Genomic DNA, 72,089 nt, shown 5'->3' on the forward strand with positions numbered 1-72,089 from the left:
GGAAATTGAAAAAAAAGATCAAGATTGTATTCATCATGAGAATTACATAAAGCACAAGCAGAGGAACAATTAACTCCTTTATCTTGAAGCCTCATTTGAGTAGGAAGGCAATTTATACAAACTCTCCAGATAAAAATTTAACTTTTAGAGGGTTTTTTAGCTTCCAACTCAAATCTCAATACCCATGTACTTAATGAGAAGTGTTAAGCAATTCTTTCATACATAATCTATAAGCATTTCTACAGAGTACTCACCATTTTCTTTCTTCTTCTAGATTAATATATCTTCGTGCACTGATGAATAAAAGGACGTGTTAGAAATATTAGTCACGACTTGTTCATGAAAAATTGAACTCGACAATAGAATGTTCTAGGCCTTTTACTGTAGTAAAATGCAATATGACACTCGTAGATTAGCAAGGGAGAAGGTATCATCATGTTGGGCAGGTAATACGATATCATTAGACAACCAATTATTGTTCCATATTGGTATAGCTGACTCATCACCTATCCGCCATCTGCTTCTCGCTTTTAGGATGAATTTAGAACTGCAGATGCTTCGCCACACAAAGTTGGGTTGTGACCTAACTTTGCTTCAAAAAAAATTACACCCTGGATAGTATTTTTGCCTTATCGAGCCTAGCAATAAGTGTGTATGGGTTTGTAAGGGCTTTTACAAAATTGTCCTCCATTAAATGTTGAAATATCAAAATTACCTTGTCACATGGGGGTGTAAAAGGTGGGGAACCATGTAAGGATGTAAACGTATCAGGACTGTTTTATAATATACTTTGTTTAATGAAATTTAAATAAAAAAATAAGAGAAGGAAAGACATGCTTAGAAGTCGTGAAAATGGAAAATAAAGATACTACTAGGATTAGAGAGACATGAAAAATAATTATTCATTCAATCTTATAATTTTCATAAGTATACATCCAAACTTTGAGAAAATAAGAGGTGGAACAACATATTAGAGATTTTATTCGGTTTCTTTGCAGCACCAATCAACAAATTTGTTGCAACACATATCTAGTGGATGTCCCAAACCATATACTCATCTTTTCTATTCCTTCTGCCATATTCCATAATTATGGGAATTGATTCATTCATAATTAGGTGTTACTGAACAAACTTTTGATGATGTGGTGCAACATTTCTTGTTACATGGAAGATTCGTTATTTCATTTGCTTAGTCATTGTTTGGTGTGTATGAACCATGATAAATGTCATTATTTGTAACATCCCAGACTGCTTTCAGGATTGCCGACTAACCCCACAAACCAACACGAGTCTTTTCAGCATGCTTTGTCCTCACTCATATGCTTACCGGGAAACTTCCCGGTAGGTCACCCATCCTAGTACTACTCCAAGCCAAGCACGCTTAACTATGGAGTTCTTATGGAATGGGCTACCGAAAAGAAGATGCATCTTGTTGATATGGGTAGTACCTAACAATTCTTATAAGCCTTCCTTCAACCATGTAGTCCCATACCTACACGGCCTCCGGATCCCTCTCATTCCGATGTGATTCGGTTCCTCTTATTAACTTGGGGTCATCCTTACGGATAGTGCCTGTTCCAACTGGCGGGAACCTTTCGTATCCAACTGGCGGGATATCGAAAGCCACGTTGTTGGTGTTACATGCCCACCAGCTTCCGCCTGGTTCGTCCCCGAACCACACCGTACTGGGAGAGGTCTGCTCTGATACCATTTGTAACATCCCAGACTGCTTTCAGGATTGCCGACTAACCCCACAAACCAACACGAGTCTTTTCAAATACTGCAATTTTTTCTTTAAACATGCACTACATACTTGTTCTCGCAAAGTGTTCCTTGAATGATTTTGTTAACTAATTAGAATTTTGGGAGTCGAAGTTATTACAGAGGAGATCGTAAATGTAACTGTCATTACAGACAAGAACAAACTAAATGGAAATAAGCCTCAAATATTCAAGTATGTTTTAGTTCATAAATAATGTGAATATGAGAAGAAAGTTGAAATAACGAAGAAAGTTGAAATAATTCTTACTTTCGATGAAATAGACTTGACGTCAGATATTGCTCAGAGTAGGGACGATCTTATACAGAGTATGGTACGATTATCATTATGAGACCTCGTTATTTGGGGCATAGTTCAGAAATAAAATTTTATTGGGACCAGACATAGCATGAAAGATCACTCAAAGGTCATATCCGTCCAAGATCAGTTAAAAGTCAACGAAGTCGATAGAGGTGTTACTTTAGTAAACGTATGAGATTTTTCAAGAATTCAGTAAAGGTAAACAAGTAGGAGTAACCTAAGACAATTTATAAGGAGCATGTGGAACAAGGAATTTACTCGAAAGATGTCAGATGCATCGGTTAGCTTTACAATCCACTATGTCCGGAATGTGTATAATGAATTCCACAAATCACAGACAAGAAGGTTATTATCGAATCTTTTCGACATATGAGATTGGAAAACATGTCCTAAAATCAAATTTTGACATATTAATTCAAGTCAGTTTGTATTTATGGTTATGTAGTTAGGAGGCTTTATGTAACAAGGGAAACCGCTAATTTAGTCGGTTAGAAAGAATCAGGCAGTAATAAACGTATGTTGGAGTCTAAAGTTTGAAGTATAGAGGAATTATTTATGCTTATTAGCAAGTAAATCCTTAAAAATTTCGAGGACGAAATTTCTTTAAGGGGGGTAGAGTGTAATGCCCCGCATGTAAAATTTCAGTATCAGTTATTTTGTCATTGGATTTTAAAAGAAGATGCATCTTGTTGATATGGGTAGTACCTAACAATTCTTATAAGTCTTCCTTCAACCATGTAGTCCCATACCTACACGGCCTCCGGATCCCTCTCATTCCGATGTGATTCGGTTCCTCTTATTAACATGGGGTCATCCTTACGGATAGTGCCCGTTCCAACTGGCGGGAACCTTTCGTATCCAACTGGCGGGATATCGAAAGCCACGTTGTTGGTGTTACATGCCCACCAGCTTCCGCCTGGTTCGTCCCCGAACCACACCGTACTGGGAGAGGTCTGCTCTGATACCATTTGTAACATCCCAGACTGCTTTCAGGATTGCCGACTAACCCCACAAACCAACACGAGTCTTTTCAGCATGCTTTGTCCTCACTCACATGCTTACCGGGAAACTTCCCGGTAGGTCACCCATCCTAGTACTACTCCAACCAAGCACGCTTAACTGTGGAGTTCTTATGGAATGGGCTACCGAAAAGAAGATGCATCTTGTTGATATGGGTAGTACCTAACAATTTTTATAAGCCTTCCTTCAACCATGTAGTCCCATACCTACACGGCCTCCGGATCCCTCTCATTCCGATGTGATTCGGTTCCTCTTATTAACATGGGGTCATCCTTACGGATAGTGCCCGTTCCAACTGGCGGGAACCTTTCGTATCCAACTGGCGGGATATCGAAAGCCACGTTGTTGGTGTTACATTATTTTTAAGGGTGACGTGAGTGATTTCTATAAACTATTCGGGGGAACGGATTGTCTTTCGTTAAATTTAATCCAGTTTTCTCCTGCGAAGCAATCTCAACCCTCCATTCCTTTTAATGATAGATCAACTAAGAATAAAATCAATTAAATCTGATGGGTCCCCCAACAACAAAAATAAAAAATAAAAAAATGGATGGATTTTGTCTCTTTCCTTTCACACATTCCTCACGTATCCCTCTTTCACAAACCATTTTTGCGATTGAAGCAGCGGAGGTTAGGAAGATCCTTTGATTTTGTGTTGTCGTATTAGTGGAATAAAATATTGGTTTTATTAAAAAATATTCAACATTAGTCTAAATTGTAATTTGATAGAACACCCGACGGGTTTGTAAAATAGCATGTATCACCACTTAATTTTGTAACGGGTTAGAGTATCCCTTATATTCTGTTTAATAATATATTTTGCTTGTTAAAGAAAAAAGATAGAGAAAGGTGTGCTTAGGAATCTAGAAAAATGAAAATGAAAAAAAAAATACTTTTTTGATAGAAAAATAGAAATAAAACTAGTGATAGAAGAATAGATTATTAGAACATATTGAAAATGAAAATCAATTAATCATTCAATCTTATAAATTCAATTAGTACATATTGGATGTGACTTCATCGGGACAAGAATAGATTATTAGAAAACAAGAGGAGAATAACATATTGGATATTTATACTGTTTGTTTGCAGCACCATCCTATAATGTTGTTGCAACACCATCTTAGTTGATGTCCAAATTCACCATGACCAAGATATGGACGTGAATATTTTTGTGCATTTTCAATGACATCATGATCATCGTGATGAGTACTTTGTGTTGTTACCACCAAAGTACTTGCAATAGCAAAGAGCAATGTCACCAACTTGAAAACCATCTTCAATGAAGATTTCATTATAATATTGCTAAAATTTTGAAGATGAAAGTGATATATATCTTGCAATGGAGAATGTGATGGGAATCTATAATTATTTATATGTAGAGGGAGAATGCTAAAAAAGGTTATTATTGAAAACATTCTATGAGTTGAGTGATAATTGGATATGCACAAATATTCAAATTATTATTTTAATTCATATCATTTTAATTGTTTCTTTTTCTAGGTTTGACTAATTTTAAATGGATAATTTTTAAAATAGGATATAGTGTGAGTGTGTATACAATTTTAAAATTAAAACATATTAAAAAATTATTCTATAAATATATCAGAAACTATACATGTATATTGACTACTAAATAATTACCTTGACATTAAAAAATTAAACATAGTAAAAATATTCTATAAATACCTTTTTTTTTTTACGAGATTCTATAAATATCTAGAAGCTATACATAGTAAAATATGTAAGTTGTTACATTGAAATAAAAATTTCAGTTTCAGTATATTGACCACTAAACAATTACCTTAAACATAAAAAAGAGAGCTCATATATATAATTAGGGGATCATCGGTGGACCTTTCAATTTAGGGAACAAATAATAAATATTCTAAAATATATAATAAATATTATATGAAAATGTAAATGAAAAAACATCCTTTGTAAAAACTGTATATTTAATTTGTTAAAAAAATTAAATTCATATTTTTGTAATTTTAATAATATTTTAGGCAAAATTACCCTTGTGGCCTCTTAAATTAGTATCAGGTAACAATTTGGTCTTTTAGATTTTCTTCACTTTATTTTGGTTGTTTACACATGTTTGGATATGAATTTTCATGCTTCAAAACTACGGAAAAGAGTCACCACAAATACGATCCCAATGAGGGAAAATAGTCACCACCGGATTGATCATCAGTGGGAAAGAAGTCACCACAAATATGATCCATATGTAGGAAAAGAATCAACGCCAAATTGATCGTTATTGGAAAGAAGTCCCTAAAAATATGATTTGTACTTGGAAAAAAAAAGTCACTACCGAATTTATCTTCGGTAGGAAGAGAAGTCACCACAAATGTGATCCATATGTGGTAATATAATCACCACCAGATCAATCGCTGATGGGAAAAGCATTCACCACAAATATGATTCATGTGTGAAAAAGAGTCACCATCGGATTGACCATCAGTGGGAAGAGAAGTCACAATATGATCTATATGTGGAAAAAGAATCATCATCAAAGTTATCGTCAGTGGAAAGAGAAGTCACCACAACTGTGATTCATATGTGGGAAAAGAATCACCACTGGAATGATCGTCAGTTGGGAAGATAAGTCACCAGAATAAAATCTAAATAGGTCACCGAGACAACACATGAGAGGATGATACACACTTAAGATGGTTGTCGACGGTGATTTTCTGAGGGTAGGTGTTGAGAAGGCCGGTGTAGTAGTATAGTTAGTTGCTAGAAAGGCCGTCAAAGTTGACAACTATGATACTATCTTAGAATTTATGGTTGTGCCTCACACAACCCCACAAAATCTGCTTGTGTTGTGATAATTATCCTGACTTATAAATATTTGTTCCGACCATTTCTTAGCCAATGTGGGACTCTTTAAAATTATATAAATTAAGTCAATATAGATTATTTGTTATAACCTAACGACTTATTATTCTAAATTAATCTGAAGGTGTAAAGCTTGAACTTTACTACACGAAGTTAGACGTCTCATAATCATCTAGATTGTGTAATTTGGAGCAATAAATTGGCAAACAAATGGATTTGAGGAGATTTTGAGAATTTAGGGAGCGTTGGATAATTTTCTTCTATGATAAAAAAAAGAGAGAAAATCAAATCCATGGACCACAACTTTACAAGTTGAAATGATGAAGTACTATACTATTTGTTATTGTACTCTCAATTTGAAAAAATATCAAGATTTGAACCTGCATTGAGTACCTAATTACTTATACTTGGATATTCTGCCCACATTTTAACAGTAATAGAATAATAAAAAAAATAATATACTATTGTAATTGGATAAAAAATCACTCAAAGATTTTAAAATTGAATTGTAAATAATTAAGAACCAAATTATTTAACTGATCCAACATTCAAAATATATTAAACAAATAAACAAATATCAAAACAACACATTCATAAACTTTCTTTGACAAGAATAATGTCATCGTTTAAACTTCAGTATACTTGATCATCATAATGAGAATCTTTAAAACAAATTCACATATAAATAACTAAATAATACTTTGGCCCAATGGGCGGGCCCAATGATGCATATTCTACCAATATTTCACAAAGTAGAAATGATAGAATATGCATCACACATATTCCATATGTTAAGGCTTCTTGGGCAATTGAAAAAAAGATCGAGATTGTATTCATCATGAGTGTTACATAAAGCAAAAGCAGAAGAACAATTAACTCCTTTAGCTTGAAGCCTCATTCGAGTAGGAAGGCAATTTGTACAAATTCTCTAGATAAAAATTTAACTTTTAGAGGGATTTTTAGCTTCCAAATCAAATCTCAATACCCATGTACTTAATGAGAAGTGTTAAGCAATTCTTGCATACATAATCTTTAAGCACTTCGTACAGAGTACTCACCATTTTATTTCTTCTTCCAGATTAATATATCTTCGTGCACTGATGAATATAAGGACGTGTTAGCAATATCAGTCACGATTTGTTCATGAAAATTTGAACTTGCTGTAGTAAAATGCAATATAACACTCGTAGATTAGCAAGGGAGAAGTTATCATCATGTTGGGCAGGTAATATGATATCATTAGTCAACCAATTATTGTTCCAGATTGGTATAGCTGACTCATCACCAATCCGCCATCTGCTTCCCGCTTTTAGGATGAATTTAGAATTGTAGATGCTTCGCCACACAAAGTTGGGTTGTGACCTAACTTTTCTTAAAAAAAATTACACCTTGGATAGCATTTTTGCCTTATCGAGCCTAGCAATAAGTGTTTATTGGTTTGTAATGATTATCCAGCCTTTCTTACCTAACATAGCAAGATTGAATGTTCCCAAACTTTTTGAAACACATTCCTCCATCATTCTTATGCATGGACAACTATGTTAAACGAGGATTACGTGGTTGTTAAACACTGATATGACAAAGCTAAATCAACAAATAAAAATTATCAATGAATTTTAAGGGTCATAAAAACACCTTGAAATAAACATCTTATTTTTCTTTGTTGTCGTGGTCATGCAAAAACCATGAAAAACAAACATAGGTTCCGGTACCGGTATGCATATAAGTATATGAACAAAGTGTATTTGCATATGGCTCATGTTATGTGCATGTGATATATGTGGTGTATGTGATATGTATTGATGATGTGTCTATGATGTATATGTGTCATATGTGATCTATGTGCTAATGAAAAAGAACTTTTATACCTGCTAATCATAAGTGTATTATGTATATGTTGAAGATGTGTAATCTTGATGAAGCTATGAATAAGAAGTGAATGACGATCAATGACGATATGACTATTTATTTAATTGATTCGTGTATCTCAATTGAATATTATGATGTGTATTCTCGCCCCTTTATTGTTGTTGTTGTTGTTGTATTTGTTGTGTTTGTACTCATGGGTATAGATACGCAGGACGAGGAGCTCTAGTTGCGGGACGCATAAGAGGTGGTGACGGAGATTTAATTTTGTTGATTTTATTTAGTGATCTTATGTAGTCGATGAACATATGCTCTGATCTGTAGCACCAGGGTTGAGGTTAAAATGTTGAAATTTAACTTCCATTTGAGTTAGAGTCTTGTGAAACTTTTGTCATTCCCATTATTGATGTTGAAGACATGAATTTTTTATATTAAAATGACAAGTTGAATTATTTTCCGCAGTTGAAGTATGAATTATTATTGCTTTATTAAATGATAGATGATGAGTTTTATTTTTGGTCAGGATAGATGATGAGTTTTATAACATCCTTTTATTTAAATATATTCTTATTGTTTAATAAATTAATGTCGAGATTTAGGGTGTTACACATAAGCCCTTGACGAGCGGTCTAGTCTATTCCCACTCCTATTTCCTATGAATATGAGATTTATAGAAGTTTGAAGTTGCAATTGCCATGCTAAACTAACTCCCTTGCAACTTTATCATACATTGTTCTCTGTTTATTTCAATTCAGCTTAAAATTTGAAATGAACATTTAGTATACGATATTAGACTTCTCATAATAAGCTAAAATATGGTTTTGATCCCTGCAAAATAGGCCAGTTTTGGTTTTAGTCCCTGCAAATTTTTTTTATAGCTTTTGGTCCCTGCAAAAATAGGTCAGTTTTGGTTTTAGTCCCTGCAAATTTTTTTTTATAGCTTTTGGTCCCTGCAAAAATAGGCCAGTTTTGGTTTTAGTCCCTGCAATTTTTTTTTATAGTTTTTGGTCCATGCAAAAATATGTCAGTTTTGCTTTTAGTCCTTGCAAATCTTTTATAATTTTTTTTATAAATTAAAAAATTCTGGAAAATTGAAAAATTAATAAAAATCTGGAAAAATTAAAAATTAATAAAAAATTGAAAAAAATATTAAAAAATTCTGGAAAAAATAAAAATTAATAAAAAATTGAAAAAAATATTAAAAAATTCTGGAAAATTGAAAAATTAATAAAAATGAAAAAAATTGAAAAAAACGGAAAAAATTAAAAAAATCTGCAAAAATTAATAAAAATAAAAAATGATTAAAAAAATAATCTAATAAAATTAAAAATAATGAAAATATTCTGGAAAATAAAAAATATTCTGATTAGTATATATGTCGAAATTTCGAAATTCTGGAAAAAATGTATTTTTCGAAATTTCGATTAGTATATATGTCGAGCTTAGGTTTTTTCAGTGTATTTTTTCCCTTATTCTCGGTTTATAAATACCCAAAAGTTCCCGCTTTATAAATACACAAAAATTCCCGGAAAAAATACTAATGAAAATTTCGAAATTTCGAAAAATACATAAAAAACCTAAGCTCGGTTTATAAATACACATATTTTTTCCCTTATTCTTGGTTTATAAATACACAAAAATTCCCGGAAAATTTTTGAGAAGTACTAATGAAAATTTCAAAAATTTCGAAATTTTTTCATTAAAATTTCATTTTTCCAGAATTTCATTTTTATTTTCGAAAATTTAAACTTTCATTAAAATTTATTTTCCAGAATTTCATTAAAATTTAAAATTTCGAAAATTTCATTTTTCCATAATTTTTTCGAAATTTTATTTTTTCCAGAATTTTTTTAATCTTTTTTATTTTTTCCAGATTTTTTTAATTTTTATTAATTTTTCAATTTTCCAGAATTTTTTAATATTTTTTTCAATTTTTTATTATTTTTTCAGATTTTTTTATTGATTTTTCATTTTTCCAGAATTTTTTAATATTTTTATCAATTTTTTATTAATTTTTCGATTTTCCAGAATTTTTTTAATATTTTTTTCAATTTTTTATTAATTTTTAATTTTTCCAGAATTTTTTTAATTTTTTTATTAATTTTTGAATTTTCTAGAATTTTTAAAATTTTTTTTAAAAAAAAAAAAATTATAAAAGATTTGCAGGGACTAAAAGCAAAACTGACATATTTTTGCAGGGACCAAAAACTATAAAAAAATTTTGCAGGGACTAAAACCAAAACTGGCCTATTTTTGCAGGGACCAAAAGCTATAAAAAAAAATTGCAGGGACTAAAACCAAAACTGCCCTATTTTTGCATGGACCAAAAGCTATAAAAAAAAAATTGCAGGGACTAAAACCAAAACTGGCCTATTTTGCAGGGACCAAAACCATATTTTAGCCCTCATAATATTCCATATTGTGTATTTCGGTACAATAAATTGGCAATAAAAGGGAGTTAGGGAGATTTTGAGAATGTGGGGAGAGTGGATTTTTTTTTTTTTTTTGTGATAGAAAAAAGAGAAAATCAAATCTTTGGACCGCAACTTTATAAGTTGAACCTAAATATTCAAAAAAGAGAAACACAACTAAAATACCATTCATACTTGTTATCGTACTCACAATTTGAACCTTCTTTAAGCATCTAAGTACTCATATATTTGGATATGTTACCCACATTTTAACGGTAGCAAATTTATAAGAAATAAAATATTATTGTAACCGAATAAAAAATCACTCAAAGATCTTTAAATTTGAATTTTAAAAAATTACAAAACAAATTATTTAACTAATCTAACATTCATAATATATCAAATAAATAAATATGAAAACAATACATTCATAAACTTTGACAAGAGTATAGTCATAATTTAAACTTTAGTGTACTTATCATCATAATAAGAATCTTTTAAAAAGTTCATATCTAAATACTCCGTATTGGCCCAATGAACGACTATGATGTTATTGTTGACATATACCAATGGAAAGTGCTATGAAAATTGTGAAAATAGTTTGCTCTATCCAAAATATGTAGATTGTGTTTTTTGTTTTGCTACTTTGGAATCATGCTCCCATATTTCTTTTCATGGTTAAAAATTGTTGGAATTGATTTATTCCTGATAACACATTGGTTTGCTTAAAAAGTGTTTAACATTATTCTAAAGTGTACTTTGATGAAACAACCATTTGGTTTGTTAAAATAGTGTACACCACTGTTTATTTTGTTAACGAGTATCTCTTGTAGTCAATACACAGCTTGCTTATTAAATTAAATTAAATAAAAAACAAAAGAGAATGAAAGATGTGATTAGGAATCGATAAAAATCAAAATAAAGAAGATGCTAATAATAGAACTAAATGAAAAAAATGATTATCATTCAATCTTGTAAATTCAATTAGTACATTTATTTGATGCGTCTTCATCTAAGCTTGAATATATTATTAAGTAGGTGTCTTATGAACACTATTTTTCTAACACTCTCTAATACATATTCTCTTGAGTGAAATTCATGTGGGTACCATATTTTAAAAATAGATCTCACATAAAATGTTGATATCTACATGAGTTTCACCCAATAAGACAGTGAGTGTTAGAAATAAAGTGTTCTTAAACAAATGGAAGAACAACTTATTAGAGCTTTATACTATTAATTTGTTTTGCAGCACCATCCAACAATGTTGTTGCAGCACCATCTTAGTTGATGTCCAAATTCACCATGACCAAGATATGGTCGTGAATATTTATGTGCATTTTCAACGACATCATCATGATGAGTACTTTGTGCAGTTACCATCAAAGTACTTGCAATAGCAAAGAGCAACATCACCAACTTCAAAATCATCTTCAATGCAGGTTCCATATTATAATTTTGCTAAACTTTTGACGAAAATGAGAGTGATTAACTTGCAATGGAATGTGAGAGCAATCTATACTTATTTATATACGTAGAGGGAGAATGCTGTAGTAAAAAAAAAGTTGAGGGAGAGTGCTCAAAAAGGTTAATATTGAAAACATTAAATTTATTTGTGTTGACTAATAATTGGATATGCACAAATATTTAAATTATTATTTTAATTCCTATGAATTTAACTGTTTCTTTTTCTGGTTTACTAATTTTAAAAGGCTATTATTTATGATGAGATATACTCTTACACGTATTATATAAATTAAGTATATTAATTAATTGTTTTTTGACTAAATTAATTATTTGTTTTCTAGATATGTTAGAAATTATACATTTTTTTGACAAATGTTAGAAATTATACATGTATAACAAATACTTATTATTCTTCTTTTTCTGGTTTACTAATTTTAAAAGGCTATTATTTATGATGGGATATACTCTTACACGTATTATATAAATTAAGTATATTAATTAATTGTTTTTTGACTAAATTAATTATTTGTTTTCTAGATATGTTAGAAATTATACATGTATAACAAATACTTATTATTCTTTAATAAAAATTAATTATTAAAAACAGATAGTTTATAATATTATTTCTAAGTTAGATTGATTTTGGTCATATATTTTTCTATGAGATTATAAAATTTCAAAAAAATAAAATGATGTAGGATTTTTCAAATATAAAACTTATCTTAATATTTATTTATAAATATATTCACTATACTAAACATAAATGAAAAAAAAAAATCACTGATTTTCATATTACATGATTACAATGAAAGTCATTTTAAATGATTTAGATTAGATAATAAAATAAATTTAGAATAATTTTTTTTTTGACTAAATGAAAATATATTACCACAAAAATTACTATAGAAGTCAAATGAATAATTTTTTCTTCCTTATATGCTTAATGAAGTAATAATATTAATTGAAAAATGAAATTTCTTATTTGAATAAATAATAAATAGGGTAAGATTTTTTTCAAGGGATAAAATAAGCTAAGGTGTTACAATTTGTGTGTGTTTACCATTAAATTATTACTCTAAACATAAAAGCTAAGGTTAGTTTTTTACCGGCATAAAAACTAAGTTATTAATGTTTGGGTTAATTATGTTTCTAGTCCCTATAAAATAGCGACCTTGTAAGTTTAGTCCCTACTTAATTTTAATAGCATTTTTAGTCCCTAATTTTGTTTTTCTGCACTGAGTATTAGTCCCTACTCAATTCAAATTTGTTTAATTTATGCTTAAACTCTTAAATTTTTGAACAATTTTTTGCAGACATGTTTAGAACATTACTAAAAGTTCGTCCGCAAAAAATTATTGCAAAATTTGATTTCTACATCCAGATTTTATTACTTTTTATCTTTAACTTTTGTCGTTTTAAAAAATTCATATTTAATTCATTTCATGTCAGAAAATTCTAAATTTTAGTAAACGAACCTTTCATAGTGTTCTAATCTTGTCTCAAAAAAATCGTTCAAAAATTTAAGAGTTTAAGGATAATTAATCAAACTTTGTTTTAGCAGGGACTAAAATTATAAGTAAATTTTTTTTATAGGGACTAAAAATGCTATTAAAATTAAGTAGGGACTAAACTTACAAGGTCGCTATTTTATAGGGACTAGAAACATAATTAACCCTTAATGTTTTTGTGTGTCCTCTAAGTCTAACCAAAACAAACAATAGAGTAGGTAATAGTAACGATATTCATAGAACCTGACCATTTATAAAATAAATTTAAATATTGTTGGAATATAATGTTCTTCAAATTAACTAGGTTTTCTATTCCTTGAGTAGATATTATGTATCTGAATCTACTTCTACATATTCTTTTTCTTTGTTTTAGAAATTACCTTTGAATTAGACTCTTCATTTGTTGTAAAAGGATTATTCAAATATATAATAGATATCGTTTTCTCTTCCACGTTAATATATATTTTATGCGTTTTTTTACAAGAATATATTTTATGTTTAGTTCCTCTTGCATCATTATTAATCTTCAACACATGTTGCAATATTTCCAAGTCTCGTGAGCATTGAGATTTAAATTATCATTGGTAGTAATAACATTCAAACATGTCATACTTCTAAATCCTCCCTAAGATTCCTCAAAAGTTGCTCTTCCCATGCAAAAAATTGTCCACTCCCATTCTAAGCCATTTATCAATCCTATCTCACCTGCACAAGCCTCTTTTTGATTTGAAATCGAATAAAATTTTGGATACTTTAGCCTAAAACTCATATCCCCTCTCCACTTTACAGTCGAAAAACTTGCATTCATTCCATTTCCCACCCTTCTAGCTAACTCCAAAGTAAATCAACTTTGCCCACCAAAATCGTCTAGTTTCACTATATTCTTCCACCATAATGACACATGTCTCGCCCAAGAAGTTTCCCCCCTCCACCAAACTCGTAACATTAGGGCCGTATTTTTCAAATAAAACCTCTTTCCATAATGCTCTTTCCCCATCAAACAACCTACATCGTCATTTAGCCAATATATAGTCACATTAACCACTATAACATCCTTTACCCCTAAACCCACATTCCACTTTTGTAGGCAAACCGATTTCCACCTTACCCAACTAATCTTTTCCCCCCTTTCACTTCACCTCAAAGGAACTCTATTTGCACTCTAACCTTCCTCCACACTTGCATTGGCATTTTCAAAAAAGACAAGTAAAAAATTGGAATTATATTGAGTACTGAATTTAGAAGCACAATTCTCTCACCAAGGCTAATATATCTATGATTCACGTATTCAATTTCATACTCAAAAGATCCAATATTGGTTCTAACGTTGACATTTGGATTTGCTCCCACCGGTATAGCCAAAGACTTGAAAGATAGGCTACTCTCGCTACAACTCAAAAAATCACACGCCATAGTCATGAAATCCGATGGAATATTCACTCCAAGTATCCAATCAAATAACTCTTGAAAAAATTAATCTTCAACCTTAACACCATCTTGAATCCCTGCAACAACTCCTTCATCGTCCAAAGATTGTTAACTGTTGCCTTACCTATACAAAGTGTATCATCAACATATTTCCAGTGAGAGACCACCAAATCGTTGTTTCTAAATTCAAACCCCTCAAACAAATTTAGAGACACCGCATTCCTCAACAAACCACTAAATCCCTCTGCCACCAACAAAAACAAAAACAGGGCTAAACAGTCCCCTTGTTTAAGTCCTCGTTGGATATTAATCTCCTCTGTTAGCTACCATTGAATAGAATAGACATACTTCCCCAAACACACGTGCCTTCATCCAAGCCACCCACTTTGCACACATACCCGTTGATTCATCAATTTTCAATCAACAAGGATGGATGTTATGCCGTTATGGCGTGGGGATGTGCATACGGAATGAGAAAGGAAAATTCATCAAACATAAACTATTTGGAGGGAAGCAACTATTCCATCTCAAGAGGCTGATGCACTGTGATTGAATGAAGCTTTATTGGCTTTAAGCGAGTTGGGTGTCTAGAGAGATACCATCGAACTTGATTGCAAATCGGTGGCGGATGGTGTCATTGGAAACCTTACAAATTTAGTGAATTGGACACTATTATTAAAAAGTGTAAAGCTATGTTATATTTATTGCAAAACTTTAAGGTTAGTTTCATTAGGAGGCAAACAAAGTAGCAAACCTTGTGGCTCACACCCTTGTAAGGGCATCAAGGTCTTATGCTAGTTCCCAACATTTTGATTTTACCCCGACCTGTATTATGAATACTCTTTTATTGGAAACACGCTGAGTTTGTTATAGTAAAAATGTAATTGATTCAATGAATATGATGGATAATAAGCCAATGCGACAAGCTCTAAAATTTCATATAACCACTAAAATTTTAATTTTTCCATTTTTCAAAATATATAATAAGTTAATTCAAACACAATCACATGTAACTTTGCTTGTAAGATTGAAATGGAACTTCTAAAGCAGAATTGGAACTACTAAAAATGTTCATTAGAAGTATTATTCCAATCTACTCCATATTCTCATGGCACAAGTATATAATAATTGAAAACAAAAGTAAAAACAAAATTTTATTTTACAGTGTTCGTAGAAGCTCCACTTAAACTTTGAAGATTGTCATTCTTAACACCTAAGTTCACAAACAATAATAAATATGACAGAAAAAACCAAACTTCCAACCTAAAGAACAAAGTGTGCTGATATTAAATAAGATAGATAATGCATTCTATGAGTAACATTTTATGATTAGTAACGATATAAATAAAAACATTGATACAAAAATAAAGCGCGCAGGAAAAGATTAGACATGAGCAGTGCCTTCAGTAAACTTTGGATCCTCGCATCTATACCTTCCATCCGGTCCAATTCCAAAACCTTTTGGATCGGCGAAGACATTCTCTAGAAGCTGGCTGCGAAGTGGTGCAGGGCTCTTTTCTGCGAAATCAACAGCATCCTCGAGGACCTCATCAATTTTCTTGTCTATTGCCTTCAATTCTTGTTCAGTGGCTAATTTGTTCTCAAAAAGATATTTCTTCAATGCAGTGATGGGATCCCTACCAGCATAGTGTTCCTTCTCAGCTGCCAAATAGAAAATGTATCATGTATAAGCTATTGTTATAACAAAAGATTAAATAAAGTTAAACTGTTTTCATATAAGCTATAAACGGTTTTTATAAAAATCTTGGAGAGCTTATAGAAATCAGCTGAAAACAACTTAAAGACGTGTCATAAGTTGTTTCCATAAGCTCTCCCAATCAGTCTCACGAGTATTTATGCTAGTAGATAAGTTCAAATAAGACAATCCAAACAGGACCGCGAACAAAAAGATGTGGCTTTGCCCCTCATGAGATAAAAGTCTATAGGCTTCTCGAATATAACAACACTAGTTAATAGTTAGACGTATAGTTATATAGCTATAAGTCGTGCATAAGTAGAAAACATATGATTATTAACTTAGGATGACATCTACAAAGGGTATCATGCTAGAAGTATCAGTCAACCGAAATTATAACTTTAAAAGTTGATTATACAATTTGTTTCAATCCAACGATGCGCTAGAAGTATCAGTCAACCGAAATTATAACTTTAAAAGTTGATTATATAATTTGTTTCAATTCAACGATGCTATATGAAATGAAACAAACACACAAAATGCTAAAATTACGCATTTGGTTTTGACTATGTTTCTGAACAATGTTTTCCCATATATGTATTCAAAGATTGACCAGCAAAACAACTGAAGTCAAGCTATCAGATTGACCAGTCACTGTTCTGCAGTCAACAACTGGAATAAGAAGATTATTACACAATCCACGCTCTAACTATTCAGACTGAACAAATATATTTTGTAAAACCCTTGGAACAAGGTTGATTGGTTTATTACTTTAGTTTCTTTCCTTTTCCAAAATACTTAGAGAAGAAAAACCTGGTAACAATAAAGTAAAAGAAAATCGTATTTGCTTGGTTGGTATCATCAATGATGTGGTACAAGACTATAGACGAAATATATTGTATGAAACTATGAGTATGTTAAACAGTAATTCATTTAATCGGGAAGTTATTCTAAGGAAGCTTGGGAGTTGAGAAAAATATACAACAAAAGGCAATGACCAAGAGGAAGTTTAGCGTCTTCAAGAATTCTAAAGGAAGCTAGGCAAAAACTGAATATAACTGTAAAAGGATTATGCATCGTGCAACTGAATATAGATATACCCCCATAAATGCAAAAGAACATCAAAATATATGCTTCGCAAATTAAGATCTTAAACGAATATGATAATATTAAAATAAATGCTCACCAGGGTTACGAAGTTCATCAGGATCAGCCAATGAATGTCCTCTAAATCTGTAAGTCTCACATTCCACTAAAGTTGGTCCTTCTCCTCTTCTAGCCCTGTCAATTGCCTCCTTCGCCACTTCTCTGACCTTCAAAACATCCATCCCATCGACATGAACACCCGGCATCCCGAATGCTGGACCCTTTTTCCATATCTGAGGGTCTGAAGTTGCCCTAAGATGTGACATCCCAATGGCCCACAAATTGTTTTCCACCACAAACACAATTGGTAATTTCCACAAAGCAGCCATGTTCAGACACTCAAAGAACTGTCCATTATTACAAGTTCCATCTCCGAAAAATGCCAATGTCACGTTATCGGAATCAGCCTGATTCAACACCTCTCTTTTGTACTTCATGGAAAATGCAGCACCGGTGGCCACTGGAATTCCTTCACCGATGAATGCAAAACCACCGAGCACGTTGTGTTCTTTTGAGAACATATGCATTGAACCACCCTGACCTCGGCAACATCCTGTCGCCTTACCGAAGAGTTCACTCATCACTTCTCGAGAAGGGACCCCTTTACTCAACGCGTGAACATGGTCTCTGTATGTGCTCACTATGCAATCTTCTTTCCTCAAATACTTGATGAATCCAGTTGAAACAGCTTCTTGTCCATTGTACAAGTGGACAAAACCAAACATTTTCCCCCTATAATACATCTCAGCACATTTGTCTTCAAAGGACCTTCCTAATACCATGTCTTCATAAAGGACTAACCCTTCCTCTTTAGTAATAAGCTGCAAGCACAAATCCAGATAAAAATAACAGCCTAAGAGAAAAACTCCTTTTCAAAGCATAAAAAGTATGTTTTCAATTTTAACTACAAAGCAGTGTATTCGATCGTGGATAGAGGAAAATAGAAGATTGTTAAGATTCCGCTACACAAGAAGGCTATAACTGCCTTCACACCGCTATAGCATCTAGTTGACAACATTTTGTAGCAAATAGTGTATCACAGAACAATAGCAGTTTGTCTAAATTCTGTTACACTGTAGCAGTATAGTTCCGCTATTTACAACACAGTACAAAGTGAAAATAAAACAAAAACAAAGCAGGTATGATTAATGAAAATAAATGGTTATATAACTAAAGAGAATGAAAATAAACAAAGCAGGTATGATGCAAATTGATTTTGTTTAAAGGTGAGTTGAACAAAAAAAAAAATTTGAGGCTTAAAATCAATTTTAAAGGCAAAACCCAAAATTTCCAATTTCAAATTAGAATTAAAATCTATTCTACTCAACAACATCCAATTATGTCAAAATCAATTATATGCTTCTAGAATCAATTTCGACTCCTCCAAAAGTGAATCCAATCATACACTAAAAATGGAAACCAAACAAGACCTTTTTTTTACAATTGAAAAACCAAAGAAGACCTTAGAAAGCACAACAAAACTAACTTCAATTGTCTAAACTTCAGAAACCAATTGAACATATAACACAATAAATAAAACCCATAAATCATAAATCACTAATGTAGTAAGCAACAAAACATCTAAAAGAGAATAAACAACAATAGCCCAACAACAAAAACATTAATATTTGAATCATGCAGCTCATAAACCCAATCCCAAATGATTCAATTCAGCTTTCTGAACAGAATAGAACAAAAAGTTAATTTTTTTTTAGCACCGACACATCTGATTGAAGTCGTATCCGATGTCCAACATGTGTATGTGTCTGACATAGCACATCTGATTAATTTCAATTATCTCATTTTCTCAAATTTCACCCGGTGTCACTCTCATGTCCAGTGTGTGTCAGTGCTTCATATCCCAAAATTGCGAATCAACATACATTAACAAAAAGCATAGATTTATCAACAAAGACATTAATATTTGAATCATGCTCATAAACCCAACCCAACATGATTCAATTCAACTTTTTGAATTGAATAGAACAAAAATTTAAGATTTTTAATGTAACACCTACACATCTGATCGAAAGTGTATCCGATGTCCAACAGGTGTCCATGTCTGACATCGACACATCTGATTACATTCAATTATGTCATTTTCTTAAATCACAACCAGTGTCACTCTAAGACTCAGTGTCCAGTGTCAGTGCTTCATAGCCCACAAGTGAGAATCAATAAATATCAACAAAAAGCATAGATTTTTCATACATAAATGAAAAATTAATGATAAAGGGTTACCAAATTGGAGGTTTGTTGAAGAAGAACAGCAGCAACAGGTGGTGATGAACGGCGAGCATTCAAACGAAGAAGCTTCTGAGTAGATCCAAGAAAAGAGGAAGAAGAAGGGTTGTGTTTGAAGAGATCAGAAGAGAAAGAGAGTGGTTTATCATTGGATCTTGGAGTTGAAGAATTGATAGGAACAGCAAGAAGAGAGTGTGAGAATTTGGTTGCAGTGAAAGACATTTTTTTTTTTTTTGCAACCAAAGAAAAAAACCAGAGATGTTTTGTTTTTTAAGAATGTGGTTATGAAAGGAAAATGGAACACAAAATGAGGTTGTTTATTTATAAGAATATGAATCAGAAATTAATGTAAGGAATATGGGCGGAGAATACAAGGGAGTGAGACATGGAGATAATCGTCTTGTGTGTTTTGTGGGTGCCTGCCTATGCCTATGTTTAATTGTCTATGACTTTGCAAATTCATTATAGGCCAACCAAAAACCAACTAACTTTTACTACATTAACATTCATTTTGTTTTGCACACACAAAAAAAAAAAAAAATTTGTGCTTAGGTTTTTTCAAGGAAAAATTTTAGTAGTTGGTTTGTTAGGGAAAGGAAAATATGATAAAATAAAGGTTAAATTGCATTTTTGGTCCCTTAACTATTTATGTAGTATCGTTTTGGTCCCTTAATTAAAATTCGATTTATTTTGGTTCCTTAACTTCTCTCCATTACACATTTTGGTCTTTTCGTTATTTTTAATTAAAAAACGTTAGGTTTTTTTCATTTTCTACTGGAATTTTTCTGGGATTCTTGTTGTTGAAGGTTGATGGGGATGATATGAAGATGAAAAAGAGGAGAAGAAGATGACGTTTATGAATTAAAACTAACGGAAAGGACCAAAATGTGTAATATGCAGAGAAGTTAAGGGTCAGAAATAAATCGAATTTTAATTAAGGGACCGAAGCGATACTACCTAAATAGTTAAGGGACCAAAAATGCAATTTAGCCTAAAATAAAATTGATTAGAATATTTAAGTTTTTGGTTCTGCAACATTGATGTCAAATCATTATTGAATTTCTGATTGATTGAAGTTGATATTTCAATAGAAAACAAATGAACAATACTGTAAGACGGGAAATTAAACAATATTACACAATCCGGCAATCAACGCAACGTCATAATGTCATATTCAGACGAAGGAATTACGAAAATAACATAAGAAAAAACTTGATCTATGTGCAAAGCATATATTTAGATGAAAATTAATTTTGACACCTAGACAATTAACATGAGTTTGATTTTGCAACAAAAATTATTTTTGACATGTATCAATTTTACAAAATTAATTTTGATTAAAAATTAGTTGAATATAAAATAAAATATATTAAATAAAATAATTTTTTATAAAAAATTATTTTTATTAATTCATGTTTTATAGCTTGTTCGGAGTAGCGGCAACTTCACCAAAATTGCAGTGTAATATCATGTTGAAGTTGAATCAATAAGCTTGAACTTGGAGCTTGTATAAAGTTGGGTCGGGAAAAGTTTTGAATGTGAATCTCAAGATTTTGACGCTAATCCAAACAACTTCTAAATAGTTCGGATTATAATCCATCTTATGTTTTGTCTGTAACATAACTCAATCCGAAACAAATGTACAACCAGATACAATTCAGCGCACCTGCGTACGAGCACGAAACCAATTGTAAAGTTGACGAACATTAGATGAAATTTTTAAAGTGGAGAGTGGATTCGACTGTCAACACACTAAACTAACAAATCAGCACACAAACTATTTACTAAATTTGATAATTGATTCTATATTCGTGCATAAGTTAAGGATGGAGTTGGAATCAATTTTGAAGCTGAAAGCCAAACATAACAAATCTTTAGTTGTGCGAGGTCCGAACATTTTTTTTTTTGACGTTACGAGGTCCGAACATGGAACCAAACATATGATTAGTATTTTTACCATTTTTCTAATAAAATTGAAACAGAATATTATTTAGGACAAAAAAAAATTGTTTGACCGACGAGAGAAAATTAAAATATGGCTAAAAAATTTGTTTTAGGCTTGAATACAAATTTATTAATGACTTGAGCTGATTTAGTTGGTGGAAGATGGGTGTATTTGATATTTCTTATGCAATATACAATGATCATTTGTTGCTTTCTCAAATGAGAAAGATTTGCATATTTGTGTACATCTAAATTCTCTTATATTACATCACATGATCTCCAAACAATTTGGAGCAAATCAGCAAATGCAAAACAAGTGCTTGTGATGTGTCTATATTTTTTTTTTGAGGGAATGATGTGTCTATATTTTTAGCATTTGTTTATTCTCTTAAATTAATTTGATAGATATATTTTTCTTCTTCATTCATTAATTTAGACTAATACATGCTTCTTTCAGCAAGGCAAGTAAAATAACCACTTTAATAAAAAATTGACTAATCATATATATATAAACCAATGATACATCATTACGAAATTTAGAGACTTTTTAGACTATGAATTGTTTTGAAAGGTGAATTGTTGAAGGCCAAAAGAAGATGAATGGAGTGGAATGATCATGTGAACCTGGTTACATGCTGATCTGACATTGCATGTAAATGGATCATTTCCAAGTCCTTTTCATGCAGGGTGTGTGCCCCACTTACTTAAAATATATATTTTGTATATATAATAAGCGGTTTATATTCTATAATCAAAGGGTCCATAGCTCAGTGGTAGAGCATTTGACTGCAGATCAAGAGGTCACCGGTTCGAACCCGGTTGGGCCCTTTTTATTTATCTTTTAATTTTTCTTTTTCTTTTTCATTTGTTCTCCTTGTAGTGCAATTTCTGAATGGAGATAGTGCTTGAAGAGGTAACAAATTTGAAAAGATGATGATATTTACAAATCTAAAAGACGTTTGGATGTTTGTTTTTGTATAAGATGTGTTGTTTTTTGTTGATCCTAGCTATTGTCCTGCTGTGGCTTTGTTATGAACATTCTCTAGTTGTTAGTTTTTTGTTGATCCTAGCTATTGTCCTGCTGTGGCTTTGTTATGAACATTCTCTAGTTGTTATGGCGGAAAAATGGGATACTTTTTTAGACACAATGAATAATAAAAAGACTAAAACGGATTAAGATATCTACCAAAACTGTCGACTTCACTACTAATTGATGAGACTTAATCATTTCATTGCAAAGTGTACTTGTACAAAACTTGCATTCAATCTGTGTTACTATCACATTTCACTCTTGCACAAAGATGATTTGATAAGTTTCTGCCAGGTTAAGTTCTTTGGTTTAAGCAAAAATCACGCATGAATAACTCTTTTTGAAGTTCCCTTCTGGTTAAGCAAAAATAATTGAATAGTGCTGAGAAGAAAGTGAATGAAGCTTTTATATTTTAAAAAGAAAAATGACATTAGAAGGCATCGGAATGAAACATTTTATCGTAGCTATGTTGGCACCCAATGGCTCACCATATAAAATAAAATGAAAAACAAAGATTTTATTAATCGACAAAACTTAGATGCATTTTCTTATGTGCTTTTGTATGTTCTTAACTAAAAATTCACTTTTTTTTTTTTTTTTATATGACAAACTTTGAGAAAATTATGGTGAATTTAGTTAAGAACCACACAAAGCAGATACGGAAATGCACCAAAGTTTTTTCCTTTATTAATTGGATACAAAATAAGTAAAGAAAATGAATGGAAGGAGAAACAGAAGTAAATAAATGAAATAGGCATAAAATGCTTCCTCATCCGCCTGATTTAAATACCTTAAACTCATAACAATGGCTTTCATATTGTACACATAGACAACTTGTGCATAACTTATAACTTATATTATATATACATACATATACAATAGTTAGTGACAACTAACATTACAAAAAGTAGAGTATGATACAAAAGAATAATGAGTTGAGATACAACAAATCTTCTAATGGAGAAGATATCTTCTGTTAGCCTGTACAGTTAGTTGTTAGTGCTTCATCTCTTTTTCTTATAGAGCAGTTATGTTATCGCTTATTCGTCTTTTCCTTGCCTGCAGATATGCATTATTTCCCTTGTGTCAGGATTCAGGAGTACTAATGAGAACTATAACTTTCTTAAAATAGAAAAATTACTCACCAAAAAAACTAGATTTTAAAGGAAAACGAATCGATGAACCTCTGACTCTCAGCTCCCGGTTTTGTTTGTGACGACTATGTTTATCTATAACTGCAGAATTGTTGCTACTTTCTCCAGTCTGATAGTGTGCTACTTTACTTACCTTTTCATGGTACACGGCAGGTGGGGCAAGCCTCAACGGAGGCAAGTTTTCAAATTGCATAAATCTTTGATTTTTCTGCAAGCTGCTCAAGATCTCAAACTGCACAAACAAACAATAGTAAGGAAGTGTTTGGTTCAAAGGAGAAGTTTGTCTATTTGGTTCAGAGGCGGAGGGCAGAGATTCTAAAGCCAATTTATTTTCTATTTCTTATAACCAATGAAACAATGACACAGACACGAACACTAAACACAACACTGACACGTAGATATTATAATTTGAGAAAATGGAATGATGTGTCAGTTTCGTATCAGTACACTGAACATGCTTTCAATCTAAAATCTCGGCACTGCATGGCTTATAACGTTTCATTTCATGCAATATTTATGAAAGGATATTTAGTCATTGTATTAACAATATTAAACATAATCTTCTTTCCCCTCCAGATCCTCCAATACTCAAAATAAGTCAAAATGATGAACCAAATGACAAGGATATTATATTGATTGAATGATGTTTTTTGAGAGGTTTGTTCATATTTTTACCCGTGATATCTGTTGTTGTCCTCCATACATATTCTCTGATAAATCACTGTCATGGTGGTGATGACTTGTACTTCCATGAGGGAATTGGCGTCTTGATGAGAATTTATTGACTAAGCCATTCTCTGTAATTATAGATTTGTTTCTGGACTTCTGGGTTTTTTGGATAGGCATACATACAGGGCATCCAGACGAAGATGCTTTGCTTGACGACTCGACTTCAGAGGCTTCACAATGGAGATGAATTGCATGGCCACAGTTGAAAATTCGAATTCCATTAGTAACTGAGTTCTTTGTTAGGAGGCAATTACATATACAACACACTGAACTCCTGGGAGCAAATCCATGAGAAGCCCCTTTCTTGAGTAAAGTCATGGTATAGAATGTATCATCCTCTATCAAGGACCTGGCAGCATCCTAAGTGCAGAAGTAGAAACAAGAGAAGAGAATAAGGATAAAAGATAAAACCCTTGATGATGGAAAGAAGATAGAAGAGAGTAATCTGTTCATATAAATTCTAGATATTTCATGCAATATTGAAACTAGGACTTTTATAAAACAAAAACTAAACCGAATCGTTAAACTGAACCAAAGCACAACAAAGAAAAATGTGACCAACAGTACACAAACTGAACTGAATCAAGTTAATATTCCATGCAAGTCACTAGGACTGTTCATGGTTCGGTTCGGTTCAGTTTTTGTTTTTTTTTACAACAGTCCTACAAGTCACAGCCAAACATTGCATGGTGAATATGAATGATATGCACAAGGATATTTTACATCATTGCTCGAATCTGTACATGATGAAACCAAATATAGCCTGATGAATATGAAACTCATACAAGCGCAGGTGTACCCTAAAAATATCTCGACTCCCAAGGAATTGACAACAAACACGACTAGAATATAAAATATGAAAATTCAGATTTAACGCATCTTTACATGTTTCTTGGACTAGAGTTTGAGAAGATTTTATATAAAGCTTCAATTGATAAATTTTAATAAGAAATGTATGAATTGAAGAGAAACATTATAGTTGGTAAATCTTAAGAAGTGGATCAAATTTAAAATATTACAAAAACAAAAATGAATAGGTTTATCTTACCAGAATTCTTCTTTCAAAGCCATATGTTCCAAGCATCCCCAATATGGTAAGTTTAAAATAGCCAAATTCTTGACTACCATTATCACTCAAGAGTTTGGACATGATTGCTGGAAGGTGAACATAACCTATCATTCCCTCAACAATCTCTTTAATGAACTGGGATATCAATTTTCTCAAGATATCACCATTTCGGGACTTTGAAATCTTCCAACTGCTTTTATAGGTGTCTTTGTCCAGTTGTGAATCTGCTGATCCGGCTAGAACACCAAAATAATTTTTTCTTTCATATGATTTCTCTTCAACATATGAATCCATCAATGGATCACAAAACGAGTCAAGTAATTTAAACCAGTGTGCTTCTGATTCCTCAGGATTTAGACGAGGCGTGTTACGCTGACACAGACCGATACAGGCATGCAATAAATCGTACATGAAATTCACCTATTGGATTTGTAGCAATTAAAAAGGTTAGGTTACCTAATACATACATACATGCACTGCACACCCATTAAACCAAACATGCATCTTTAAAACTTCACTAAAATGTTAAAACTCCAGGACCATATATACAAACCTCTTTTGTCTTTAAAACAGTGTTGTATACGTCTATATGGGAAGAATCAAGCTTAGGATGGTTTGAAACTACAGCTTCCACAGCAGCATCAAGCTCAACAAATTTATCATTTAGATCAGAAAGTGTAAGTGAAAGAGCACTACCAACATCACCAACCCTTTCCAATAAGAAAGCAGCAGCATCTATTATGCCATATTCTTGGCATAGGCGTAAACAATGTTCTACACGATAGCTATCGAACATCTCTAGAAACTTTAGAACTGAACCCCGTTCATACTGGCATAACAGCTGCAAATCAAAACATTGGAACAAGCTTAAAACTAGTGCAATGAACTCCATCACTTCCAAAAACAAATATTAAACATGAGAGGACAAGGAGCCAAAACACATTAATAAAGAATGAGAAACAAGGTCTCAAGAACAACAAAAAAACACATTAAGACTACCCTCAACAATCAAAAAGTCCAATCCTAAAGAAACAAAATGCCACATGACACATCCCAATCCCAAGACAACAAAGAACACATTAACACTACGCTTTAACAATCAAAAAGTCCAATCCTAAAGAGACAAATTGCCACATGACACATTCCAAGAACAACAAAAAACACATTAACACTACACCTTAACAATCAAAAAGTCCCATCCTAAAAAGACAAATTGCCACAATGACACATCTCAAAAACAACAAAAACCACATTAACACTATGCCTTAACAGTCAAATTAGCTCTAACTTCTAGATTGTATGAAAAATAAATTTTGAAAAAATTATCCTGCCCATACAAAAAAAAAAAAAAAGTACAAAAACTCACCTCTAGGTAAAGCTCAATAAGATCATCAGGCACATGACTAGGATTTTCACGCATGTACTTGGGGAAATCGGATATATTTTCTAAGCAATCATGGATTCTTTGTGGAGGATCCTTAACCTGCTTTCCATTAGGGGGATTTGTAATAACACCCTTTGTCAAATGAGACAAGTCTAGGGTGCCAAATAAGTGAAGCTCAATGAGTGTCTTTAAATAAAGGAAAAGACTTCTTGGGTGAGAATGAAGTTTAGTGATGACATGGGAACTTTCATCACTAAAATGTCTGGTAACCATATGGAAAGCACCTTCCCTGCGAGCAAGTGAAAAGAGTATATGAAAATAAAGAATATTAGGTTACATAAATGGAAACAAAGAAACCATAAATGCAATATAACCTGCCAAAAGAATCTAACTTGAGTATATGCAATAAAGATGACTACCTGCTGAGTTCAACCAATTCAGGAATTCGAGATAGGACTGCTGATCGGATAGCAGTACGGTCATTGCCAATCAACTGTGAGAATGCTTTGTTGATAAAGGAGAAGGCATGAACCGGCTCATTTACATCCTTCATATAGCTGTCCAATGCAGCCACATACTCATGTCTGATGGAATGAATCAATCCACAAACCTGAAACCCAACACAAGAGTTAGTAAAATCACTCAACTAGGTAGCATCGATAAACTGGACAATGTACCTACCTGATAATATTTGGCGCTCTCACATAGGTCTAACAAAAATGGCACATCCCAGTCAGACTCGGGAACTACTTCCAGAAGTGCAAGCACTTGCTTCTCTCTATTTTTTAGAGTTGAACTATGAGAAGAAACATTAGTTGAAAAGTGGTTATTCAATGTCAGATATTCCAATATCCGACAAAGCATGCCCTTTGAAACTTTAGCTCTTTGGTGAGCAACATAATATGCAATAAACTCAAACAGACAACCTTTGTCCTTCAAAGGCCACTCCATTGTTAATCCGTCGTCACCACTACTAGAGGTTGTCTCTGTCGGAACAACATTCATATCAATTATTTGAATAAGAGCATCCACTGTATTCTGAACTAAAATATTGTCAGTTTCAGTGACATTATTATTTTCTTCTTTTGTTTCATCAATAGGTCTATCAGCTGATTCCAGTGAAGATGAGCTGGAATTTGAAATTTTATCTTCAATGAAAGCACATCGGAGGACATCTAATGTAGCTTCAGTGTCTAACTCTAAGAGAAGATATAGATTCAGGTATGGCAGTTTGGACACAGAATCTGAAACTATCCGTGATTTTGTAGCACTGGAATCCTCTAACAAAAATTCTACAAGTTCTTTTCTGAGAGATGGCAATCGCATAGGAGGAATAGTTCCATGGCCTACAATTAATTATATGCAATATGTGAATCATCTGTATGTAGCATTAATGGAATACCATAAAAGCAGAAAATCAATAAAAATAAATGAAGAACTGGGAAAAAATACCTGGTGGAAAGGCAAGACCTGTAAAGCAGTACTTGAGATAAACCAGCATTCTATACCTGTTTAAAGGAGAAGCATGAATAAAAAAATACAGATTTAATTATTGCTGTCAAGCTAAGACAATACTAACAAGTAACAATTTTCACTTTTGAGAAATGTAGTGAATAAACTGCTCCCAGTTTTCACATACACTTGAGAGAGAACAACAGAATAACTGTAACCAATTCCCGGTTGAATTTTTATATTAGAATAAATGTCTAAATTTTTCTTATGAAGATAAAAACTGGATTTGAATAAGGTCAACCGACATAAAAGTTGCAGATAATAAATAAAGTTCTGTTCAAGCATATTTCTAATATGATTTTCTTTTTTATTTAAAAAGAAATAAGTAAGGAGCCCTTATTTATTTGTTTTTCTGCTGTCCCATCTGAGGTTGGAAGATGGGGAAGGGTAAGCCTGAATGAGGAATGTTCCCATCATTAACCAAGTTACTGAGTACTGACACTGCCACCAACTCAATTTGCCTTTTACCACTCTTATAGATAAATTTCTCAAAGAGGAAAGAATTGGTTTTTTGTTTTGTCTTGTTTAATGTATGAATACAAACAAAATCCATAAATTGGCATTCTTCACTGACTAGTCAATTGTAATCCATAGAAAGCAAAGAATAATAAAAAATTAAATAAAAAGAGAAAAGTAGCTTACCCAAGTGCAGTAGCATTTTCCTTCTGGCTATTTTGTAGGACTGTAAAGAGCTCCTCAAGAGGTGCCCTAAAATCATCCAATCCTTTATTGAAGAGATACACCAGGGCACTATATAGTCCATGCTCCCGGCACAATCTGACAACCTACAAAGCATCAAATAATCATTCAAGAGCTATACAATTAAAAAAATAATCGAAATTAAATATACTTCAATTGATCTAACAAGAACCTGATTAAAATCCAATGATGAAATATCCATGTGAAGTACACATTGTTCAACCCGCTGCAACCACCCTTTCGTGCTATAATACTTTACCAGTTCTTGCATAATCTTGAGAAAAGAATAGCAAATCAAATAGATGAAACTAAAAATTTATAGATGAAACTAAAAATATAGATGAAACTAAAAATTTATACTGATAACCTATCATGCAACTACCAAAAATTCTAACATAATCCAATACCTCGGGAGGTAGAGATCCAAGCATGTCCTTCAAAATATATGGCTCCAGAAGCTCCAAAAATGTTTCTGGAAAATTGTACAAAGTATTTGCACTGTTATCTAATTGAAATTGGAAAGGGAAAGGATAGATAATTAATGAAAGAGAACCCCCACAAGGCATTCCATCTTCATAGTTCATGTCAATTCAATAACCTAATTGTGGAAAAAAGCTTTGGTGCAACATCCATGTTATTATATGACAGTCATGAATTGATGAGACGTAATAGAATTCAATTGTAGATGGCTGTAATCATTTGAAAGTGGGTTGACATTCTGTCCATGATTCTTAATAATCTCTCTGTGCTACGGAATGTTGGAGATATGGACAGTAAAGTGTCAATAAAAGCAGCAGTTCCATGTCGCAAGGATGAGAATCAAGGGATAAAATCAGTAAAAAAAAGGTATTAGAGAAGTATGAGTAGCACCTAAAATGTTTGGTCAAGTGAAAAGAAGGCTCAAAGAAACCCCTAATTGGAAATGTTAATCAAATATAATGTTAAGTAGCGAATCAAGAGAAACAGAAACAGAAAAAATTAAGTCTGGTGGTATCAGGGATGAAAAACTAAAAAGGCACAAATGAAAAGAGAAGCCCTCAAAACAATATCCTACCACTCAGAAGGCAAAGACATTACCTCTCTGTTGAACATGAATATCCACAAACTTGGAGAAAATTTTATCAAAAAGGATGTCTGTCCGTTTGATATGACAACAAAATTCAACAGCAACGCCACCAACACGGGTGTATTGCTCCTTTATTTCAGAATGCACTGAATTGCTTATACTATTTGAATCATTGGATTGATCAGGTTTTCCAATTTGGTTGCAGAAAGCCACTGAAATATAGGAGAACACTTCTTCAACATATGATGTAAGCAACTCCTCCAAGAAGGGCATTATAGCCTCATGTATAGCATCCAAGGTTCTAGGCAGATCAACAACCCCATGAGCATGGCCATCATAAAGAGTCATTGCCATGTTCAAGGCACCCATCCAGTCACCTGCTTTCCGTAAAACCATGATACGCTCTTTCCAAGGGAGAAGACGAGAAATGATAAGATGTGTTGGACCAAGTATATAAATAGAAGTTCCTCTTACAGCAATGGCGTTATGATAAGCTTTCTCGGGATTTCCATATATGTTGATGAAGTGCGTATGATACGAAAGCAGTTCGTCTCCTCCAATACCATCTATACCAAAACTTGTTTGGTGAATCACAGTTCCATCCTTGGCAAATAAATTCAGTTGTCCGGTTGAAGTGAGAACCACCAGCATCTGAGCAAGTAGAATATCATCTTAAATACTATTATTATATAATTATTATTATAACAAGCAAAGAGACTCTTCAAAAAAAAAAGAGATACAAGAAGAGTAAATGTGAACAGTGAACAATAAAAGTAGCCACATGTCTAACTAATCTAAGTAGGCAGATGATGATTTAATACCTGATCATCCAACCATGCCAGGCCTATAGCTGCACTCTCAAGAGACCATTCTCCATATACTTTTAATTCTGATTTGACCAACCTTGCAACCTGAACTTTGCGTTCCCAAGCAATTGCAAGCAATGAAACTCTTTCAACAGTTTCTGCAGACGCATTCTCTACAAGAAAGTAAGCAACATTTAGAAATAAGTCAACATGAGCCTACATAATTGTATAAATGTGTCTACACTCCCAACAGTAACATTTCCCACCCAAATTGATCAACAGTACCATTTCCCGCACAAATTGATGACCTATTACATCATTTTAAATTTCTCACAATGTCCTTAAGAATCCTCTGAATTGTGTTAACTGATACACTTTTCACTTTTTTGTTATTGGTAAATAATATGTTACATAAGGGTAAATTTATCTGTTAAAATAATTACATTAATGTTTGATCAGTATCCAAGCATTGAGCTAGGAAAGTTCTTCCAGAAACTTCATGCATTCAAGCTTCTCAAAGAAGCTTGATTTTCTTCATTTCTTGGAGTCTTTATATTCTTTTTTACACTTTCATTCTGATTTCTTTTAAATATATAATTCATATATTACAAAAACTAGATACTTGTGCATGGATTCTGTCATTCATAAGTTGTGTAGCACAACCTTCAAGTTAAAGCGTACCTGACACATGCCGGACACACCGACACTCATACGACACACGTTGGACAATGCATTCTAGTGTCGGAACATAAAAGTATTTTGTTTTTGCTACTACCCATCAATAAGGACACGACTCCAACACCTAACCAACACTTCTATTCAGCTATAAATGAAAAGGGACACAACTGAGTACTGACACCAAAAATTTCAATTTGTTTTAATGATGATCAATCAGAGGATGGACGGCCTTAAATTGATTAGATTGTTTTTACCTTTTTGGTAGTAGATGGGTGGATTGCAGGTGTAAGACATGGTTTAAGAGTTCATCATCTTGTCTTAAAATCATTTTTTCTAAGGAAACAAAGTGTTCAAATTGTATAATGATGTCTCTCAGTATATTTAGGTGAGACTCATTGTTATAGGGAAAATGTAATACTTAAGTTATTTAGATACTAGGTGGGTTAATCCGTTCTTATACATTGATGAATATATAAAATTTGATTCTCGATATAGATATGGTACAAAGTATGCTCGTAATTAATTACACACACATGCATGTGGCAGTGTCCTATATTTGGACATTACCAGTGTCTATGTGCTACAGGTAATATGGTATAAGAGAAATGCTAGCAACACACATTTTAACACACACTTTTCAACGCACTCTCTTTGATTGGTTAAAATTCACATGGGTCCCACCAAATTTACATGGGCCCCACATGATATGGTGGGACCCATGCAAATTTTAAACAATCAGAGTGTGTTGAAAAGTGTGTGTTAAAATGTGTGTTGCTAGCATTCCTCTATGGTATAATACCCAGTTATAACAAAATAGATCCATACCAGTAGAACTACTTGTTTGTGTCATGTATTTCCATGCAGTATATGGCATAGAACCCTCCCGAATTCCATTTGGCCTAGGGAGTTGAGCATAGGCTACCAATGAAGGACTGAGTCGTACCTAAAACAGATATAGTATCCTGAGTAAATAAGGCACAAAACGTCTCAACAAAATAAAAATTACAGGAGTGGTATATGGAACAAGGACAAACATCTCAATTTCATACCACCAAAGCAGTTTGATGGGTGACAAATACAACCACACCTTCTTCAACCAGAGAAGAGCCTTCGTTGAAGAGTTTCCAACCTGCATCTCCCCCAACAACACCCCCGACCATGCTACTTATACTGCTGGCCGAGACCATGGTGTTTCCTTGAGAGTAAGAAGGACTTCCTCCGAATTCGCCAGAAAAGAGGGGTGAAGCAGATAGCACCAAACCAGTATTTTGCCCATCAAGAAGACACTAGAAAATTGATACAAGTTCAACAGACAAGAGAAAAGTGAACATCAAGTTAAGTCACAATCCCTCTATATAACACAATGCTAGATATGATCCATTGCACACAATGGTAAAATATGATGTACCTGAGTTTTGAAGTTGAACCTATTAATCAAAACAACCACTGAGATATGATGCAAGAGAACCAGACCCTTGCAATCCCCCGTAACTGCTTTAAATTGACGAGTATTCTGAGGATCCTGTCCTAGAAAAAAAGCATGTACCACTGGTGCCGTATGCTCTCCACTAATAACTTTTACCGATACCCCTTTCTGTACATCCCAAAGTGTAACATGACCATCGCCATAACCAGCTAAAAGAAGATCTCCTTGTTGATTGAAAGACATGGACGTCACTGGAGCTTGTGATCGATCACCTTGTATACCAAGCATCAACATCTAACAAGTGATCGACAGACACTGATAAATGAAACTACATCTGATACCAAAACTCCATCAAATAAATGCTTGAAATTAAAAACAGCTAGCATTACCAAAACTCCTATGCTATACAATTTTTCTACTAATAACGTGTACGGAAGATTTTTAGCAGACTTTATTTTCTAGTATGGTTTTTCTCATTGTTTGACTACCTCTCATTTTTTTATGTGAAATAAATAAAAAATTGCATTGCTATATTGGGATTCTCTTTCACTATGTCAAGCAACTTCTATATTCCATACAAAATCTGATTTCATGCAAGTCTCATAGAAAAAATTAGGAAACTAAAAGATAGCCTTAAACATAATATTAAATTAATTGCAACTATTTATAATATCACATTGAATATATTTGAAGACCAAGGATATAAATTTCAATAATTCAACAAACATAAAAGTAAAGCTAGTCCGAAAAATATGATTAAATCAGGGAAAAACCTTTCCATCCGTATTATCTGCATGATGAATGGAATATTTACTAGGAACTACAACAATAAGCCCTTTTGTCATTCCAACAGCAATGTAATTAGCATGAACTACCAAAACTTGAGCAGAACCATGCTCACGCCTAAAATTTTGCGATGAAATGACCCTCGTGATTGCATTATCAGCATCAACATCAAAATAACCTAATGTAATAGACCCTCTCCGTACACCCTCAAGTCTCATTGGCTGCGCAGCAGCACCCTCTTCCAAATGCAAACCAGTTGAAGCATTCTTCTTCTCCAATTCCTCAGCTAAATCAAGCGGCTTCTTCGAAGAATCTAATTTTTTCTTTGTAACCCTTTTACTTTCCAATTCCAATTCCTCGAGTGTCTCCTCCACTAGCTCGAAAACATCACCAATTGAACTACCATCATCATCACCACCACCATCACCATCCACTTCATTCTCAATACCTTCACCATCACCATCGCCGCCACCATCATCATTATTTATTTCATTCCCAATACCTTCAACAAAACCACCACCAGCACCATTCACAATTTCTTCTGTTTCATTGATACCACCATTATCACCAACATAATCAAAACTACTTCTTTCAGCAAACTCATCATTCTTATCATCATCATCATCAACAACAACAACATCAAAAGATGCAGAATTGGAACCCTTACTATCATGATCATGACCATTTTCAGCACCTACAACATCAAAAGGTGTAGAATTTGTAGAATCCAAACCCTTATCATCATGATCATGACTATTTTCAACAGAATTCAACAAATTAGAAACAAAACACTCATCTAAATCACTCTTCACATTCACATCATCTTCATTCACTTCAATTGCATCAATTCCAACATCACCAACACTCTCACTCCTCTCCACAAAACCCCCAAATCTCTCCTCCAATTCACGACCTCTGAAATCAACATCACCAACACTCACACTCCTCTCAATTTTCTCACCAAATTCACTCAAAACATCGGAAATATCCGATTCAGATTTAATCGAATTCGAAATTCTCCTCCGGTGCATAATCGCCGCGGCATGCGGAGTCGGAACAGATCTCGACGCGGCAGTAGCAGCAGCGAGAGCAGCACCGGGTTTCGCATTCGGCGTAACACGACCAAACAACGACGAGAACACGCGCGGGCGGGGAGGTTTATCACCGACTATAACATTCTGTGCAACCCGACCCGAAATGGAAACGGGTGCGGGTTGAGGAAAGTTAATGGGTCTGTTACTAGAAGGAGAAGGAGGTGGAGAAGAAGAGGGTGATGATGATGATGATGAGGAAGAAGAGCAGTCGTTGAGAATTTCATCGACAGTACGGTGATGAGTGGGAGGGAGATCGGTTTCGGTGTCGTCAGGAAGGAAAGAGCGGAGGTCGAGCTCCATGGGAGTTGAGTTGAGTTTGTTTAGTTGAGCTGTCGTGTTTGTGGGTTTATGCAGTTTTCTTCCTGCACAAACTTTTTTTTTTTTTAAATAATTTTGTTTTTTTGTCAATATATATGAACTTCGGTTGCATCAGAGAGGATTACTAGTTTTTATGGTTTTGTTTTTCATATATATATATATATATATATATTTTGACAAAATAAAAGATATTCATTCATTCAAATTGAAATAGTACATCGATATAATGCAAATTCGCTAAAAACAAAAAGGATGAATCTGTGAACGGGCTCACAACATCCATATTAATAGCATAAAACGGCAAAGTATAAATGCCTACACATATGACTATATTTTAAATCTCCGGAATAACCATGTTTCCGGATCTGCAACGTTGATGACGCCAAAGTCATTGATTGAATCTGCACTGAATCGAAGCTGATCTGACAATCTGAAGCGATCAAATACCTGAGAGAAACAAGAAAAACAAACAATGTCGCACAAAGACGACGAACAACCAACGTCGCACGAAGACGACGAAATCACAAAATAAAACGAAATAGATGTGAAAATCACTTATTTCAATAAAAGGGAAATAGAAATACGAGTTAGAGGGGTGATTTTGGGGTCAAAAATTGACCCTAAATCACTCCTCTTTGGTGGATGAAGGAGAAGAAACTAAGGTTTTTGTGACCCTAAATCACCCCTCTTTAATTACAGTTTTGATTACCTTATTTTTTTTTTTATATATTTTGCAAAATTAATCTCTTAATTTTGAGTTGTAGGAAGGATCATACAACCAAGGAAGGATTGAAGTGGCATGGATCTTTCATAGGATTATGGCAAAGAAGGGTTAAGGATTTGTTGGCTCAACAAAGTTTACAAGAGGGGTTGTATGAGACAGTTTACAAGAGGGGTTGTATGAGACGAAACCGATCGACATGGAGGATATCGATTGGGCAGAGATGAAGGAGAAGGTTCTGAGATTGATATGTTTAGTGCTTAAGATGAAGCGATGTATCATATCCTGGACCTAAACAAGTTGAAGGGGGTTTAACAAAAATTGGAGTGACAATATATGTCAATGACGTTGATGAATGAATTGTTTGCGAAACAACTATACAATCTGATGATGCAGGAAGTATCCGATTTGCAACAACATGCCAATGCCTTCAGTGCTAGAGCTGTCAAAACGGGCTACCCGGCCCGCGACGGGCTAGCCCATGACGGGCTCGGGCTTTTGCGGGCCGGGCTAAAAAGGCCCGGAAGATAAACGGGCTCAAAAATATTTGTCCAAGCCCGGCCCTTTGCGGGCTACGGGCTTTCGGGCCGGCCCGGTTATTTAAAACTTTTAATTAAAAAATAAAAAATTGCACTAAAAAATACCTACCGACAACTCAATTAGCGATTTACCAAATGTTTTTTTTTATATATAATATACTCAAGAAAAACTGAATTAAAAATGCCACAAGATATGCCAACAAAATACAAAGAGGTTCAGCCATAAACAAACACCATGCAACAAAAGACCCAAAACAAAACTACCTTTGGCCAAGGAACACAACAAACATCCCCAGTAAATCAAGTGACATAACTAACTATATGCATTTTGTAACATTTATTCAATATCAATGGTGTGTAGTTAACAACTAGGTGACTGATGGATACTGGTTTGGGACACGGTGCAAGCTGAAGTTATTATTTCTCCATTCACGGATACACCATTCTTGTTTAATTTATTCTTCACGGATACACCATTAGTTTATGTCAACACATAACATAAACTAATGGAAATACAAAGCAATAACATTGACAAAAATTCATAACAGTGAGTTAATTTCACGGATACACCATTCTTGTTTAATTTATTCTTCACGGATACACCATTAGTTCATGCCAACACATAACATAAACTAATGGAAATACAAAGCAATAACATTGACAAAATTCATAACAGGGAGTTAATGTACCAGTATTTGGGTTGAGTTTAAGCAACACTCAATTTGTTTTTTTTCTTTTTTTTTGGACCTTGATGATGGTGGATTGTAGGAAATTATAATGTCAAAAAATAATTATAAATTAAACGGGCTACCCGCGGCCCGGCCGGGCTAGCCCACGACGGGCTCGGGCCTTAACGGGCTCGGGCTAAAAAGGCCCGGTTTTAAACGGGCCCAAATTTTTATGTCCAAGCCCTACGTTTTTTCGGGCTTTTGCGGGCCGGCCCGGCAGGCCCGGCCCGACCCGTTTTGACAGCTCTATCAACACATAACATAAACTAATGGAAATACAAAGCAATAACATTGACAAAAATTCATAACAGGGAGTTAATTTCACGGATACACCATTCTTGTTTAATTTATTCTTCACGGATACACCATTAGTTCATGCCAACACATAACATAAACTAATGGAAATACAAAGCAATAACATTGACAAAATTCATAACAGGGAGTTAATGTACCAGTATTTGGGTTGAGTTTAAGCAACACTCAATTTGTTTTTTTTCTTTTTTTTTGGACCTTGATGATGGTGGATTGTAGGAAATTATAATGTCAAAAAATAATTATAAATTAAACGGGCTACCCGCGGCCCGGCCGGGCTAGCCCACGACGGGCTCGGGCCTTAACGGGCTCGGGCTAAAAAGGCCCGGTTTTAAACGGGCCCAAATTTTTATGTCCAAGCCCTACGTTTTTTCGGGCTTTTGCGGGCCGGCCCGGCAGGCCCGGCCCGTTTTGACAGCTCTATTCAGTGCCATAATCATTGATTTAGTGAGGCTTCGAGTAACGATTGATGGCAAAGATAATTAAATTATTTTGATGTACTCGTTACCAGGTTCTTATGACTACTTGATGACTAGTTTTACCTACGAGAAAGACACTATCAGTCTTCATGTAATTACTCATACACTCTTGTCTCATTCTAAAAGGAGACAAAGTGTAGAGAAAGAAAGTCAACACGACGCATCAGAAAAGTTCAAGCTAATGCATAAAAAAAATAAAAAGTTACAAATATATTATATAAAGTTCCATTTAATTTAAAATTTAGCATACGTGATTATTATATTTATATATAGAGTCACCGTCAAGTGTTTACCAATTTGTATGACTTTATAAATTTGAGTTTTACTATAAAAAAAGTTGCCATATAAAAATCAATGTATTTGTTTGATTTGTAGAAGTGACAAACACTAATCTAAAATTCACATACACAACTTACTCGAATTTTATATTTAAATTTCGATGAATGTTTTCAATTTAACAATATCGATATTGTGAGTTGAGTTAGACTTTAAAACATAAAAACTCGTATTTTAAGTGCTTCATTTTACACGAGGGCATATTCCAATCATATTCATATATGAATATGTTGCAACCTGGCCCCACAAAATTATTTAAATCTCAAAATGTTGTATGCCTCAAAAAATGTTTGAGGTGTCTATCCAATGCACTTCACGTGGAAGGTAAAAGCCAAAAGCTAGTGCCCTTTATGAATGAACATCACTAAAATGCTGCAGCTCCAAGCAACACAATAATATTTCAGGTTAATGCTTGCATGTTAATCCTTGAAGCTTAATTAGTTCAACTTCAATCTCCCTGTGTGCTTCATTACCTGGTTAGCTAGTATATTATAGTTCCAATTTCAAATTTGATGCCTTAAACTTTATTTTTTACCAAAGTTTAGTGGTGTTAATTAATATGTTTCATTTAGTTACTAACTGCTGATAGTAAGCAATGTGTGTTGTTTATTCCATTTAAGCAAGTTTTATTTTATGAGAAACATGATTTTTTATGCTACTATTCTTGAATATCGCCGTTTGAGCCGGATCGAGTTGTACAAATTAGGATTCTCTATGGTCTAAAATGTCTATGTAGCTCTCTGCAATTAATCCAAATGTCAATTGTTAGATTAATCCAACAACAAACATTTGACTTTATTAAAGAGAGCTGCAAGAACATGGATCCTTTACGGACGCAACGGCCATAGAGGATCCAAATCCAAGCTACAAGGAAATTTGAGCTATAGAGAATTTGGAATGGTAGTTTATAGAGTTATACACAATAATTTCACAAGTGATGAGAGGTTGAAACTTCAAATCTTAGTCTGGTGGAATATTTGTTTTTTATTTTTCAGTATAAAAGATGGCAACAGTGACTGCTTCAAGCAACATAGCATCAAGAAATTCTCATATCTACCATGTCAATGTACCAACTATCTCATGTGAGTCTAAAACAGCACCGATGAGACTTGGTTCTATGAGAAAAGCCAATACACATAATGGACTCAGAATTTTGAACTCATTGGATGAGCTACTAAATAGAACTCCAATTAAAATGAAGGCAGTGAAATCAAGGAGAAAAGGTCTTCAGAGAAAGAATGTTATGCCGAAAGGTATTATAATTTGTGGCATGAATTTGATCTTTGTTGGAACTGAGGTTGGTCCATGGAGCAAAACTGGTGGTTTAGGAGATGTTCTAGGAGGTCTTCCACCAGTATTAGCAGTAAGCTTACTGTTATGGTTTGCTTTATATTTATTTATTTAGCTATATACTTCGTAGAAATGCTAACATGACACTCTTTTTGAAGTTCAGTTATTATGTATTGACAATATAAAACATCTGCAAGATTTCGATGTTGTAAATTATGATTGGCTGTGTTTTTGTAGAACTTTTTTTACATTGTCAGTGCGTAGCTATTAAATTTCTCTTTTTGAAATACTCACAACAACTGAAATTTATACGAATCCCGCCGCTGAGACTCACATTATTCAGCAGGAATCTTGTGATTTTCACCCGATTGTAACTAATGTGTTGGAAAATGTACGTTTAAAGAGTGTGCTGATAGCATTTCTCTGTAGTGGTTGACATATTTGGTGTTCAGTTAAGTCATAACAAGACTTTCTCTAATTTATCACTCTCTAGGCTAATGGACACAGAGTTATGACCATCGCTCCACGTTATGACCAATACAAAGATGCGTGGGATACAAGTGTAACAATTGAGGTATATATTATCCTTGACAAAATGTTTTCATTGTAATCTTCATTGCACAGGTTTTCTTTTTATCCAATTGTGCTATGCTATAGTTAAATGCATTGTATTGCAATCTGTTTATTACAGGTAAAAGTAGGAGATAGAAAAGAAAAAGTTCGCTTCTTTCATTGCTTTAAAAGAGGAGTTGATCGCGTCTTTGTAGATCACCCTATATTTCTTGAAAAGGTGAGAGTATTTCTCTTTTTCTTTTGAGCTATATACTCACTGTTTTGCTTTCAGATACTTAATGATGATTGAATTTGAAGGTTTGGGGAAAAACTGGAACAAAAATTTATGGACCTGCCACGGGAGATGATTACCAAGACAATCAACTACGTTTTAGCCTCTTCTGTCAGGTTTTATAACCATATCCCTTTGGTTACAATGTTGTTTGCACAAATATTGTATCTGTAGCTTTTTATATTGTTTAAGGTGCAGCTCACAGAGAGAAATTTGTGGAAAGAATCTATATTAGTTACGATTTATAATGTGTTGTGTTCACTTATTGAGCAGCAACGACCTTTAACAGTAAATCACAGTCTCACATTATGCATATATCAATGTTCTGTATCAACTGTTAATCACATCTCTTTATAAATAAAGCTATACATTGTCAACTGTTAATCACATCTCTTTATAAATAAAGCTATACATTGTAAAAGTAGCATGTTCTGCTTTAGTCCTAATTTTTCCTTTGTCATTTTTTTCCCTTGGAAATAATCTTAACAGGCAGCTCTGGAAGCAGCAAGGGTTCTGAATCTCACGAGCAATAAATATTTCTCAGGACCATATGGTATGAACTATAGTCATAAATGAAATTCTTGGAAACAAATGGTTAAAGATCATTTAAGCACGATGTTTTGATTTTCGTATGCAGGTGAAGATGTCATTTTCGTCGCTAATGATTGGCACACGGCCCTTATCTCATGCTACTTGAAATCTATGTACCAGCCAAATGGCATATTTAGGAATGCCAAAGTAGGTCTAAATGGCAACTTCATTATTATGATGCAACACTGATAGATATTATTAGTTATTTAACGATTTAATCATTTGAAAAACTAACAAGTTCTTCAAACTTTCTTTCTGGTTGCTACCATTATTAGGTTGTTTTTTGTATCCACAACATTGCATACCAAGGCAGATTTGCATTCGCGGACTATTCACTTCTCAATCTTCCCGACCAATTTAAAAGCTCATTCGACTTCATAGATGGGTATGCTTTTCATAATTTGTGAACTAACTGACGAATTTAGCATTAACGAACAATAAAAAGTTTATTTTATGTTGTTCTAATCTTGTAGGTATGTTAAACCAGTTGTTGGAAGAAAAATCAACTGGATGAAAGCTGGAATTTTAGAATCTCACCGGGTTTTAACTGTTAGTCCATACTATGCTCAAGAACTAGTGTCAGGCCCAGATAAAGGAGTGGAATTGGACAACATTCTTCGCCGAACTGGTGTTACTGGTATTGTAAATGGCATGGATGTTCAAGAGTGGAATCCATCCACTGACAAATACATAACTGTCAAATACGACGATTCGACAGTAAGAATGGTTTTCTTGAGATGTAAAGTTTCTCTAAAATGTGTCGTGGCTTATAAGAAAAAGAATTTAATCTATACACACTGAATGACACTGCATGAAACTTGAACTCTAAGACAATTACATAACAAATTTTTAACTAGCTCGTATACTCAGGTATTGGAAGGAAAAGCCCTTCTGAAAGAAGCACTCCAAGCAGAAGTTGGATTGCCGGTTGACAAAAATATTCCTCTCATTGCTTTCATTGGTAGACTTGAAGAGCAAAAAGGTTCTGATATTCTTGTAGCAGCCATTCCCCAATTTATTAAGGAGGATGTTCAGATAGTAGCCCTAGTAAGTATAATAATGATGGAAAAAAAAAAGTAATTTTCTTTCTGATCCTTTCTTACTTCATTAAAGGAATAAGATATCTCATTTAAATATGTTATGCCATTTCTTAGGGAACAGGAAAAAAGGAAATGGAAAAGCAACTTCAACAACTTGAAATATCATATCCTGACAAGGCTAGAGGAGTTGCAAAATTCAATGTTCCCTTAGCACACATGATAATTGCAGGAGCTGATTATATATTGATTCCTAGTAGATTTGAGCCTTGTGGTCTCATTCAGCTACAAGCTATGCGCTACGGAACTGTATGATTCCTACTTCACACAATCCTTTCCTAGTGGTTTTTCCAGATTTGGATTGTATGTAGTGTGACTGCATGCAGTCAGTCCAATCTGGATCGTCTGAAATTGAAAACTGGACTGTCAATTTTGATGGTTCAGATGTAGCTGACTGCGCGCACTCACGAGGTTGTGAATGCACACAACGCAGATCCGATTTTCTTCCATAAGACTTCCTCAATAATTTGTCTCACATTTTTTACTTCAACTAGGTACCAATTGTTGCCTCAACAGGTGGATTAGTGGACACAGTCAAAGAAGGTTTCACTGGATTTCAGATGGGTTCCTTCAATGTTGAAGTAATAATACCTAACAGCAGCCTTCATTTAATGCAATTGTGTCCATACGGTAGATTAAGTAGTAATCACTACCATTATCTTATTGTTTCTTAAATATTTTACTTTAGTGTGACGCTGTGGATCCGGCTGATGTGGATGCAATAGCAAAGACTGTCACAAAGGCCCTTGCAGTCTATGGAACTCCAACTTTTGCAGAAATGATCAAGAATTGCATGGCTCAAGATCTTTCATGGAAGGTGAGTTAGAGCAGAATTTTAGTGCATTTTAGATTGACGGTGAGTTTGGCAAAATCAAGGTGGCACCGTGATTTTGTTGAAGCTCCAGACTGTAACTTTTGCTAAAATCACAGTGACATGATTCTGCCAAACATGCACTTAGTAGTTTTTGTTTTCTCCTACTAGTCGTGTAAAGCTACCTACCTATGCTAATGTTCATGAAGAAGCTATGTGATAGCCTACGAAAAAAATTAGGATACAGAAGCTAGTTTAAACTTACAAAATTTTTATTTTAAAAACTTATAGTTATTGCAAAGACTTAATATTTCTTTATTTCTATAAGAGCTCCATGACAAGTTTATCCAAATAGGCTCTAAATTTATCCCATCAACTGAGTAACTGAATTTTGTTTTGGAATTAGGGACCTGCTAAGAAGTGGGAGGAAGTGCTGCTAAGTTTGGGAGTTCCTGGCAGTGAACCTGGAATTGATGGAGAAGAAATTGCTCCACAGGCAAAGGAAAATGTAGCTACTCCATGATTAGAACAAAGATGTAAGGGAAGCTTCTGCTAGTCTCAATCTCTTGAAGGTTCATGGAACTTCACCCCAGTGATGGAGTAATTATAAGTGCATTTTTCCAAGGAATTTAAACCTGTGTATCTAACTTGGAAAGTTTAATTAATCTTTTGCCTAAGAATGATAGATTATTGTTCAGTTTTGTATTTTTTTTAAACGGCAAATGTTAGCATTGTCAATTTTTTATGCTGAGGGTGAGGATTAAATCATTGACCTCCTTATCACTCGACTCCTTAACTTGCTCACTCCGATCGCCAATCTATCATTATATCCCCTCGTTCATTTTTGTATTCTTATCTTTGAGATTTTCGACCATGAATAAGCAGTATAACCCTTCCTTGTATTCTAGCCAAAATGATATAATTGGTGAAAAGAAAGTTGGTTTAATTTAGTCAGGATACCATGGTTCAATTCAACATGGAAAGGTGAAGCAAATCTAACCAACTGCTGAATGTTCAACTTGAACCGAATCAAACTGTTTATGTGGTTCGGTGCATCATGTTTCGTGTTTCTGAACCGAAATGGTTCTAAATTTAAGAGTTGAATCATTTCAGTGTTTTCAACTGGCTTTAAATCAGTCACATTTGTTCTTTAGCCATTAAAAAAAAATACATCTGTTCTTTAGTTCTGATTTACTCTTAAAACAAGGAAAAACTTGTATTACTGAACTTGAAGCTGTAACAAGCACACTCTCTGCAATGGAAGACGAAATTAAAAAATCCTGAACATTAGAAACTTGTAGCAAAAGAACCTATCTTAGTGAGAAATCTGCTCCTAGATATTTTTGACTCAATCTGCTCCTAAACTTATGAACCACATATCTATCTCAAAACAGAAATTGCAAAACCAATTTTTAGATATCTGTAAAAAGAAAGAAAAAGGTAAAAAAAGAAGAAGGTAAAAACAGTTGCATTAACAATCACATACTTGAATTACAGATACCATGTTTGGAATCACATCCAAATGCTTTTCACCGTGAAAGCTACAACAGGTAGTTTCAGGCATTTGTTGACATTCCAATGCAGATCCAAACAATTGCAGACAGTTGTTTATGAATTGTTACTTGAAAAAAAAACTGCATATTCAAATTAAACAACAACAACAACAACAACGCCTTATCCCACTAAGTGGGGTCGGCTACATGGATCAAATGCCGCCATAATGTTCTATCAAAGACCATATTTGGATCCAACTCATTGACCTCTAAATCTTTTCTAATGGTTTCTCTAATAGTTTTCTTAGGTCTTCCTCTACCTCTTTTAACCTGACTCTCCGCCATTTGATCTACTCTTCTTACCACGGCGTCTACGGGCCTTCTCTCTACATGTCCAAACCATCTAAGCCTATTTTCTACCAACTTTTCTACTATAGGTGCTACCCCCACTCTCTCTCTAATGATGTCATTCCTAATCCTATCATGTCTAGTCTTACCACTCATCCAACACAACATCCTCATCTCCGCTACGCTTACTTTACTCTCGTGTTGGCTCTTAATCGCCCAACACTCCGTACCATACAACATTGTCGGTCTGACTGTTGTCCGATAGAACTTTCCTTTCAGCTTAAGTGGTACTTTCTTATCGCACAAAACACCTGAGGCTCTTCTCCATTTCAACCACCCAGCTTGAATACGATGATGTACATCAGCTTCTATTTCTCCGTCATTTTGTACTACGGACCCAAGATATCTAAACCGTGTAACTTGGGGTATGATATGATCTCCAACTTTCACCTCTAAGGTAGACCCACTTCTCCTTTTACTGAAGTTACATTCCATATATTCCGTCTTGTTTCTACTCAGGCGGAAACCGTACGCTTCTAAGGCTTGCCTCCAAGTCTCTAGCCTCCCGTTTAACTCCTCCCTCGACTCACCAAGCAAGACTACATCATCTGCAAAAAGCATACATCTCGGTGCTAACTCTTGGATGTGTTCCGTCAGTACATCCAAAACTAAAGTAAAAAGATAAGGACTTAGGGTTGACCCTTGGTGCAGTCCTATTGTTATGGGAAAATCTCCGGTATCCCCATCCTGCGTCCTCACACTAGTCGAAGCCCCCTCATACATATCCTGGATAGCTCTAATATAGGCAATCCTCACCCCTTTCTTCTCCAGGGCTTTCCACAAAATCTCTCTAGGTACTCTATCATACGCCTTCTCCAAATCAATGAAAACTAAGTGCAAGTCTTTTTTATCCGTCCGATATCGCTCCATCACGCGTCGAAGTAAGTAGATCGCTTCCATAGTCGACCTCCCAGGCATAAAACCAAATTGGTTATCCGTAACGTGAGTCTCTTTTCTTAGTCTTCGCTCAATTACCCTTTCCCATAACTTCATGGTATGACTCATTAGCTTAATTCCCCTATAATTCGCGCAATCTTGTATATCCCCCTTGTTCTTATAGATTGGAATTAAGGTGCTTCTTCTCCACTCGTCCGGCATTTTCTTCGTCCTCATAATCTCGTTGAAAAGTTTTGTGAGCCACCCAATTCCTCTATCGCCAAGACTTTTCCACACTTCAATAGGTATGTTGTCCGGCCCAACTGCCTTGCCATTCAAATTAAAGAAGAAACAAAATTAAGTTGTTTTATCTTAATTAAAGAAAAAACAAAATCAACTTCATGGATGATTTGGGAGATTGTGATGTGTTTTCGTCGCAGTTCGGTTCTGATAGTTCTGATAGTTCAATAAACTTGATTAACACACCAGTTCAGGTTTACAAACTCCAGTCAAAATTCAGTTTGGTTTATATAGTTCAGTTCTAAAACATCAGTTCAGTTTTTTCAATTTTTCAAACAGTCCAAGGATTACAGACTAACATTGTATAGAAAACTGGACATTCTCCTAGATTCGATTTTGGCATTCTCAGAAATATGTTAGGATTGGAGCATAAACCTGAATACTTCCCATCATGATCTAGCAACTATGTTGTGTAACAACTAAGTTCGATAAAACCTCAATGAGATTTAAAATGTTTCGATCATTTAAACGTACATAATCATACAATGACTAGAAGAAATGTAGTACTGATAAAAGATCAAAATTAGATCTTTCTGTAAATGAAATTGATGACTTTCTGTGCTTTTACACAGAAAAAACAACTTTCTTAGTCACGTTAAAACATATTATACATAATCAATAGCAGAACAAGAATTTTAACCTTCAAAATTAATGTGAGAGGACTTGTTAAATACAAACGTGAGAGGAACATTGATGAATTGAATTGTGCTCCTACTAACATAATAACTTATGATGTAACCAAACTTATTACCATATGTACAACTGATTTAATACTCCCTCCGTTTCAAAATGAGTGTCGTTTTAGGTGTTTACACACATATTAAGAAATGCAATGATTAAGAGAAAGAAAATGGTTATTTTACCAAATTATCCTTATTAACTATTGGTTAGTTTTAAAAGTAATACTTTGGAAGTAGTGTACAGAGTATTAATTGGAGGGTACAATTGAAAAGAAAAAGTTATTATTGCATTGGAAACTGAAAGCGACACTCATTTTAAAACAATTTTTTTTGGCAAAAGCGACACTCATTTTGAAACGGAGGGAGTAGTTTTTAAGATATGACACAGTTAATTATTTATCCAAGTATATGTTTGTATTTGCGTTAAGCAAACTCCACCCCACGTTTACTTGAAGTGTGCACTTGTAGCAGCACCTTAACCATGCGTTTAAAGGCAGGTGAATATACCGCGATACCAAACATACAGTACAATTTGATAAGTTGAATTCAAGCATGATAACTTGTCATCCAGAAAATAACAGATTTGCACAACCCAATACAAGGGCACACAGGAACAAAAAAGAGATAATTTGTCCTTCTTTAATTCTTAGAAAAATTTATACCAACTCAAATTATCAAAGATAAAGAACAAACCCATATTCTTAAGTCAAAAGCACAACAAAATCTTGACCTAATAATGCAATCAAAACAAAATTGAGTCCCAAAAAAAGGAATTCCACTGAGTAACTACCCCATTACCAGTACAAAAATCAGAATAGATCATACTAAAAGTGCTTCTAATCAAACAAGCTGAATCCCATGTCGTCGTCACTCTCATCCTTGGGTTCTTCCTGTAAGTACAACCAAAAATACCAATTAGATAAGATGACCAACAAACAGAAGACAAAGTTCAACAACAACTTTTTCACCAAAAACCTACCTTCTTCTCCTCGATAGGAGCAGCAACTGCAGTGGAGGCAGCAGCAGCAACTGGGGCCGAAACAGAAACCGGAGCACCACCTCCAGCGGCATTCAATATCAAATCATCAAGGTTCTTCTTCTCGGCAAGTTTAGCGAATAAACTTGGCCAGTAAGCTTCAACATTAACGTTTGCAGCTTTCAACAAAGTGGAGATTTTCTCACCCTATCAACAATGACTTAAGGAGAAACCAATCTTTAAAACACGCTATCTTCAAATATTCAACTTCAAACCCTTACACCACACTTTCCTTATTCACCAAAACAAAATTCAAAACCCAGATTCCCACTATATAAAAATTGATTTTACAACTTTGGTCCCTTACCGTAGAAAATTGTTGATTTAGTCCTAAAATAAGAAAATAAAAAAAATCACAAAAACATTATCCTAACTCTATCCAAGAACTTTAACTAGCACTTATCAAAACTAGTTTAACCTTTAAAAAACCTAATTTTTTTAAGGACTAATTTGATTTCAATAATTGAATCTAAATGACAATTAACAACTCCTAGGAATTATATTCTGAATTTCACTTGCATCAGAGACCATGAAGCACTGACACACACCAATAAAAAATTCAGTAATAATTTGAGGAAATGAATTAATCAAATGTAATTGAATGTGAGTGCGCTGACAAAACACGCAAAAGACACCAGACACAACTTCGATCAGAAGTGTCGTTTTAGGTTCATAATCCTATATAGCCCCTTGTATCATCCAAAAAAATCTCTTTTTTTCAAAACCCAATTCCTAGCATCTTCTAAATTCATTAAAAAAACATATACTAACAAAAGAAAATCATAGTTAAATTAATTACATTATCAATTATCAAAGGATACAGTGACGGCGATGTTATCATCATGAAGGATCATAAGTGAGTAGCTGCAAGCAACTTCTCCGATCGACATTTTCACACTACAATAAATCAATCAATCAAAAGAGAAAAAAAAATTACATTAAAAAAAATGTTGAATTTAGTTGATAAATTATCACAAAATTGCATGAATATTTGACATAGAAATGAACAAAGGAAAAGTGGGTTACCTTGAAGGAATGAGATCGAAGAAGAAGAATAAGGGTTTTCCTACGCTGCTGCAAAATGGTAGGAATTTAGGTTTTCAGGGTTTATGAACAACGCTTACAGTGTTGAAGACGGGACTGTAGAATTGGGCCAGTAATGGGCCCTTTATATGACCCATTTAAATCACTTTTTTTTTGTTTTACTTTTCCCACCTTATCTACTTCTCATGCGCCCTAAATTTTTTACAAAAATGTTCATGTGATTTTCGGATTTTAGAATCCGAATTGAGTTTTTTATTTTTTATGGGGGTGAAAAAATGATTTTTTCATCAATTTGGATTTTATAATCCGAAAACCTCAAAAAATAGGGCGCGTTCCTTGTTTTTTTTTCCTCATATTGTAGAATACGAACACCACCTAAACATCATTTTTCAGGGAAAAATATTTTGGATTATATAATTCGAATTGTATCAGCACAAATTATGAGTCTGTTTGTGACATGAATAACCAGATAAGGACAATATTAATTTTCCTAACTCGCATCCTTCTGTTTTAGGTCATTATTAGCTGTTCGTAGTCAAAAATCCGGTTTTCGGGCTACTTGATCAGATTGCTCCGAAACTTCCCCAGAAAATCAGAAAAAAAATCAAGAATCAAGACTCCCTTAGAGGGGATTTCTTACGGGACTCCACTCCTCAAAATCCAAAATTCCATCGTTTAGACCCATTTTTGATTTTTCATATTCTCAGAAAAATCCGAAAAAATTTGCATTACTTTTTTTTTTTTAGAATTTTTTGGTGGTATTTTTATATTTTTATGATTTTATTTGACAGATTTTTATCATTTTTTACTTTGTTTTTTGGTTGTTTTTAAAAGCAAAATTCAAAACTGCTGAAATAGAAGAGATTTTGATTGCTGATTATATATAAGCATATTTTGGATAATAAAACCCGAACACAGTTTGGATGTGTTCGGATTTTAGAATCCGAAATTCCATGGACATTTTTGTAAAATTTATAGGGCGCGTGAGAAGTATATAAGGTGGGAAAAGTAAAGCTCTTTTTTTGTTTTGAGAAAAATAACATGATTTGACCAAAAAATAAAGATTTTTTTAGGCAAAATAAAGAAAATTTATAATCCACATTCTTGAAATATTAAAACGAGTTTCATTAATCATTCACTTTTGTTTATCTCTCTTATAAATGGATAATAAAGGAAGTAAATCAGATTGTGGCTTTGAGCATATTATAAGGGGATGGATTGAGGTTGAGAATTTGTCAAAAAAATAAATAAATTAACAAGTGCTTAAACCTATAATATTGTGTGGGCAATATATTGTTATTTTTTTTAAAAAAAAATACTTTTATTAGTAGATTTAAATATGATTTTAGTCCTTACAATTATAAAGTTTTTCGACTTTAGTGCATGCGTAAGGTTTTTTTGCTTGGATTCAACTATATGGTAGATCCAACTAGTATAATATATCTTCTTTACATTATTTCCCTCTGTGTGTGCATAAGATTATATAGAAATTGTTCATTATATGAAATCTAAAGTCAAAGGAAAATTGGGTGATATAGCGTTAAAGCTAGATATTAGTAAAACTTATGATATGATTGATCTCGCCTATCTTAGAGGAGTCATTTTAAAAATGAGTTTCTCTCATCAATAGATCAAGCGGATCATGATGTGTGTAGAAACTGTTGATTATTTTGTCCTTGTTAATGGTAATGTTGTTGGCCCTGTTACTCCAAGAAGAGGTCTGAGACAGGGCAACCCCCTTTTGCCTTGAAAAACCTTGAATCCAGCCTCCATAATGATTTCTTAAAAGGCCGTCAAAACCTGCATTGTCTAGGTTACCAAAAGAGGAACCATCTATATTAACTTTTATATAACCATCTATAGGGGGACACCAACGAATCCGGCGATGGATTGGATGCTTATTTAAGTGACTAAAAGCATGAACTACCGAAGAGTGATAAGAGAAAATACTATTAACAGAAGCCTAAGTATCTTTCTTAACATGCTGAAAAATCTCTTTGTTCCTATTTCTCCAAATCTCCCAACAAGTAACTATGAAAAGAGGTTTTGATTAAGCATAACATGATGTTTGAACCAAATCTGACAATCACTCATAAGGAGGTCATTCGGAAAGATGGAACGAAAGTAACCCCAAATAAACATTGCTCTAGGTCAGTCACGAAGAGTATGCATATCATCTTCAACAATGGAGCCACACCTATGACATGTCGTGTTAGTGGTAAGATATCGAGCCTCTGAAAGCGTTTGTAGGGAGACTGCCAAGCACATATCCCTAAGCACATCAACAAATGTGTGTGTGTGTTTTTGTAATTTATTTATAATTAATAAAGAGAAATTAACGAGGCTTCTTCTTTTTTTGGTCAAGAGAAAAAAGAGCTTAATTGATTATAGATAAAGAGTTGGGACCATGCATGTCCTCGCTAAACATTATAGTAGATCATAACGACCATGATCCTCTGCAGTCACAAATGACTTCATGCTCCTAGAATGACTTTGAGTGTTATAATGACCAAAACAACCTTAAAAATAAACTAAATGCAGCGAAACGTAGGATTTATGACTGTAGAGAATCTTAATTCAGATCATAAAGAGTTGTTTAGTTCAGTTCAGAAAACGTGGTAAAAAGAATCAAATGTTGGAGTAACTTTCTTGATTAAGATGGTAAACTATTTCACACTTCCAACATTAATTTGGTGTGTTCCCATTTATCCTTTTTTTTTTTAACCGACATGTATACCAATATTTCAAGGGTTTTTCTATCAATGTTTAGCTGGAATAAATGCATCCTAGTACAAAAGACTGAACATCATATTTGTTGCGGATTCGATGAAAAAACTCACACCAATAACAACTTGATGTGTGGAGCAAGGGATAATTAAGCAACCAAAATCAAAGTGTATGGAACAATTAACACAAGCCAAAAGTAGAAAACAACAGCGAGAAAAAAGGAAGAGAGAACACAAAGAATCTGTTTACCCAGTTCGGTCCAAATTGACCTAGTCTGGGGGAGAGAGCAGCTCTCCGTTCCACTATATGATGAGTAACGTTACAAAAGAGATTTCAATGGGTTACAAGAATAAGTCTCCCGCCTAATTCTACCCAAATCCCAGCCTCTTCCCGTAACCAAGAGACTCAATCCTAATAGTGTTTCCCAAGGTGAATCAACCTTCAAACCCTAGTTTGTTGCCAAGAGACAAACTCTATACAAACCCTAGTTTGATTTCTAAACCCTTGTTTCAGCCCCCTCTATCTCTCTCAAAATAGTCTGATACAAGGCCTATATTTATAGTAAAAGAAACTCCCATAAAATTGTAACAAATCTGGCCCAAAAATACGTTTCTGAAAAATAACAGCACGCGAAATCGGCCACCGATTTTTCCCGAACAGAAAGCCTCCCAAAAGGCAGCCAAAATCGGCCACCGATTTTCCAAATCGGCCACCGATTTGTACTTTCAGCAAACATCAATTTTGGCCTCCAAACTCCAATTTTGAGTCACTTTCACAACAATCTCCACCTTGACTCCAAATTAGTGATGATGCCCATTTAACATCAACACCTTGCTGCTCTTTCCCTTGCTTCCCACTACGCCGAGTAGCTCCACAAGTTTACACCTTAATCTCTTCAATCATCGGAATGCCTTCCGCCCCTTTGAAGATCCTTGTGTCCAAACTACTCAAGGAATTTTAGGTAGTTCCACAAGTACACACCTTAACCTCTTCAGCCATCGGAATGTCTTCCGCCTTCTCGAAGATCCTTGTATCCAAACTACACTAGGAATTTCAGGTAGTTCTACAAGATTACACCATACCTCTTCAATACGAGACATCTCCCGCTTCCTTGAAGATCACCTTGCATCCAATCACCCTTGGACTTTTAGGGTAATTCCACAAGCCGTGCTATACATTCTTCAACCTCCGGAATGCCTTCCGTCTTCATGAAGAAAACCCTTGCTCACCACTAGAGCATAGCACCCAAGGTCCTCCATAGTCGTACCACTCCCGGTGTGTTCAACTCCACCTAAAGCTGAGCTTCCAACCTCTCAACTAGCAAATGAGTACATCCCACTATGTCTTCCTTGAACCTCCACCTCAACCGGTAGATCATGAGTATTCTTACCACCGCCTCTCCAGGCTGATGTTGAGTGTTTAACGTCTCTCCAGACGACCACCGCTCTACCAGGCATCACCCCCAAGGTGAGAAACATCACCTTCATCCTCCAAACAGCACACCATCAAAGCACCTGCATCCTCATAACCCTCAGAGACAATTTGTACGGAATTACCATTAATCTCCGGACAATCCTTCTTGAAGTGACCCATCTTGTTACACTTAAAGCATTTAAACTTTGTCTTGTTACTACTCTTTCCCCGGTTACCTCTACCTCCACCATTCCCTCTTGAAACACTTAGGCCTTCCCCGTTTTCATCAACTCTCAAGTCCTTCGACTTAGTCAACTCCTTGGTTCTCAAAGCTGCTTGAACTTCTTCCAAGGTAACAGTGCCTTCTTTTCCATAGAGCATGGTATCTTTAAACGATTCAAAAGATCTAGGTAGAGCACACAACAAGAGTATAGCTTTATCTTCATCCTCAAGATTCACCTCAATATTCTCCAAGTCATCAAGGATTTTGTTGAACTCCGTAAGTTGCTCCATGATGGCCTTTGACTCCACCATCTTGAATGAGTAGAGTTGTTGCTTTAGGAATTGCCGATGAGCCAAAGACTTTGTCATATACAAAGATTCCATCTTTGCCCACATCGATGCCGCGGTTGGTTCCTTTGCTACTTCTCTCAAAACTTTATCTCCGAGGCACAAGACAATGGCACTCCTGGCCTTGTCCACCATCTCGGTCTTCTCCGCTCGTGTCATGGTGACCGGTAACGAACCTTCACCCTTCAAAGCTTTCTCACACTTCTGCTGTATTAAGACCGCTTCCATCTTTACCTTCCATAACCCAAAATCGTTATCTCCGGTAAACTTCTCAATATCCCACTTCGAACCCATGGTACTTGATTATCCTTTGACCTTTGCCCCACGGTGGGCGCCAATTGTTGCGGATTCGATGAAAAAACTCACACCAATAACAACTTGATGTGTGGAGCAAGGGATAATTAAGCAACCAAAATCAAAGTGTATGGAACAATTAACACAAGCCAAAAGTAGAAAACAACAACGAGAAAAAAGGAAGAGAGAACACAAAGAATCTGTTTACCCAGTTCGGTCCAAATTGACCTAGTCTGGGGGAGAGAGCAGCTCTCCGTTCCACTATATGATGAGTAACGTTACAAAAGAGATTTCAATGGGTTACAAGAATAAGTCTCCCGCCTAATTCTACCCAAATCCCAGCCTCTTCCCGTAACCAAGAGACTCAATCCTAATAGTGTTTCCCAAGGTGAATCAACCTTCAAACCCTAGTTTGTTGCCAAGAGACAAACTCTATACAAACCCTAGTTTGATTTCTAAACCCTTGTTTCAGCCCCCTCTATCTCTCTCAAAATAGTCTGATACAAGGCCTATATTTATAGTAAAAGAAACTCCCATAAAATTGTAACAAATCTGGCCCAAAAATACGTTTCTGAAAAATAACAGCACGCGAAATCGGCCACCGATTTTCCAAATTGGCCACCGATTTTTCCCGAACAGAAAGCCTCCCAAAAGGCAGCCAAAATCGGCCACCGATTTTCCAAATCGGCCACCGATTTGTACTTTCAGCAAACATCAATTTTGGCCTCCAAACTCCAATTTTGAGTCACTTTCACAACAATATTGAATCCAAACATCACATCAATTCTATAGCCTATAGTGCAGACCCTGTTTGATTAGAGTCATGAATTTGAGTGAAGTACTTTGTAGGTTTGCAATGTGTTCTTATTACCGAATGAAATGCGGAGTTGTTTAATATTAGATGTGATTTGTGATAATGTGTGCAAACAGAAACTGCAAAAACTCAGGGACCTGCAACTCCTTTAATAACACCTGCTCGCAAAATGGAGATCGAGGTTGTTAACAAACACTGAGGCGGTGTGGCATCCTTTGATGCTACACAGATACGGTAACAGAAGCGTGCACAAATTGGTTCTCTAATTCAAGTGTTAGAAGGATCGGCAATGGAGAAACAACCTTGTTTAGTCTCATAAATGGGCTGGAAGTTTAATATTGCATGAGAAGTTTCCAAGGCTTATTTCTATTGCAAGAAACAGGTCCGAAACTGTATCGGAAGTAGGAGTGCGCGCAGATGACAGATAGGAGTGGAGCATGAACTGGAGACAACCTTTGTTCTCGTGAAAGCGATCCCTATCAGTGCTTGAGCCAGAGGCTGTCATTGCAGGGATTACTATTAGTGCAAATTTTTCGGACAAATTGATTTGGAGACACAACTCTGCGGCTAGGTAAACTGTAAAGTCAGCATATATACTTCATCAAAGAAAAAGGAGCATCATGCTTCGTATATAATGTTTGATCAGCTCAGCAGTGACGAGTAAACCGTCAAATTAGCTTATGATTTTATGAAGTTCTTTTAAATAGGTATGTCAAATTATGAATATTTCAAATGTTACTTAACGTCGTTTTAATGTTACTCACATTCATCCTTTTGTCAAACTTAGTTGCTTAACATCGTTTTACTGGGACGAAATTGATACTAAGTAGTAAAATATAAGGATGTAAACGAAACGTGATAACAATAAAGTTTGACAGAAAGATAGATATGAGTAATGTTTCACCGAGTAAGAGACGTATTTGAAATATTCATAATCTCATGGACCATTTGAAAGCGCAATAAATTACATGGACAAATTTAGTGGTTTCCTTTGATTATGTCTAAACGAGTTTATGTCGTTGAAGATGCAGAAATGAAGAGCCTAACTAGAATCTGTTTGCATTTAAATTGAGCAATTTCAATGTTTCTGTCTCTATTTTTAATCTGTAATTCAACTTTTTTCATTAGTGGTAAACAATCTGCATCTCTAAATTAATTTGGTTAGACTCATTATCACACATCACATTATTTCAATATATGAAAAATGGATGCATATGCTTGGTTTACTGCATCCACCTCTGATACACATAATTTAAGTACCAAAATGATTTCTAGTATTCATCAGAAAACACAAATAATTCCTATAAAATATAGCCCAAAATCAAAAAGCATGACAACTGTGATAAGTATCATTGCAATACCAAATTGTAATATGTACTAATTTTTTATTCAAGTTATACTATTCTACTAATTGTGATTTAACATAGTGATCTACAAATTGAAATTGGAGGTAGTTACCACAATAGGGCTCCTCACCACATGCTTCCCATCCTGCCATGTGATGTAACCAAAAGCTACTTCATTATCTTGTGTCATTCTAGGGCCTTCAATCCTCAACTTGTAGCTTAGCTTCTCACTCTTCTTATTGAATACCAACTTATTTGGGATAACACTAACACGGTATCCTTCAACAGGCGTAATGCTAGCAACATAAATCGCTTGTCCCTCACCAACATTGGTAACTGTTCTATGAAATTCTTGGATGGTCCTTGAAGAAGCATTTCCAGCATTGAAAAAAGCTATAAAAGAAGGGTAATTAAGATCCAAGGAAGGTTTAGAACAATCATTGGAAGAAGATCTTGTAATGGTACTGATGTTTTTTTGTGTGAAGTTAAGTGCACAAAGAAGATTAACATAATCTTGTACACCAACATCATAAACAAGACCAGGGTCAAGTGCTCTATTGGGATTAACATAACCAGCTCCCAATGCAAGAGGAGTTGCAACTTCATTACCTTTTCCATTGTCTTTGATATGTTCCTTAGTATTATCAAATATGTTTGATGTTGTCATAATTGCCGACCTTATAGCTGCAGGGCTCCAATCAACATGTGCTCCTTTTAAAAGTGCCCCTACACCGGCAACATGAGCACATGACATAGATGTTCCAGTTAAAAATTTGAACCCGTTGAAGACTTCAGTCACAGGATCCAACACAGGAAGTTTTGTGGGCCATGCAGCTAAGATTGATGCACCAGGAGCCGTAATGTCAGGTTTCAAGACATATGGACAACTATTTGATGGTCCTCTTGAACTAGAAGAATAAACACTAGGTGCTGGTTTAGTACCAAAAAATGTTAACTTGAAAGACATATTTGCTATTGAAGCTGAGTTACTTTTGATGTAAGATTTGGTGATTTCTCCATCTATTGGACTAATAAATACGTTTGCATAACTTAAGTCCTGAAAACTATACTCTTCTTTTCTAAAGAAGTCGAAATTTGATATATTTGATATGAAAACAGATCCAACAACGTTTGCTCGATACAAATAAGAATATTGTTCAATAATATCTCCATCGTCACAAACCACAATATTATTCTTCACTTTGATTAATTCTGAAACATTGTCGCACAAACCCATGAAAACAATTGGCAAATTGCTAGCAGAGAAATTTCCTAGATAATTAGACCAACCTGTGAGTGAGACTCCATTACCAAGTGTAAGATTCGCATGAAATTCACGATCCATAGTACCAGCAGCAACAGTTGTCAACCACGGTGTTCCATTGCGAAGAGTTTTAAAGTAGGGGCCGTCATTACCTGCTGAACAAGACACAAAAATACCTTTTTCCATAGCTGCAAAAGAGGCTATTGCGATCGGATCTTCATTCAAAGGTAAATCAAAAGTTGGACCTAATGAAATCGAAAGAACATCAACACCGTCCGATATTGCGGCATCAATTGCAGCCATTATATCAGATGAAATTGCAATCGGATCTTCATTTTGTCCCCACACAATCTTGTACATAGATATTCTAGACAATGTAGCTATTCCTCTTGCCGTTCCATTTGCATAACCAAAGAAAGATGCACCATGGACTTGATTTCCGGCTGCTGTTGTTGAAGTGTGGGTTCCATGACCATCTGTGTCACGTGTAGTGTTCACTATTGTTGAATTAATGTTCGAATTTTTCGCAAATAACCCTTTATTGAAGAATCTAGCTCCAATGAGTTTCTTGTTGCAAAATGATGAATTGTTGGTATTTTCAAATTGACATAATTTCCCTTTCCATTTTGAAGGGATTTTTGTCATTCCATTATCATTAAAACTTTCACTTTCTGGCCAAACACCAGTGTCAATCAAACCAATAATGACATCTTGACCAAACTTAGAAGCTGGCCATGCTCCTTCAAATGGATTGAGGCCAAGGAATTGTGGTGAGTGTGTTGTGTGAAGTTTCAAAGGTAAATCAGGTATTGAGGAAATGTAACCGGGGGAGGTTTTGAGAGCTTCATGCTCTTTAGGTGATAGATTTGCACAAAAACCATTCATAACATTTGTGTATGTATAAATGATTTTAGAAGAGGTAAAATTATTGTTGGTAGTAACCTTAGAAAGGGTAGATTCATACCAACTATGTTGATTTGAGAATACTTTTGGCATAGCTGATAAATCCATGTGAATGATATAATTATCAGAGCGAGCCAATGTAAAAATCAAGTGAAGGATTGTAATATAAGGGAACAGCAAATTGACACAAATATTTGAAGCCATGACTCAAAGGTGTTTTGAAATGTGGATGACTATCAAATCAAAACATTGTATATATATGAATGTGATATTAGTATTACAAGGGCTCACCAACAAAAATTGGAGTCACTTTTTTTTTATTACATAAAAAAGTTGAGTCACTTTATTGTCTACGACCCAATATACAAAATATAATTAAGTTGTTCTGCAGTTAAGATTTCCAAAGCATAAACCGAACATCTTTGGAAAATGTAGATTTACAAAATTAAACTAATTTTAATGCATTCCCACTGATCATAACGGAAAATTTAACAACATATTGGTGAGAGGGTGTAGTAAGAGATTGTTTGAAAAATGTGTAGATATTTCTCGTTTTGATTTTCAATAAATTTGGACAGTTTGTGTCAAAAAAATAAAATAAAAATTTGGACAGTTGATTAAAGCAAACGGTTTTTTTTATGTGCTTTGAGGGATTCAATTGAGCCCTCATCCTAAAATCCACTTATTGTTTAATTGTTTAATGATTTAATCTTTTGTTTGTTAATTTGGTCAAAGAAATCCTTAAGTTTTATTAATACTGTATTAATCTATCTATTAATTAATAATAATTAATTAAAAATACATGTGAACCTTCTATCATTGCCATCTCATATTAAAAACATAATCATAAACATTAATTGATCACTCTCAAAAAAAAAAAATACTCCTTCAAAATATGTGAAAGATTTCCCAATTTTCCCCTATATTTCTATCCCCCAAAATCATTCATTCAATCCTTCCCCTTCATCCAAACTCTCAAACAAATGCTCCGGAAATTTCACCGAAATGGCATAACAATCTCAAATTCAAAAGTCAATATTCCTCTTTTCTAAACCTTTTTTTATTATAATTTGCATCTAGACCAAACAAATTAAAACAATTTGTAATCTTGCAAGCAATGAAATTAATTTAAAAAAAAAGTAATTTGAATTCAAATTTTACATTAAAATAAATTAATAAAGTTTATTTTTCAAAAATATATAGTGAAGAATTAAATAATGAACACGTTCCGAAACTAGTTTTGTAAAATTTCTTTTGCAACAAATTAGTTACACCAGTATACCCGTGCAAGCACGGAGAAAATTAACGTAATTATAAAATTATGGTACATCAAAAAAATACATCTCACACAAAATTAGTGTAAATTTAAATTATTTGACATATAAGTCGACATAAATTTGTTAAAAAAAATCAGCATAAGTTTAAAGTAACTTTAGTACCAATTGTAAAGTGTCGGTTAAGATGGCTCTCGGCGGCCATTGCGCCGGTAGATTTTGTTTTTTTAAGTATCGAATCTATCCTACTTGCTTAGGTGGTGGTTATCTCATTGTTGTTGTTCGTTTTTTTTGTGTCGGTGGTTCCTCAAGAACTAGTTTATATTGCATAGACCGGCAACAACCCCTTGCTAGCCCTCACCAACAGTTCTTCTGTAAAACGTGTTCTCGCGGTCTATGTTGTTTGTTTTGAAACCCAAAAGGGTCCGTTGTTGGTTACTCATCTCATATTTGATGTGATTGGTTTCGTCTAGTGTGACTCCAATTCGTTTTGAGCTCTAATTTGTTTGTCATTTTGGATGAATCACACAATTTGGGTTCAATTCGTGTTCAGAGCTTGTTGGACCGTTTGGCTAGAAATAGTTGTTGGTTTTCTATTATTGGTCTTAGTAAACTGTGGGTGTGTGGATTCATTTTTGTGTTGGCGAATTTATTCATTTTTCGTTATCAAAATTTGAGATCGGTGCGAGTCAACTTACACACCTATTCTTTTTTTGCAATTTGGTTTCGCACGCATATCATGTTCACTGAATTGTGCAATTTGTGTGTGGTTGATTGCTCCTGTAGACAACCATAGGTAAAGGTCTAAAAATCATGGGTATATACCATAAAACATATACCTACATACATTTTGTTCTGTTGACTTTGTTTCGCTTCTAACCACATAAATATTCTGTCCCATCAGCCTCTACCCATAATACTATCTGGCCGTTGGACAAATTCGCAATGCTATACCCACAACTTAGGCTCTGCTTGGGAGTTTAGAGGGGAGGGGAATGGAGGGTTTGAAAAAAACGGGAAGAAAGAAGTGGAAAGTTAATGGAGAGCTCTAAGATGGGAGGGCTTTGAGTGGCTTAGTTTTCTTCATAATACAATATCTTCGTAATTTGAGGAACTAAAAAATTGTATTGCATGAGAGTTTTGGATAAATTTTCCAAATTCAATATATATTGTTATATTACTTGCAAAATTAAAAGTACACCGATCATAAATACTCTTTTATCAATCACTAGAAAAACAAACTCTCAATTTTTTTTAAAGATTTTTTTTTTCCTCTATTCTCATCCCTCCAAAGCCTTTCCCTCTCTTCCCCTCGAAACTCCCAAACAAAAGAGAAGGATACATACTACTGCAGTTTTCCGTTGGTATAGGTTTGACAACTTTTTTTTTACAAATAATCTGACTTAACAAATATACCCAGAACAGTTAAAAAAAAAATTAAATTAGAGAAAATTTTAATTATATTTAAAAACCAACCAGTCTTGCGAACATATGTCAAACCAACAAAGTATATTAGAACACCAAAACAATATCGTATACCCAAATTGTTCATTGAAACTGCACAAAATAACTTTGAGCAGAACAAAATTACTATAGATTTGAAAGCAATATCATAATCCTTCTTTACTTCTAATCCATCCCGAAATTACAAATCCAAAAACTAGCAACCACAAAGACATGCATATGCAAAACCTACCTAAGAAGCAATAAATTGTCATGACTTACAACTATGTTCAACTAGATAATAGCGACTACAAAACCAGCCAAATATGACATAACACAACACAGTGCATAAGAAAAAACTTATCCAACAAAAAATCAACTTCTAATCTTCCATCGTCGTTAGTGTATGTATGGATTTGGAAAAAACTTACCCAACATTTGTAACCTATTGAAAATAAAAGAAAACATTGTACAAACTCCACTTAACAAATATTTTCACAATTTTCAAAATATGAACTCGAAGAGTAAAATATAAACTACATGCCGTGCAGCTTGTAAAATGTCATTCACATCTTCACCAGAAAATCGACTTTGAATCAATGATAAAACATTTGCCAACATCACACTTGTAGTCTCTTGTTTTCGGCCATTTGCGTATGTTTTGCTTTCATTTCCTTAATTTTTTCGCGTAACTCACGGTTTTTAGACAAAGAAGCTTCACTTTTTTTGGTTTGGGAATCTTGCCCATGCAACCTATACCTCCTCTCTTTTTAGATCCTTTTATTTGGAAATATATGTCATCCTCCCAAGACTTATGACTTTGTGTCTTTTGGACCAATTGAGATTTTTCAGACTCATTATCATGTTTATTTAGTTCTTCCTAAAACATAAAAATTAATTAGTTTGTCATTATAATATAAAACAAATGAAACAAAAGCAGACAATAACATATTTGTAACACTGCAGAGAAGACATATTTTGTTTCAAACACATATTTGGTACACTACAGAGCATACATATTTTACTTCAACCAAAAAAGTCAGATTTGTAACACTGCAGAGCAGACATATTTTTCTTCAAATCCATATTTTAATATACAGGTATGAATGCATTTGCATATATCTTGATTAGCAGTAATAGAAGCAGAGTCATTTTTGAATTGTTAGAGTTGGTAGATTATCAAAAATTTTGTAGATTATCAAATCTATTCCATAAAAACATGAAATGATTCCATAGGATGAACGACTAAAAAAATTATCAAGCAATTCTATTTTGATAAAAATGTTCAATGTTCACTCCAACCGAACTACAAATGATTTTTGCCTTAGGGTCCGTACGCATTACATCATCGATCATACGTAATATGTGGTCATTAATGAAGAAAATGTGCCTTCATCAACTTGCTTCACTAGCAAGTAGCAAGTAAGAACAAATTAATAACCATGCTCGATAATGACATAATTAGATCATAATGATACATAGGCTTAACGTGGCTAGTTTATTATTTCATCATGCTCATCTTTCTCTTTTTCTTTTTCTTTTTCTTTCTGACAGAAATGCTCATCTTTGTAATTACTGTAGTTAACGGGCTTGGGTGTACAACTGTACATTAGTTGGAAAATTAAAATGCCAACTTATATATTGTTTTTAAGATAAATAATTCGTATTTTTATATGGTAACAACAAAATAAGGAGTTTATTACAAGTGAACAATTCAAATGATGATAACACTTAAACTAGCTTATGATGACAGTTATGCCAACTGTATTTGCTAGTTATCCTTACCGGATTTATGGAAATTTAGTTAGAGAAGACTGGTGTTCAGTGCATAGCAAGTAATGTTACTCTATGTGAGATATAGCTAGCTTATGGTGTATACATACCGCATGTGCTTGTTAGGTTAACCAAATGTATCTTCCGCACGTAACTGTAGAGACAAATTTCCTCAGATTAGCTGGGATCTTAAAGGGCCGACTTTTTTCGGCAAATGTTTTTTTGATACGCATTAGTCAAAAATTAAACTTTGGATCAAATCTTGTGTAGATGCTATATAGCCCTAGCTAGGTCGGTAATTAAGTTGCTTCAGATAAAAAAAAATAGAAGGGCAGTAATTATGCTGTAAGTATTAAAAAAGTTTGGGTTTTATTTTCTCTAAATTTGCCGTGTGAAAGGAATCAAATATATTTCTTTGGACTCTAAGACTACACATGCAAGTATGGTCGTCGGATGAGCCAAACAATCAAATTAATTTGAAATGCACATACGTTTGAAGACAAATATAATTAAAGGTCGTCCGAAATGGGACGAACAACCACACCCAATGACATACACATATAGCTTATCATCAATAATAAGGGACATTGGGGCTAAGAAGATTCCTTTGGAAAATTAAGTGTGAAGAGTGTATGTGTGGATTGTATTGGCTATAGCTGAGCTGTCAAAATCGATTATTTGACTCATTTAGGACCGACCCTACCGGGCTTTAAACTTAATCGGACTGGGTCAAAAAACCCTGCTAAAATAAGGTGGAAATTGCTCTTTACATTTTAAGAATTGCTCTTCCACACTTCAAAATTACCTAAATAACTTGTACGCAGGGGCGGACCTGAGCAAGGCAGGGTGTGGCAATAGCCACACCAGCCCAGGCCCAGCCCATACTTTTTTTTTTTATACAAAGCCAATCTTAAATAATATATATCTTCTATTTTATGACATTAGCAATTCAACAACCGTGGCTTGGTGGCATGGGTTTTGAGTACAAACTTGAATGTCTCAGGTCTCAGGTTCAATCAACTCTCGCTTTCTGCACTTTTTCTTAATTTTTTTCAAGTTCAACTCTACTCTCGTTTGCAATTTTCTTAATTTTTTCAGATAATAATATAAACAATATAAATTATATATGAATATATATATTAAGATTTTATTTTGCAACTTATGTCATGCATTATCTAATCTATAAAAAAAATATATAAAGGGAAAACCCATTTTTGGATTGAGATTTTTTACTCCGAATTTATTTAAATTATTTTATCATTTTTATGATGTCATTTAAATTATTATTGAAAAGTTAAATTCACTAAAATATAAACAACTTTACCACACAAGGAACAAAATGATTGACGATTTGTTACGATTAATACAAATGTTATTATTTGTATAATTTATTTCGTCAAAATTTTAGTCATACTTTTTTGAGAAAAAAAAAATTAGCCCCACTAATAATTTAATCCCAGATCCGCCCCTGCCTGTACGGCAATTTCCTGGAGCGAACTGCAGTTAACTGCCGCTGTGCCAACTGCAATTAACTATAGTTGATTCAGTTGCACTTAAGTGAGTACGTGGCAGTGCATCAATTCTGTACTTCAATGCGCAGGAAGCATCAATGTGAAGATTGACTACGTAATTATCAATTGAAACATTCATTGTAATTGATTTTATAAAAGAGTATAATGTAATGTCTTGAACATTATACTTCGATTTTAGACGGTATATATTATACCTAGTAATCTAACTAATTGTCCATACTGTAGTTGATGATAGGAGTGTGCTAATGATATTTTCACTTTTTAGTCCGATGAATAGTTTCCATTTGCTTTATTGTAAGAGTAATGATATTTAAACAACTATTTGACGACAGTCTTTTTAATAAACTTGTTTTTCTCTTATTAAAAGAGAGAAGATAAATACATCATGTGAGTATGAGAGAAAATTGTCACAAAATGGTTGTTTAAATATTATTTCTCTTATTTTAATTGCTGTGCACATAGTTTTTCGTTCTCCTCTCATGTGAGTCTGATGAATAGCAATGAGTCTCATTATGCGCCAATTAATCAATGCTTGTAGTAGGATTAATGAGAAGTTCTCTCCATCATACATTGACCACCAAAACATGCCCAAAAAGTTAGAGATTATTTATTATAGTTAATAAGATTCATTTAAAGATTTCATAATTCTAAGTAGAAGCTCTTTCATATAAACGAGTTTTGTTGGTGCATCACGTGTGAATAAGAGACTCAAATTGAGTAAATAGGCGGATGTTGAGAAATATATAAGTAAAGAAATGTATATGTCTTATGATTTTGAGTTATGATGTAGTGTTCAATTTTACCTTTATGATTGCTCAATCGAGTGTGATGAGCTTATGCTCTCTCCATGACTCAAAAGTGGTATCAGGTAGATGATTGCCTAATCAGTCAAAAAATTATTTACAAAATTTTAGTAGTATTAAAATGGTCGGTAAATACGAGTCAGAATCACAATGGGGATTGAAATAATTCAATTATTAAATCCATGATTAAATAGTGAAACTTTAGTTTGACAAAAAAAAAAAAAAACTTTAGCAAATAATATCCAACAACCGTGCCATTTCATATGCTTCTTGTTTTCTGTTTTTGTACAAATATGTTTTTTTTTTTGGGTTAACCCTCCGATTCTTAAAAAATTATGTCCTATACTTCTATTAATCCGGAGTTCGGCCAGGTTGGTTTTCGTTTCCCTATTTAAAACACATTGCTTCTCTATATCCTTACCTCAGATACAAAAAACCTTTCTATCATGACTAACCATATTTCTCTATACATAGTGTTCTCTTGCATTACATTCCTTCACCTTATTTTCATCACAATGGCTCAATCTGATAACTATATCATCCACATGGACAAATCAGCCATGCCCAAAGTATTCACAACCCACCACACATGGTACCTATCAACTCTTTCCTCTGCATTAGAAAATCCACAACTCACAAAAACAAGCAATAATCTCAACTCTCTATTTTCTTCCAAGTTAATTTACACCTACACACATGTCATGAATGGTTTTAGTGCTAATTTATCACCAAAAGAACATGAATCCCTCAAAACTTCACCAGGCTACATTTCATCCATAAAAGATTCACACATGAAACTCGACACAACACATTCACCTCAGTTCCTCGGCCTCAATCCCAACAAAGGCGCTTGGCATGATTCGAATTTTGGCAACGACGTAATTGTTGGTTTAATCGACACCGGAATTTGGCCCGAAAGCGAAAGCTTTAAAGATAATTTAATGTCCGAAATTCCTTCAAAATGGAATGGACAGTGTGAAAATAGCATTCTTTTCAATTCATCTCTTTGCAACAAGAAACTCATTGGTGCCAAATTCTTCAACAAAGGATTGCAATCCAAATATCCAAATATAACCTTAGGTTTAAACTCCACTCGTGATTCACATGGTCATGGGACTCACACTTCATCAACAGCAGCTGGAAACAGAGTTGATGATGCTTCATTTTTTGGTTACGCACCTGGAACAGCTTCAGGAATAGCTTCAAATTCACGTGTAGCAATGTATAAAGCAATATGGGATGTTGGATTTTTATCATCTGATGTAATAGCCGCAATTGACGCGGCAATATCAGACGGTGTTGATGTTCTTTCACTATCATTTGGTAAAAATGATGTGCCTTTGTATGACGATCCTGTTGCCATAGCAACATTTGCAGCTATGGAAAAAGGTGTTTTTGTTTCCACTTCAGCTGGTAATAGTGGTCCTGCCCTTGAAACTCTTCACAATGGAACACCTTGGGTCATAACTGTGGCTGCTGGAACTATGGATAGAGAATTTCAAGGGACCCTTACACTTGGAAATGGTAACACAATCATGGGGTTGTCACTTTATATAGGAACATTTTCTTCCAATAATGTTCCAATTGTTTTCATGGGTTTATGTGACAATGTTAAGGAATTGAAAAAAGTGAAAAACAAGATTGTTGTGTGTGAAGACAAGGATGGAGCAAGCCTTTTTTATCAAGTCGATAATTTGGATGAAGCAAAAGTTCTTGGGGCTGTTTTTATTACAAATGTTACAGACATATACTATTCAGAAAATAGTTTTGCATCCATCATTGTTGATCCAATCAATGGAGAAGCAGTCAAAGCTTACATCAAGAGTTACTCTAAAAACTCTACTTCAAAAGCAAGCATGTCTTTCATGAAAACAGTTTTTGGAATTAAACCAGCACCTAGTGTTTCTTCTTATAGTTCAAGAGGGCCTTCAAATAGCTGTCCATATGTTTTGAAACCTGACATCACTGCTCCTGGTACAAATATCTTAGCTGCATGGCCCACAAATGTTCCTGTGATGGATTTGGGGAATCATAAGATCTTCAACAAGTTCAATTTGATAAGTGGAACATCTATGGCATGTCCTCATGTTGCAGGTGTCGCGGCACTTTTGAAAGGAGCACACGGTGATTGGAGCCCTGCCGCGATTCGGTCGGCAATTATGACAACGTCGGACATATTTGATAATACTAAGGAGCATATTAAAGACATTGGAAATGATAATAAAGCAGCAACTCCTTTTGCATTGGGAGCTGGTCATGTTAATCCAAATAGAGCACTTGACCCTGGTCTTATTTACGATGTTGGTGTACAAGATTATGTTAATCTTCTTTGTGCACTTAACTACTCACAAAAAAACATCACTGCCATCACAAGATCTTCTTCGAATGATTGCTCTGAGCCTTCTTTGGATCTTAACTACCCTTCTTTTATTGCATATTTCAATAATGGAAATTCTTCTTCAAGGACAACCCAAGAATTTCATAGAACAGTTACCAATGTTGGTGAGGGAGAAACAATTTATGTTTCTAGCATTACTCAGGTTGAAGGGTTCCGTGTCAGTGTTATCCCAAACAAGTTGGTATTCACTGAGAAGAATGAGAAACTAAGCTACAAGTTGAGGATTGAAGTTGCAAGAACGACAAAAATGAAGAAAGTGGCTTTTGGGTATCTAACTTGGATGGATATGAAGCATGTGGTTAGAAGTCCAATCGTGGTCGCAATACTCGAATAGAAATCGTAGAATTTTATAGTTATGATGTTGGAGTGGCTATTAGTTATAATCAAATAAATCAAGTGAAAATAAAATGTAATTAACTAAAGAAATATTCGATAAATAATATTAATTTCTCACTTTACTAAAAATGTTTAGTTTTTGATATATTATTTAGTAACAGTGATGACTTTTAATCATTTGCATGGATCTTTTATGAAAATCACGTCATTATAAAATATCTTAGTGGGATAGTTACAGATAGCTCAGCTGCAAAGGGATGGTGTTGAGACCTGCAACCATCTTTTCTTCACAGGTCAATTTTCTCATAAGGTGTGGTCCAAACTCAATAGTTGAATAGTCGTTGATTGTGTTTGTCAGTTTGATTGATCTGTTAACAATGTAAATCCATGAAGATGAAAAGAGACTAGGATTCCAATAGAATAGAATACAAATACAAATCTTAAAAATACAAGCAATAGAAAGGTATATATAAATACTAAAGCCACAAAAGCATAGCATTAACTCCTTGATTCATCATTCTCTAATATATATATAACTTAATCATTTTAGGAGTAGTCACTCCTATAATGTCACATTACTCATGAATGATAAAAAAATCACCTCCATCGCATCCCAAATTTTCAATAGAATCCGCACATTTGTCTGCCTCACGATATGAATGATAAATTCTAACCTTCTAATCCATTTCAAGTAACCAAAAAATATGTTGCAGTACTCTCAAACCTCCCACACTCCCAACCATTTTATTGTTCAAAGAGTGTACGACCACACTAGAATCTACATGAAGCAGCCACAAAAAATACTTCACTCGTTCCGGCACTTTTAACCTCCAAATACTCCTCCAAACCTTAAGTGGTGAGAAAATGTACAAATTCAATTGTCCAAAATAGACTGCACAAATTCTAGAGTAATGATGAAAAAAAATGCAATAAACTGTATTGGCCATTTGAGAGTCATTTGTCATCCATGTTTTCGGCATTCCAGTTTGGCAGTGAGCATAAAAACCATATATAAACATTGCTTTAGATGGAGAGTTACTAACCACAATAATTGCCTTTAAGAATTCTGTCCTGAAACCAGAAAAACAGTTTAAGCATTCAAGTCAAGTCACAAAACTGTGCAACATTTATTTATCTAATATAATGTAAATTAACATGGCTTTTTTATAACAATGTTCTCTTTGACTATAGAAATAACTAATACATCAGAGCCTATATATGATAAATATGAAGTGTCTAATTAAGTTGTTTATCCAAACACCCTTCATATTTTAGGTCTATTTCTTCAAGATTTGTTTAAATTGTCATGAGTTATGTAGACGACAAGTAACAAAAGCAAAACTACAATAAAGGAAAAAAAATACAAATAGTCACTCTCTCCATTGAAGAAAAGTTGCAAAAGTTTCTTCCAAATGAGAAGTAATAAAATATTCACAGTAACTTTTTGTGTTGGTAATTGGTATATCAAGTATGAGTAAAATTTTTTTTTTTTGAGACAGGAATGTGTCAAAGTACATGCGGTAGTTTAGAAAATAAGATTAGTCGTACTGATTCATTAAATTATTCTCTTTTGTCTTGTCAATTGTTTGCAATAACTAGCATTTTTCTATTATTAAAAATACTTTTAATGATAATATCTCAAATTATAATAAACTACTTAAAAAAATGATAATAATATAAAATACATTATTTAGAATTTTAAGAAAAATTAAAATTTGAACTATATGTAAATTAGGGGTGTAACTTGTAAGAACCAAACTAATAATATCATGAATAAACCAAAGTATTTGCATCATCTGTTCTATCATCTATCCAATCATATTACATGCAGGTTACATGGCTCCCCGAAAGTATTTGTGACAACATTGATCAAACCACTCGTAATTTCATATGGAGAAATAACAATAACAAAGGCATTCATCTGGTAGGGTTGAACAAAATCAGCCATCCAAAACAATATGGTGACCTAGGCATCAGAACAACAAGGAATTTAACGTTTGCTTATTGGGTAAACTTGTTTGGGGATATGGTTCATGCTTCAAATAATAAGCTTTGGGTTGAAATTCTCTCTGGCAGATATGTAGCAGGTCCTAAAATCCTTCAAGCCCTTACTCGCTCTAGCAAGCAACTCAGTTACCTGGGCGTTTATCCTTCGTGATGAGGAAGACATTTGTCTTTGCTTTAAACTATGTTATGGAATGGTTGAGTGACATGTTTTTCAACGTGGACTTCACTTCAGATTCTAAAGTTACAACAGATGCTTTCCATCAAGTTGTTGTTACGGAGACGAGTCAAATAATTTCCGTGTGCCAACGACTGTTTACTTATCATTTCGCAAACTTGAAGGTCGAGTTCAATTGACGTCAAACAAATGAGGTAGCTCATACCCTGACGGAGGTTGCCACATTATTAACTACCTATTATAATGTACCTGGTTGTATCTAACAACTAATTATTAATAAAACACTATAAGCACATTTAAAAAAAAATTCATTATTAAAAAACAAATCTTTACGATAGGAAACTTTTTATTTTTATTTTGAGCAATTTACGATAGGAAACTTAATCAATAATTTATTCTTATAATTATTATCTACATAAAAGAATGGTCATATTTTTGGAATGTAACTGTATTTTTTTAATTAATAATTACATATTTTTTATACGTGACAGTTTTGTTACCATTTTAGTATAGCCTATACTTAAATTTAGATCTATATAAAAGGAAACTCTCCATTATGGTGTTTAATTTTCAGTTTTGATCAGTCAGAAAGTATTAAAACTAGTTTGATCTCAGGGTTGATCATTTTAATTCTTAATTTCGTAGAGATCTATATTTTCCAAAGATGTTCAATTGCATTTAACTTCTTTTACTGAGAACAACTTAATTATAGTATTTTTTTATATTGGATCGTAAACAATAAAGTGACTCCATTTTTTTTGTAAAGGGGACTCCATTTTTATTGTGCCCTTGTAAAATTAATATCATGAATCATATATAGCACACATTGTTTTGATAGCCATACACATTCAAAACACCTTTCAATCATGGCTTCCAACATTTGTCTCTATTTGTGGTTTTTCTATATTACAAATCTTCATTTCATTTTCACATTGGCTCGCTCTGATAATTATATAATTCATATGGATTTATCAGCAATGCCAAAAGCATATTCAAACCAACATAGTTGGTATAAATCCACTCTTTCTAGAGTTACCGCTACAAACAATAATCTCGACAGTTCTCCCTCTTCTAAGATCATTTATACATACGCCAATGCGATGAATGGTTTTAGTGCAAGTCTATCACCTCAAGAGCATGAAGCTCTCAAAACCTCCCATGGCTACATTTCTTCAATACCCGATTTACCTTTGAAGCTTGACACAACATACTCACCTCAATTCCTTGGCCTTAATCCCTACAAAGGGGCGTGGCTAGCTTCTGATTATGGCAAAGATGTCATTGTTGGCGTGATTGATACTGGTGTTTGGCCCGAAAGTGAAAGTTTCAATGATAATGGATTTACTAAAATTCCTTCAAAATGGAAAGGGAAATTATGTCAATTTGAAAATACCAACAATTCATCTTTTTGCAACAAGAAACTCATTGGAGCAAGATTTTTCAACAAAGGGTTCTTGGCGATGAATTCCACCGTTGATACAACAATAGTGAACACTACACGTGACACAGATGGTCATGGAACCCACACTTCAACAACGGCAGCGGGGAATCAGGTTAATGGTGCATCATTCTTCGGTTATGCAAATGGAACAGCAAGAGGAATAGCTCCGTTATCTAGAGTAGCAGTGTACAAGGCATTGTGGCCGGGAACAGATGGAAAAGCACTTTCATCTGACACGATAGCTGCAATTGATGCTGCAATATCAGACGGTGTCGATGTTCTTTCAATATCACTAGGGTTCAACAATGCATCTAATTTGTATGAAGATCCAATTGCAATAGCCACTTTTGCAGCGATGGAAAAAGGTGTTTTTGTGTCTACTTCAGCAGGTAATAATGGACCTTCCTTTAACACTCTTCACAATGGAATACCATGGGTGATAACTGTTGCTGCTAGTACCTTAGATCGTGAATTTTTTGGGAATCTTACCCTTGGTAATGGAGTCTCGCTCACCGGCTTCTCTTCTTATATAGGAAACTTCTCTGCTAGTAATATTCCCATTGTTTTCAAAGGTATGTGCGACAAT

General features: G+C 34.1%; 4 protein-coding genes, 1 non-coding gene and 3 pseudogenes across 7 annotated transcripts; 4 read left to right on the forward strand and 4 right to left on the reverse strand.

The window, feature by feature from the left end:
* Nucleotides 1-15,746: 15,746 nt before the first annotated feature.
* LOC146897417 (pyruvate dehydrogenase E1 alpha) lies at nucleotides 15,747-19,996 on the reverse strand. The gene is made up of 3 exons (XM_085739151.1): nucleotides 19,708-19,996; nucleotides 17,507-18,287; nucleotides 15,747-16,286 (listed from the first exon to the last, which is right to left on the reverse strand). The coding sequence occupies exons 1-3, from the start codon at nucleotides 19,930-19,932 to the stop codon at nucleotides 16,009-16,011; spliced, it is 1,284 nt and encodes a 427-aa protein (XP_085595277.1). The 5' UTR covers nucleotides 19,933-19,996; the 3' UTR covers nucleotides 15,747-16,008.
* A 2,414-nt stretch (nucleotides 19,997-22,410) lies between these two features.
* Nucleotides 22,411-22,482, forward strand: TRNAC-GCA (transfer RNA cysteine (anticodon GCA)). The gene has a single exon. It is a non-coding gene; the product is annotated as a tRNA-Cys (tRNA).
* A 940-nt stretch (nucleotides 22,483-23,422) lies between these two features.
* SETH5 (transducin family protein / WD-40 repeat family protein) lies at nucleotides 23,423-35,413 on the reverse strand. Its single transcript, XM_085738708.1, has 18 exons — nucleotides 33,981-35,413; nucleotides 33,190-33,501; nucleotides 32,831-33,067; nucleotides 32,607-32,724; nucleotides 31,119-31,276; nucleotides 30,309-30,948; nucleotides 29,639-29,703; nucleotides 29,404-29,505; nucleotides 29,175-29,317; nucleotides 28,473-28,528; nucleotides 27,702-28,366; nucleotides 27,440-27,630; nucleotides 27,003-27,309; nucleotides 26,190-26,477; nucleotides 25,616-26,056; nucleotides 24,514-24,927; nucleotides 23,830-24,070; nucleotides 23,423-23,743 (listed from the first exon to the last, which is right to left on the reverse strand). The coding sequence occupies exons 1-18, from the start codon at nucleotides 35,385-35,387 to the stop codon at nucleotides 23,718-23,720; spliced, it is 5,811 nt and encodes a 1,936-aa protein (XP_085594834.1). The 5' UTR covers nucleotides 35,388-35,413; the 3' UTR covers nucleotides 23,423-23,717.
* A 3,463-nt stretch (nucleotides 35,414-38,876) lies between these two features.
* Nucleotides 38,877-43,957, forward strand: LOC146897420 (granule-bound starch synthase 1, chloroplastic/amyloplastic-like). 2 transcript variants are annotated; one of them, XM_085737434.1, is made up of 14 exons: nucleotides 38,877-38,924; nucleotides 39,516-39,883; nucleotides 40,304-40,384; nucleotides 40,502-40,600; nucleotides 40,681-40,770; nucleotides 41,144-41,207; nucleotides 41,292-41,392; nucleotides 41,521-41,630; nucleotides 41,719-41,962; nucleotides 42,116-42,292; nucleotides 42,400-42,591; nucleotides 42,837-42,923; nucleotides 43,031-43,159; nucleotides 43,560-43,957. In XM_085737434.1, exons 2-14 carry the CDS (start codon nucleotides 39,524-39,526, stop codon nucleotides 43,674-43,676), a joined length of 1,851 nt encoding a protein of 616 aa, XP_085593560.1. In that variant the 5' UTR covers nucleotides 38,877-38,924; nucleotides 39,516-39,523; the 3' UTR covers nucleotides 43,677-43,957. The 2 variants fall into 2 exon arrangements, with proteins under 2 accessions (XP_085593560.1, XP_085593559.1); XM_085737433.1 differs by having other exon boundaries at nucleotides 38,903-38,996.
* Nucleotides 43,958-47,520: 3,563 nt separating this feature from the next.
* On the reverse strand, nucleotides 47,521-49,029 carry LOC146897421 (uncharacterized). Its single transcript, XM_085737435.1, has 4 exons — nucleotides 48,973-49,029; nucleotides 48,768-48,843; nucleotides 47,890-48,093; nucleotides 47,521-47,800 (listed from the first exon to the last, which is right to left on the reverse strand). Exons 2-4 carry the CDS (start codon nucleotides 48,834-48,836, stop codon nucleotides 47,747-47,749), a joined length of 327 nt encoding a protein of 108 aa, XP_085593561.1. The 5' UTR covers nucleotides 48,837-48,843; nucleotides 48,973-49,029; the 3' UTR covers nucleotides 47,521-47,746.
* Nucleotides 49,030-56,059: 7,030 nt separating this feature from the next.
* LOC146897422 (subtilisin-like protease SBT3 pseudogene) lies at nucleotides 56,060-58,525 on the reverse strand (annotated as a pseudogene).
* A 7,040-nt stretch (nucleotides 58,526-65,565) lies between these two features.
* On the forward strand, nucleotides 65,566-68,009 carry LOC146897423 (subtilisin-like protease SBT3 pseudogene; annotated as a pseudogene). The gene has a single exon (XR_015021737.1). The product of XR_015021737.1 is annotated as a subtilisin-like protease SBT3 pseudogene (transcript).
* Nucleotides 68,010-70,928: 2,919 nt separating this feature from the next.
* Nucleotides 70,929-72,089, forward strand: part of LOC146897424 (subtilisin-like protease SBT1.9 pseudogene) — a 2,440-nt pseudogene continuing 1,279 nt past the window's right edge.

Source organism: Medicago sativa, chromosome 8, assembly GCF_051527215.1.
Source record: "Medicago sativa cultivar Bolivia chromosome 8, Bolivia_mono, whole genome shotgun sequence".
Taxonomy (NCBI): domain Eukaryota; kingdom Viridiplantae; phylum Streptophyta; class Magnoliopsida; order Fabales; family Fabaceae; genus Medicago; species Medicago sativa.

Excerpts from the sequence above, each read along its gene's own strand:
- LOC146897420 (XM_085737434.1), top strand. The coding sequence starts at position 39,524 with ATGGCAACAGTGACTGCTTCAAGCAACATAGCATCAAGAAATTCTCAT. Across the intron at positions 40,771-41,143 it reads GTTTTAGCCTCTTCTGTCAG|GCAGCTCTGGAAGCAGCAAG; the intron begins GTTTTATAACCA and ends TAATCTTAACAG. Across the intron at positions 41,963-42,115 it reads TCAAATACGACGATTCGACA|GTATTGGAAGGAAAAGCCCT; the intron begins GTAAGAATGGTT and ends TCGTATACTCAG.
- LOC146897421 (XM_085737435.1), bottom strand. The coding sequence starts at position 48,836 with ATGTCGATCGGAGAAGTTGCTTGCAGCTACTCACTTATGATCCTTCAT. Across the intron at positions 48,094-48,767 it reads ATGATAACATCGCCGTCACT|GGTGAGAAAATCTCCACTTT; the intron begins GTATCCTTTGAT and ends CATTGTTGATAG. Across the intron at positions 47,801-47,889 it reads CTCCTATCGAGGAGAAGAAG|GAAGAACCCAAGGATGAGAG; the intron begins GTAGGTTTTTGG and ends TTGTACTTACAG.
- SETH5 (XM_085738708.1), bottom strand. The coding sequence starts at position 35,387 with ATGGAGCTCGACCTCCGCTCTTTCCTTCCTGACGACACCGAAACCGAT. Across the intron at positions 24,928-25,615 it reads GCTTTGAAAGAAGAATTCTG|GATGCTGCCAGGTCCTTGAT; the intron begins GTAAGATAAACC and ends TTCTGCACTTAG. Across the intron at positions 24,071-24,513 it reads GACAACAACAGATATCACGG|TTTGAGATCTTGAGCAGCTT; the intron begins GTAAAAATATGA and ends TTGTTTGTGCAG.
- LOC146897417 (XM_085739151.1), bottom strand. The coding sequence starts at position 19,932 with ATGTCTTTCACTGCAACCAAATTCTCACACTCTCTTCTTGCTGTTCCT. Across the intron at positions 18,288-19,707 it reads TTCAACAAACCTCCAATTTG|CTTATTACTAAAGAGGAAGG; the intron begins GTAACCCTTTAT and ends TTGTGCTTGCAG. Across the intron at positions 16,287-17,506 it reads TGATGAACTTCGTAACCCTG|CTGAGAAGGAACACTATGCT; the intron begins GTGAGCATTTAT and ends TCTATTTGGCAG.